This window comes from Vicugna pacos, chromosome 9 (genome assembly GCF_048564905.1).
Source record: "Vicugna pacos chromosome 9, VicPac4, whole genome shotgun sequence".
Taxonomy (NCBI): Eukaryota; Metazoa; Chordata; class Mammalia; order Artiodactyla; family Camelidae; genus Vicugna; species Vicugna pacos.
This window is the reverse complement of record NC_132995.1, coordinates 11,190,337-11,249,830: the sequence shown is the minus strand read 5'-3', so window position 1 is coordinate 11,249,830 and position 59,494 is coordinate 11,190,337. Positions and strand designations below refer to the sequence as shown.

At 49.5% G+C, this 59,494-nt stretch overlaps 4 protein-coding genes across 6 annotated transcripts; 1 reads left to right on the top strand and 3 right to left on the bottom strand.

The window, feature by feature from the left end:
- The first annotated feature begins 1,226 nt into the window (after nucleotides 1-1,226).
- EGLN2 (egl-9 family hypoxia inducible factor 2) lies at nucleotides 1,227-9,422 on the top strand. 2 transcript variants are annotated; one of them, XM_006214998.4, is made up of 6 exons: nucleotides 1,227-1,329; nucleotides 2,352-3,412; nucleotides 7,555-7,674; nucleotides 8,098-8,234; nucleotides 8,457-8,524; nucleotides 8,781-9,422. In XM_006214998.4, the coding sequence occupies exons 2-6, from the start codon at nucleotides 2,588-2,590 to the stop codon at nucleotides 8,834-8,836; spliced, it is 1,206 nt and encodes a 401-aa protein (XP_006215060.1). In that variant the 5' UTR covers nucleotides 1,227-1,329; nucleotides 2,352-2,587; the 3' UTR covers nucleotides 8,837-9,422. The 2 variants fall into 2 exon arrangements, with proteins under 2 accessions (XP_006215060.1, XP_072823115.1); XM_072967014.1 differs by lacking the exon at nucleotides 1,227-1,329 and adding an exon at nucleotides 1,546-1,791.
- A 1,112-nt stretch (nucleotides 9,423-10,534) lies between these two features.
- On the bottom strand, nucleotides 10,535-13,706 carry LOC140697995 (cytochrome P450 2B10-like). The gene is made up of 5 exons (XM_072966400.1): nucleotides 13,667-13,706; nucleotides 12,688-12,942; nucleotides 11,340-11,489; nucleotides 11,005-11,180; nucleotides 10,535-10,729 (listed from the first exon to the last, which is right to left on the bottom strand). Exons 1-5 carry the CDS (start codon nucleotides 13,704-13,706, stop codon nucleotides 10,535-10,537), a joined length of 816 nt encoding a protein of 271 aa, XP_072822501.1.
- Nucleotides 13,707-16,045: 2,339 nt separating this feature from the next.
- LOC102541268 (cytochrome P450 2F5) lies at nucleotides 16,046-27,562 on the bottom strand. Of its 2 annotated transcripts, none has more exons than XM_072967013.1 (10): nucleotides 27,450-27,562; nucleotides 25,822-26,003; nucleotides 25,564-25,726; nucleotides 22,602-22,751; nucleotides 20,325-20,485; nucleotides 19,754-19,930; nucleotides 19,214-19,355; nucleotides 18,228-18,415; nucleotides 17,501-17,642; nucleotides 16,046-16,529 (listed from the first exon to the last, which is right to left on the bottom strand). In XM_072967013.1, the coding sequence occupies exons 2-10, from the start codon at nucleotides 25,990-25,992 to the stop codon at nucleotides 16,348-16,350; spliced, it is 1,476 nt and encodes a 491-aa protein (XP_072823114.1). In that variant the 5' UTR covers nucleotides 25,993-26,003; nucleotides 27,450-27,562; the 3' UTR covers nucleotides 16,046-16,347. The 2 variants fall into 2 exon arrangements, with proteins under 2 accessions (XP_072823114.1, XP_006215059.1); XM_006214997.4 differs by lacking the exon at nucleotides 27,450-27,562 and adding an exon at nucleotides 27,247-27,340.
- A 21,148-nt stretch (nucleotides 27,563-48,710) lies between these two features.
- LOC102541022 (cytochrome P450 2A13) lies at nucleotides 48,711-55,041 on the bottom strand. The gene is made up of 9 exons (XM_006214996.4): nucleotides 54,738-55,041; nucleotides 54,303-54,465; nucleotides 53,337-53,486; nucleotides 52,931-53,091; nucleotides 51,568-51,744; nucleotides 50,697-50,838; nucleotides 50,044-50,231; nucleotides 49,485-49,626; nucleotides 48,711-48,955 (listed from the first exon to the last, which is right to left on the bottom strand). Exons 1-9 carry the CDS (start codon nucleotides 54,915-54,917, stop codon nucleotides 48,774-48,776), a joined length of 1,485 nt encoding a protein of 494 aa, XP_006215058.1. The 5' UTR covers nucleotides 54,918-55,041; the 3' UTR covers nucleotides 48,711-48,773.
- Between the last annotated feature and the right edge of the window lie 4,453 nt (nucleotides 55,042-59,494).

Sequence of the window (59,494 nt, the reverse complement as noted above, 5' to 3'; positions counted from 1 at the left end):
GTGTGTGTGTGTGTGAGACACTGTTGCCTGTGACTACTCTGTGTCCTTGGAGATTGTGTCCGTGAGGCTGGTGTTTGAGACACCAAGGCTAGGGAATGAGAATTCAGGCCTGTTCCTGAGCCCTGGGTCTGGGCCAGGTGGGTGATAGCTATCTATGCATGTCTGATGCCTGAAAATCCGAGGAAGTGACTGATGTTTGGTGTGTGACTGTGTATGTGTGCCCTGAGATCTGTGTGAGTTTTGTTGTGAATTTGGCTCTTTTGATAACTGACCATGAACCCTGAAGACTGTGTGGGTCTTTCTGCAACCCTGACTCCTGTGCAAATTTGAGATCGGTATGTTATTCCTGTGACGAGGTGAACCTCAGATAACTGCACATGCTGTACCAGAGACAGGTGCAGCGCGCTCAGGACATCAGGACACTCCCAACTGATCACCAACTACCAAGTTGTCCTTAAACCATCGGGAGGCCTGAGTCCTGGCTCAGCCTGGCTGGTGGTGAAGAGGGCAGGGTATTTAAATAATCTCATCCGCATAGTCCTCCCAGGCTAGGTCGTCTGAAATGTTCAAAAGACTCAAGGCTGTCATGCGAATGTCTTCTCTCCGTAGCTTTCCTAGGTCGTCATAATTGTCCCGATGGGACACAGCAGAATGGGTCAGGATACGTTTGCACAGCCCTTCTGGTCATCTCTCCCTCCTCGCAAGGTCGTTCCTCACTTTTTTCCTCCGTTATAAAAAGTCCTTACGTAAATTACTGGTGTGCAAATTTACATACATTTCCCAACTAATTGCGCAGACGTTTCTCAATATCTCATTCCTATTCTTGGGCTGTGAGAAGGCGGAGCTGTCCATGTAAATAATATCGGCGATTTGCATGCCACTCCCCGATCCAGCTACTCCTCTTTCTGCGCAGGGCTCTTGGCTCAGAGGGGGGTGGGCCTGTCTATGTAAATATGATTATTTGCATACCCCTCCCACCCTTCCTTGGCAATATATGTGCAGAAACCACCCCCAGCTTTGGATCCAGCCCTTCCTAACGGCGTTCATTCTCTCGCGCAAAAAGGGCGGAGCAGAGGACGCAAACAAGCCTTGCATCGGTAACCGGCCCACTTCCCCTTTCCCGAGGATGGGGGTCTTCTGAACTTCCTCGCCCCGCCCCGTGTGGCCCGTGCCTGCGCACGCACCTCCTTCTCCGCCCGGGCGCGATCACGTGCCCACCGGGCGAGGCGGGGGCGGAGCGTCGCGGGTGGTGGGGGCGGGGTATGGCGCGCTGTGCGGCGCAGGGCGGCTGGCACAAACGGCGGCGCCGGGGCCGTAGGAAAAAGCTCGGTAAGGAGAGCGCGGAGAAGGAAGAGAGAGGGGAAGGAGAAGGCGTTCCAGTCGGGGCGCCGGTGGGAGCCGAGTGGGGGGCGGTCGGGGCACGCCTTGGTGGAGCGTGGAGACCCTGGGGAGGGTGGGGGTGGGGCGTGGGGGAGGGAACGCGCGCCGGGCACGTTGAGCGCCGGCCGTTGGGGGGGGTTGGGGTGGGAGCGAGGAGCTCGCGGCGGGCGGAGGGGGATGGGAGGGGTGGTGGCATGGGGTCCAGGCGGTCCCTAGGCCCTACCTCTGTCGCCTGCTGCGCCCTGAGGGGTCCCAAGGCCCGCACGGAAGGGACTTGGGAGGGGAGCGCTTTTTACCCTAGTCCTGTCCCCAAAGCGTGAACCCTCCTCCACCCTTCCCTCTGTCGCTGTGGACCCTGCTCCCACGGCTCCCTTCCGTCTCTCTCTGTCTCAGGACCTCCCTTCCGTCTGGGTGTGTGTCAGCCCCCAACAAGCTTCCTCCTGTTGGGCCTAGGTCGACCCCTCCACCCCGTTCTGTCCGGCTGTCTCAGACCCGCCCTCCCAGCTTCTCTCTGGTGTGTTTTTCTCTGGGTTCCCCAGTTTCCACTGCCTGTGGATCCCCACATTCTCTGTGTCTTCCAGGCAGATCCCCACCCCCTCCTCCCCGTCTGTTTGTTTCTAACTCTCCTACTCCCCCCTTCGCCATCGTTTTCTACTTAAGGTTCTCTCTCCTGGAGGTCTGTGAGTCTGTGTCTGTCCGAAGATGCTCTATTCCGCAGCCCCCACTGCAGCCCTCTGTCTCTGGGTCATCTACCCAGCCTCCTCCAGCTGCCCCCCTCATTGACCCTTGTCTGTCAGTGATTTCTCCCAAATTCCCAGAGTTTTCTTCCCCACGTGGCCTCAGGTTTTGGGGTCTTTGTAACTGTGTATCTTCCTCTCTACTGCCCTTAGCACTCCGTACCCCTTCCCCCAACCTACCTGCCTGTAGCTCTTCTCACATTCCTTTCTCTCTCTCTCTCTCTCTCTCTCCAGCCACCTTGACAGGTCCCTTGTCAAGTCCCTAGGGACAGCAGAGGACTTGGGGACCAGCAAACACCCCTAGGGCACGGGAAAAGCCTCTGCCACCTGCCCTGCCTCACCCTGCCGCACGCCAGGCCCAGCCGCCCCAGCCCCCGGCTGCATCAAGTGGAGAAGGAGGAGGTGGAGGAGGGTGGCACCATGGGCCTGGGCCGTGCCCTCCATGCCCGGGAGATGAAGACATTGCTACCATGGACAGCCCGTGCCAGCCACAGCCCCTGAGTCAGGCTCTCTCTCAGTTGCCGGGTTCAGTGACAGAGCCCTTGGAGCCTAGCCGGGCCAGGATGGGGGTGGAGAGTTATCTGCCCTGTCCCCTGCTGTCCTACCACTGTCCAGGAGCGCCTGGTGAGGCCTCGGCGGGGAGTGGGACCCCCAGAGCCACAGTTACTTCCACCACAGCCAGCCCCCTGCCAGAGGGCTTTGGTGGGCAGGATGGCGGGGAGCTGCGGCCATTGCAGAGTGAGGGTGCTGCGGCGCTGGTCACCAAGGAGTGCCAGCGACTGGCAGCCCAGGGCGCCCGGCCTGAGGCTCCCAAACGGAAATGGGCAGAGGATGGTGGGGATGCCCCTGCACCCAGCAAGCGGCCCTGGGCCAGGCAGGAGAACCAAGAGGCGGAGGCAGAAGGGGAGGGCTGCAGCAGTGGCAATGGTGAGGGCAGCGCTGGGCTGAGGGAGGAGGTGCTGCCCTCTGCTCCTGAGCGCCTGGCCCTGGACTATATTGTGCCCTGCATGCGGTACTATGGCATCTGCGTCAAGGACAACTTTCTGGGGGCGGCACTGGGCAGCCGCGTGCTGGCGGAGGTGGAGGCCCTGAAGCGGGGAGGGCGCCTGCGTGATGGGCAGCTAGTGAGCCAGCGGGCTATCCCGCCACGCAGCATCCGTGGGGACCAGATTGCCTGGGTGGAAGGCCATGAGCCGGGCTGCCGAAGCATCGGTGCCCTCATGGCCCATGTGGATGCTGTAATCCGCCACTGTGCTGGGAGGCTGGGCAGCTACGTCATCAACGGGCGCACCAAGGTGAGGCTGCAGGGACCTGGTGTGGGGGTGTCGGGGGTGGGGTAGGGGGCTGCCCAGCACTTGTTTGTTGGGTGCTTGGTCTCTTGAGCACCAGTGGGTTCGGAGACAGGCTTCTGAGGTCACAAAGGGGTTTAGGCAGCTCCAGTGGAGGGGGTGTTGGAGTTCAATGTGGGCTCTCATTCCCTGTGAGTCTTAATTTGTGCACCTGTAAACCATGGGTTTGACCTGTAGTCATAGTTGGTTCTTCACCTTGCCAGGAATCCTCTTGAAGAACCTGAGAAGACGTGCTGACATTCATGGCTCCACACCTGTGCATGGGTCATGGTGTAGTTCCCAGCTCCCTGATGTCTGTGCATGGGTCCTAGACCAAGGGTGGTCAGTTTAGACAGGCACATGTTTCTGCCTCCGTCTGTCCATCTGCACCTGTCTGTCCTTGTCTTCATTCTCCCTTGTTTCCTTATCTTTTGATCCATACCTGTCTTTTCCATCCTATCCACTATCTGTCTCTGGACTGTCCATTCTGTCTCCCAGGCAGGAGAACCAGGAGGTGAAGGGTGGCCATGGGGAGGCGGATGCCAGGCAGCGGGAGGAGGCACTGGTGCTGAGCTGCATTGTTCACTGTATGCCATACTCTGGCATTTGCATTAAGGACAGCTTCTTGGGGGTGGCCGTGTGCTAGCCCAGGTGAAAGTCACGTCTTCATCTTTCTTGACCCTCCCTGCCCTAGTTCTTGCCCTCCATCTTTCCTTTTCTGCCTATCCCTTCATCCTTGTCTGTTTCTGATCTGTTTCCTTGACTCTCTGCCTTTGTGTTTCTTCTTGGCCCGTTTGTCTTGCTTTAGAGTAGTGTTATTAATCTCTTTTTGGAACCTGGGTTTTTTTTTTGAAAATCTGCCAAAAACTACAGACCTTCTCTTAAGAAAAATGCTCATTTGATCGGTGTTCTTGGGCAGTCATCAGGACCTTCTGGGTCTCCAGCAGCCCATTCGAGAACCTGGGATCAGGAGCCCTACACAAGACAATAGTCCATAGGGCCTTTTTGGTCTGCTGAAATGTTAATTCTTTTCGTGTAGGGTGTAGGCCCTGGCCTTAAGTCCAAGGTTTGGTGATTTTTGGACAAGACCCTGTAGGGAGTGCCCACCGCACAGCACCAGTGATGCCTGGCTGACGGCACAGACTGTGTTCTGCCCTGCGGGCATGAGGCTGTGCTGCTGCTGTCCCCTCCCTCCTTCCTCTCCCTCAGATCCCATCTCGGGTGCTGCCTCTGTGCAGCTTCTGTCTCAGGCTGAAGCTGGCTCAGAGACCAGGGCTCCCCCGGGGCCGAGGCCAGTATCCTCCCCACCCCAGTTGGAACTTGTCCTACTTCCTTCTGCCTCCTGTTACTTGATAGCTGGAGAGCCAGGGGCAGGAGAGAGCAGTGAGAATCTCTCTGGCCACAAGGTGCTCAGCACCTTCTCCCCAGGGTCACCAATCCTCACAGGAGGGAGATGGAGGGGAGACCACAAGATTGGCCCAGGGCAGGATACTTCTCTGAGCCTCTCTTGGCTCATCCACAGGATTGGAAAACCAGGTTAAGTCCCCAGCTAGTCTGTGGCCATTTTAAGAGGGGAGAGGAGGGAGCAGATCTCTTTAGCTTTGGTGCCTCTGATGTGGCTGGGAATGGGCCCTGGAGGGAGGGGGTGGGGGTTGGGACTTTTTTAGCCCTGGGAGGTAGGAACAAGCCTGGCTGGACTGAGAAGGGAGAGGAGGAGCCAACCCAGTCACTGGAGTTCCTCTCAGACCCTCCCCTGCCCCAGTGAGACAGCAACTTCAGGCTTCCCCACCTTTACAGGGCAACATATGGGCTTCCTCCCCAGGCTCTGGAGTAAGACAGTGTGGGGTGCTGAGGTGGGGGACCACGGTGGTGGTGGTGGCACGGATTCCCCATGTGGCTGCGGCCCGTAACAACCTGCCTCTGGGTCTTCCCTGGATGCAGCTTATGTGTTCTGCCTTTGCTCCTCCCCTTAGTTCCTCTGCTTAGTCGACCTGCAGGTGGGAGGGAATTGACTCCCACTGGCATCAACGACCACCATATGGGACCCCAGGAGGCCCTTTTAAAAGCAGTTTGGAGGTGGGGTCTGCTGTCATTGGCTCAGTCCTGAGATTCTGACTTGGGGGTATGCTTGTGCACATGCTTTGTGGGGCTCTTGGCACGTTGATCCTCGTGGCCCTTTCCCTGGGATGAGAGGGTGAGGAGCAAGTTTCCATGTCACTCTCCTTGTCCCTTTCCCTTGTGAGGGCAGGAGATACAGATGCTTCTCTGGGACCAGAGAATGCACACATCACCCCTGCCACACACACACACACACAGATGAGTGTAACAGGTCTTTAAAGGGCCTGTTTCTGTGCCCTTTACAGGTACAAGTCCCATTCCGTGCCAGACTACAGAGGGTGTCCCTGCCTGCATGGTGGGAGACCCTGGAAGGGTGCCCAGGGCAGGATGGAAGGGAGGCCCGGAGACCTAGAGGTGCGCTTTCAGTCAGGAGCCCCGGGCACTAGGGAGACAGACCTGGCCCTAGGGGCCAGTACTAGGTAAACAAGTACCTGTACTGATTTTGCACTGAGAGGGGTGGAATGGGAACTAAGCCCAGGTGCCTTCTGCTAGAGTACTCAAGGTGCTCCTTGACCCAAGACCTGAATAACAAGGGGGATGTTCCAAGCAGGTGCAGAGGCCGTGGGGATCAGCTTGGCTTAGTCAGACAAGAGCCAGAGGGCTGCGAGGCTGGAGATGGAGATGAGGCCACTGGCCTTGGAGGCTGTGGTCAGGAATTTATTCTGGGATGCATTGAGGAACTGAAGGGATGTGAGCAGTGGCAAGCTGGAGTAAAGGGTCTCTGGCTGCTGTGTGGGGGAAGTGGCTGTGACACTGGACCCCCTTGCCCCACCCCATCGTGCAGAACCAGCAGAATCTCTGCTTGGATTCTAACTGGGGAGGTCTTCCCCATCCCTAATCAGTGACTCATTGATTACCTCCCTCCATGTCCCCCCCCCACAGCTGTGTTCTTTCCTCCCAGTGAAGCAGTTTCTCAGAGCACTGACCCATCTGCAGGGAGTGAGCAGTGGAAAAAAGGTTCTCCTTTGGAACCTGGGGGACAGGTTCTTGCTGTCATCTTGCTGTCAGAACTGTGGCTCTCTACTAGGTGGCCATACCAAGTGGCAGCCCTTCTGGCCTCTTTCCCAGGGCAGGTGCTATGGGAGACCAGGTGCACATGTTTAATGTAGAGCCATTTTCCCTTTTTGCTGGGGGTGAGCCCTGGGGAATAATAAGTGGGGAGGAGGCTGAGATGTTGAGTCAACCTGGCCTGCCATGGGGTGCCTGGCAAGCTTCCTGTTTGGCAGCACATGCCGATCTGTTTGAGAGTGTTTATCTTGGGGCTGTCTTAAGTGGCTGTGGCCCACAGGTGTAGCAGCTTTAGTGAGGAGCAGTGGCCAGCAGAGTCCCTCCTGGCATCAGTGTGGGATGGGGTGGATTAAGACAGATGGTCCCTAGCTGGGGAGGAGGTGGGGGTCTTCATGCCAGTGCTCCCCTGTTTGCCTCATCAGCCCTCCCAGTAGCTAGGGGCAGAGGGTCATTTCAGCCCCTGCTCTGGCTTTCCATCACATGTCAGGCACTGTGCGGGGTGCTCTTCCAGGCATTTATCTCGTTCGTGACCTGTGAAATGGTGGTTAGCTCCATTTCACGGATGAGGAAACCGAGACAGGGAAGTTAAGTCACCTGTTCAACATGACAGCTCATATGGCAGCTCTGAGACTTGAACCCAGGAGTCAGGTCTGTAGGAACACCTGGGCCCTTTTCCTCACACCACATCTTTGAAAAACCAAACTCTTAGTTACTCATTGAGCCGCATGTTGGTGCCAGACTCCAGGTATGGATGGAGGGGTGTGTGTGTGCGTGCTGTGTAGTGGGCTGTTGAGGCTCAGGAGCTGAGGTTTCTGGCAGACGGGGGGTTGGCTGAAAAAGAAAATCTGAGCACTGGAACCGTTGAAGCCCAGAACACTTGAGGAGTCAGGGAGAAATGAGGGGTGAGAAAGAAGGTAATGGCTGCTTTGCCAAACGTCCCTGACTGCTAGCCTCAGTAAACCCACCTCCATCCTCTCTGCCAGGCCATGGTGGCGTGTTACCCAGGCAACGGGCTGGGGTACGTGAGACATGTGGACAACCCCCATGGCGATGGGCGCTGCATCACCTGTATCTATTACCTGAACCAGAACTGGGACGTCAAGGTAGGGTGTTGGGGGTGAGGTGGCATGCATCGGCTTGGTTTTCCACTCCTAGCTCCGCTTCTAGCATTGTCCTGTTCCTCTTCTCAACCCATTCTGGGCTGTGTAGTCTGCCTGATGGCTTTTCTTAGGAAGTGGCACCTCTCTCTCCAGCTCACTGATGGCAGCTCCCCCTCTTTGGGGAATGGTGCTGTCCGCCCAGCCCCCAGCCTAATAAACACTTCCCCCACCCCATTTCCTGTTTTTGGTAGCTTCCTGCAGATCTCCATGGTGATGCAGACTCTGGGCTGTCATTCATTTTAAGAGCCTGAATGGCGGGGAGGGGGTAATGTGTGTGGCTGCTATGCCCCCTGATGGGTTCCTGGGGGCCGGCAGTGCAAGGCCGGACTGGCCAGCCTCCTGCCTCATCCTCTGGCCTGCCCTCAGGTGCATGGTGGCCTGCTGCAGATATTCCCTGAGGGCCGGCCCGTGGTAGCCAACATCGAGCCACTCTTTGACCGCCTGCTCATTTTCTGGTCGGATCGGCGGAACCCTCATGAGGTGAAGCCAGCCTATGCCACCAGGTATGATCCATACTTTTGGGGATATGCCCAGGTACTCGCGCTGTGCCAGCAAAGTCTTGTCAGATCCCTGGAGTGATTAGGAAGTAATGAAATGCTGAGAAGGGGCCTAGGTGGTAACAGAACCAGGCTCAGAAGGTGGACTCTAGTGTCACTATGGATCTGGTGGCTGGAGTTAAAGAAGAATGATCTCTAATCGCCCTCTGGGGCTGCTCTGGTCCCCAGGTACGCCATCACTGTCTGGTATTTTGATGCCAAGGAGCGAGCAGCAGCCAAAGACAAGTATCAGCTAGGTACCTCCTTCCCAAATGGCATCCCCCTTCCTTAAGTCCTCCCTAGTCCACGTACCTCACTAAGCCTCAGGCCACCTCATCAGTCTCTCACTGAGTCCTGCCACTCATTTTCCCCCATCTTTGACCACTCTCCTGGTATCCCCAGCATGAGTCCCATCTCTTCTGCTCCTTTCCCCATATTCCCAGGTTTCCTTGGCCTTTTTGTTCCTTCCCGGATGACTCACCATCACCATCTTCTGTCCCCTGTCACCCCCAGCATCAGGACAGAAAGGTGTCCAAGTACCTGTATCACAGCCGACCACGCCTACCTAGTGGCCAGCCCCAGAGCTGCATGGACAGACAGCTTGCTGTGACTTCGAGAGAGCCTTGGCCTGGTGCTTCCTGGCCAGCAGCCCACCAGTCTCAGTGCCTGCTCCTTCCCCGCCACTGCCGCTGCTTCTGACTTTGCCTCTGTCCTGCCTGGTGTGGAGGGCTCCGTCCATCACTGAGGACCAAGGAGGAGAGACTTCTTCTGCCCTGGGTTGGGGGCTGGGGTTATGACCTGGGCAGGGGCCAGTGTTGGGGGCTACCATTACTGGATTTGGGGGCTTGTGTCCTGCTCTGTCTGGTCGTGCCCCTCTCAGGTTTGGAGAGCTGGAAGGAGGCATTGCCACCTCCCACCAGGATGCAGGATTTGGGGTTGGGGTGAGTCATGGCCTCTTGCTGGCAAAGGTTTGTGGGGGGAGTATCCCCGAGCCCCCCACTCTTCCAGCCTGGAATGTGAAGTGACTCCCCAACCCCTTTGGCCGTGGCACCTTTTGGACTTGGCTGCCGCTGCTTGGGCAGAATCAAAGGTGCTGGGAGGAGCATGGGTGTGAAAGTCCTGTCAGCCAAGAAATAAAAGTTTACCTCAGCTGCACACATATGCCTCTGGCTCCCTCTGGGTAAGGAGAAGCCTCTATTTGCAATTCAGAGCCTTTATTGACCAAAGGGGTTAAGGAGCTCTGAGAGCCAGTGAGCAGAGAGTGGCTGAGCCTGACCTCAGTGGGCCACACGGCAGAGCTGGAAGGCTGGGGAGACATTGCCCAGGCCAGTGCACTGTGGGTGAGGTCGATGTTGGTGGGGGGCTCCCCAGAGGTTGCAGGCAGAACCGCTGTAGAATGAAGGTGAGGAAGGTCTCCAATAGGGCCAGGCCTGCACCCAGGCACGTCCACTTTCCTAGGGATGCACATGTGAGATGAGAAACCCCTGTGCCCCAAGGATCATCCAGACTGGTCCCCTCCCTGCCCAGCCGATACCTGGGGCAAAGGGCATGAAGGCATTGTTGCTCTGGAACTAGCACTCGTTCAGGAAGTTGGTGGGGTTGAAGCATTCTGGGTCCTTGAATTGGGTGGGGTCCCAGTGCACAGACAGAAGTAGAGGAATCACAAAGATGCCTTGGGGTGATATGCAATGGTTACCCTAAAACTTGGCAAGCAACTGCCTTCCACTCATCTAAAACCCCATTTTAGAAGCTCTTGGCAAAGCAAGCCGCCTTTCTTGGTCCCAGGGCTATGTGAATGCTGTGAATGCTCATGCCTGCTCATCTTCATTAATAGGCCCTCCCCTGTCCCTGCGCAGACCCCCGGGTTTCAGTGGGCACCTTGGGCAGAAAGTGGCCACGCAGGTGGATATTGCGGGTGAGGAAGTGTGGCAGCTCCAGCGGCAGCACACTGATGAAGCACTGGATCTCGTGCGGCACGGCGTTGGTGTAAGGCAGGCGGTGGCCGTCCTCCAGGTGTGGGGCACGTATCCGAATTACTGCGGCATCCAGATCGGCCTGCACTTTGACTGGAGCTGGCAGAGTGTGAACTGAGCATGCCCCAGCCCCCAGCCATCCCCAAACCCTGGCGCCTTCATCCATGACTCTCCAGCTCCCAGACCTGCCACCTCTGGATACTTGAGCAGAATGGGGAGCCCATAACGCAGATTGGTGCTTGTGGCCTCAGTGCTGCCAAAGAGGTTGTGTGTCTTTATCACCAACGTCTCCTCCTAGAAGTGGCTCTCCGGGTCCTGTTCCTGTGGGCAGAGGAGATAGGTGCTGCGCTTGTCAGGCTTCTGCTGGTGGGCAGCAGGGATAGAGTTTAGGGCAGCATGACCCTTCACCTTATCCACCTGATCCAGGAAACAGTCGATGAAATCGAGAGTCACCCCAGGCTGCTGCCTCTGCCGGTGCCGTTGGATTTGCTGAGAGATGAAAACCCGAAGGTCCGTGAAGTTTCGGAAGATTCGGTGGTGCAGGCCGGGAGCCAGTCCAGGAGGGAGGGGAAAATGTACATCGAGGGGGATAGGGGGTCAGTACGACATTGAACAATACTACTAGTTTACCCATGGGAAGACTGGACCAGAATTTTGATGTTGTATGTTCCAGAATTCAAAGATTCTAAAACTGTCCCATTCTAATGATCCAATGTAGGTCCGTGGACTAGGGATTTGGCAGATTTGGCATACGAGGGAGATACTGGTGCCGACGCTCTCATCTCGCCCCGTCTGGAGCTTATGACGTGGAAGGTGTCATTGAAGAGGTCCAGGAGCTTCAGGAATTCCAGATCCTCGTAGCCATAGCGGTTCCCAAAGACCACGGAACAGATAACAGACATGGCATTATCTAGTAGTCGTCGGGGGTCGAACGGGGCTCCTGGGAGTGGGAACGAGAGGAGGTGGTATGCTGTGGCTCCGCCCCTACCTAGCTCTTGGGCTTACTGGCTTCTTTCCACCCAAACGCTTTCCTTCTGCCCTTTCTTGTCCAAGGGCCACACCCACAACAGGTCCCTCTCCTTTTCTGACCAGGCCTCACCAATGGTGGCTTGAAATTCGCCAAGCAGACAAGCCGCCTCTTCCTGAACACGCTCCTTGATGGTCCGCATTTCCAGACCGAACCCCTTAAGTGCTCCAAGTGCAAAATTGCGCAGGGTTTGCCACCGCTGCCCGTTGGAACAGTAGATGCCTGGGGGTGGGACAGAGAAGGGGATGGGCCGGGGAGTTAGCCCTGACCCAACCTGAAAGCATCTCCAGTAGTGGAGACGACTTCCCACAACCTTTCGTTCTGCTTCTTTTCCAGGCCTCTTGGTTGCCACCCCAGCCTTCTCGGCCCTGTACACACATTGGCCCCACCTCTGCTGGTCCCGATCCCTGACAATTGCTTGCTCTCCTTGACTTGGACTTTTAGACTTTTCACTTCTATTGGCTGCATGAAGGAGCAGCCCCTCCGCCCCCCGCCCTTTCGACCCCTACACTGTAGCTGCACCTCGACCTCTCCTTGCAGTCTGTCCTCATTAGCCTTGACTCTGTTAGGCCCCGCCCCATTTTTTCCGTCCCACTCTTGATCGCCCAAACTGGATGGTCCAGGCCCGCACTTCCGCTGCCAGGGCTTCACGGTTTCCGTGTGTGAAGCTTTCGAAGACTGCCATGGCCTAGCAGCTGGAGAAGGCATCAGCTTGCAGTACTAATGCGTCTCGCAGCGCTGCGTATCCGCACTGCACCACAGCCCAGCCACACTGTGAACACTGGGCCCCAGTGGCCAGAGAGCTACACGGAGCCGGTGCTCAGCGGGTCCCGTTCTGGACTCCTGACCCCTCCTCCATCGAGACCCCAGAGCCTGGCCCGCAGCTTCTTCCTCCTGCAGACCCAGCAGTCCAGACTCCCACTCCACCCTGTCTTCTCTCACGATCTGTAAGTCCCGGTCCCCAGCTCCCAGCACTCTAAGAACTAGGTGTCCTGGACCACAATACCTCCCTGCCTTGAACCAGAACAGATCTCTCTGCTATCCTTCCCCTGGGATCAGACCATCCTCCCCAAGGCTCCTCCTCCCTCAGGATCCAGAAATGGGGTGGGGGGGTGGGGGGGTCACAGCACGGCTCCATCATGAACCAGGAGCTCAGGCCCACAGCCCCTTTTCCCGCCAGATCTGACTCCCACCCCAGTCTCCTCGTCTGTCACAACCAGGTGTCCTGCACCAAGGTTTTCCACTCCAAGTCTCCCTTCCTGGATCACAGGACTCCAGGTCCTTCAATCTCTCTCAGGACTCACAGGGTCTGAGCCCTCAGCTCTGTCTTTAGAGCTGGTTCAGAGAACCAGGAGTTCCAGCCCCCAGCCCCATCTCCACAAATCCAGAATTCTGTCTCCCCACCCACTGTCAGGGCTACCTCCATGAGTGCACGGTCCAGGCGTCCAGACTCCAGCTGCAGTAAGCTCCCCAGAAGCGGAAGTGGTGTGGGCCCAGGGGGTAGGGCCCTCTGTGCCTGAGTTCCCCAGGCACCCCAGTTCTACCTGACTAGTGCCAGTAGCAAGACCAGCAACAGCAGCGCTGTGACGCCAGTAATCATCATGCCTTTGATCCTCGATGAGTCCCTTTACCTTTATTTGATTCCCTTTGGGTCTTGGGTGGAGCAGGGCAGACACTAGGAGTGGGAGGGATGAGCGCCTGCGGGATGCTCACTCTGTAATTCTCCAACCCAAAGTCTCCACCCTGCCCGCAGCCCTAATTGCTGCACTTGCCTCCTCCTGGCCTTTTCTTTGTGCCTGCCTCAGCCTGTCCTGTTTGGCAGTCTTAAATGCACTAGCATTTTCATGTCAGCACCCCTGGTCGACAGGTGCACTCTCCTGAACCCCTGAACCCCATCGTATTTGGCCTGTAGGTGTGCATTTCAGAATCCCCTGGCCACCTCTGGGCCTGTGACCCCTGAATGCTCTACCCTGTACTTCTGATTCCTAAATGCACTTCTGACTTCTAATACAATTCTTGTAACACTCCTGGTGATGCATCCATTAGCCTGGCACTCCTGTGCCCTGTACCTGTGATACCTGAGGACTCACCCCTGAGCCCTTGTCACTTCTATGCCCATTGCTCTTGGAACCCTGTATGCTGTACTTGTCTCCCAGATGCTCAACTCAAGTCCCCTAGCCCCCTGGTACCCATCAGACTGGCATTTCCATATCTATCCTATGACTCTTGGGTGCCTTCCCACAGTTAGACCCCTTGTATCTCCATACTTATGCCCTGCCCTGAACTCTTGCCATCTCTGTTGCCAATGCTCTAGCTCCCAGATGCCCCAAATGTCCTCTACCCATGCTGCTACTCCTCCTGGTCTCCATTTCCCCAGGCCCCTCAGTGTTCACCCTGACCTGAGGCCAGGCCACCATGGCAGACAAACTTGGTACTCATTCCGGCCATCTCTGGGGATGTGGGCTGGAGGGGGCAGATCTAGGCCTGGATGGGCCAGCGGTGGGGGATGTGGCTGAGTCAATACTTGGAACAGACAGTTCAGGAATGCGGCCCACCCTCCCGCCCACCCTGGCTTGCCGGATCCAGCCTTCCGCCAGGTGCCTGGCGCCTGGCCCAGACCTGGGGAGACGGGGGCGGGGGGGGGGGTCTGTGCAAAGCCTGGGACTGGGCTGGTCTCTGGGAAACCCTCAATTTCCCTGTTTTCTCTGTTCATGTCTCTTCCCATTTCTCTCTCTCTCCGTTTTACTCTCGGTGTTTGCCTCTGTTCCTATTTGTTTTCTCTCTTTTCAATGTCTGTTTCTCTCTCCCAGTACCTCTTCCAGTTTGTCTTTACCTTCATCTCCCTCTGTCTCTGTTGCCGCCTCTCCCTGTCTGTTTGTGTAGCACGTATGCCTGCCTATCAGCCTTCCTCTGTCCAGGAACCCAATGCCTGGCAGGGGTTGCAGGGCAAGGCGCTGCTCAGAGGCACTGACTCCGCAGACAGCAGGGGTGCAGTGGGGCGCAGCAAGCATGCTCTCACGGGCCCCAGCCCTCCCTAGCCCATCCCAGGCTTTCTGATAGATCCTCTTTCTTAGGCTCTCTTCAAGAGCAGGCATTTTGTCTTGCTCACTTATGCATCCTCAGCACCTAAAATAGTGCTCAGCACATAGCGGGAGCTCAGTAAATGTCTGTGGAATGAATACACGACTTTCTTCTGTCTCTGCTTCTCTCTGTCTCTAAGTCGGACTCTGTTTTCCTAAGACTCTCCCTTTCCTGAATCCTTCTGACTGTCTCCCTGCCTGCCTGTCTCTGCTTCATCTCTTGAGGCTTCTGTCTCTCTAGTTCTCTTTCTTTCCTCTCATCTCTCTGTCTCTCTTCATCTCTGTGCCTCTCTCAATTTCTATCTTGTCTTTAGCATCTCTTTATCTTCCTTCTCTTGGGGCATCTCTGTCTCTCCCTTTTTCTCAGTCCCTCTCTTTCTCCTCATCTGTCTCTCTGACTCCCAGTCTTTGGTTTCCGGGACCTCTCTCTATGTATCTCTTTGTCTCTTCCTGCCTCTCTCCATCTCTGTCTGTCTCTTTTTCAGTATCTCCATGTGTTTCTCTTTGCCATCTCTCTGTCTTTCTTTCTCAGGACCTCTGAGTCTCTCCTGTCCTCCCTTCCCCTCTGCATTCCTGCCTGGGCCCTAGGGCAGACTCTGTGCTTCGCCTGTGGTGGGAACAGCGTGGGGATTAGGGAGCCGTCACCCCATATGGGGACTGCCTATAAGCCTCACTCCAGCTGGCCCCATACTCAGCAGAGAATGTCCCAGCTTCTGGATGAACTTGGGGGGACTCCACCCAGGGGAGGGCCTCCTAGGCCACCTCTGCCCAGGGCTAGGGGCCAGCCTCATTCTGTCCGACTCCGACTCAATGAAGCTTAAGATGCCTGCTCCTAGAGAAAAGCTACTGTCAGCAAGATGTCAGCTTGTCAAATGCAGTCCCAGGCTGCAAGGCCCCATGCCTGGGACTATTATCCCCACCCCAAAGGGAGGGAATTGCAAGACAAAGGAATAGTCAAATGAGAGCAGTGAGAAATGGGGGAGAGATTCAGTCTCCTGGTGCCTCATTTTCCCATTCATTGCCCTTCCTGTCTGTCTTTTTCTGATCATTTTTGTTTCTTTCCTTGTCTCTATCATTTGCTCTGTTTGCCTCCCCAGTTCTCAGTCTTAGTATCTCTCTGCTTTCCTCCGAGTCTTTGACTCTTGAGATTGACAAGAGCATCGTTGGAAGCAGATGATCTGCGTTCGGAACCCAGCTCTGCCTGTTTCTGGCTATGTGGTCCTGGGCAAGTCACTTCATCTCTCTGAACCTCAGTTTGTTCATCTGTAAAAATGTATAATCACAGTGCTTTGTCTAGGGAGATTTAAATGAGGCATTCAGAACAGTTCGTGAATAGGAAGCACTTTGTAAGTGTTAGTAATTGTTATTTCTCAGGCTCTGTGTCTGCTTATTTCTGCGAGGCTCTCACTTTCTCCCTGCTTAACCTTCCATCCTTGTACAGGGCCCTGGATCGTATCTTCCGCATCTCTCTAGGCTGCTGTGTTTTTCTCAGCCTTGGCTTCTCTGCCTCTCTGTCTTCATTCAGGCCTCAGAGTCTTTACCTTCCAGTCTGTCTCCAGGAAACAATTTCAGCTGCCCTGAGGGTGAGGGTCGAACTCGGCACAGCCAGGTGCCTCCCCTCTCTGTAGCCAGACCTTCCTTCTCCCCATCCCAGGGGACTGTCTTCCTCCCTTTAATTCAGCCAAGGCAGCTTTGAATCTATTATAAAGATAATTTACTGGGAAATGATACAAAAAGCCCCCCAAAAGGAGTGCAATATAGAATGAGTTCTGTGGGTAAAACAGGGCATCAGCTTCCTCTTCCCCGCGGCTTTCTCTACCTCTAGGGGCGCAGACCCAGTAAAGACAGGAATGATGGGGGATGGGCATGTGGCATGCGCAACGTGAGGGGAAGCAAGTGTGACGGCGAGAGGATGGGGCACAGTGGAACGAGAAGACTGAGGGAACAAGCCCTCTGTGCGGGCCTCATTTCTCCCAGGCGAATCTGGAAAGGATGCGGCGTCAGCGCGCGCGCAGGCGCAGCTGGAAAGGCCGCGGCAAATTGCCGAGACCCGAGCTGATCGGGGTCAGGTCGATGTCCTCGGGCGCCCCCAGCGGCTGCAGAGAGAAGTTCTGCAGGATGGCAGTGAAGTAGAGGAAGAGCTCCATGCGCGCCAGCGACTCACCCAGGCACAGCCGACGTCCTGCAGGGTGAAAGGGTGGGGAGGAGCGAGGAGATAAGATGGGGTGAGGGGCTCTTCCAACTTTTAGAGGAAAACGTATGAAGCCGACTGTTGGGGACATGACAGACCCACCCATCTAAAGGTCTGGGAAAGACAGTTTAAGTAATTCGTGGACCTGCTACAAATGCAAATGCATGGGTTTGAATCTCAGTTCTGCCACTACTAGCTTTGCGATCTTGGTCAAGCCACAGTTTCTGGGTAGGTATCTGAAATGGGAATGATAATAGTGCCTCATTAGGTTGTCGTGAATGGCAAAGGCAGCTGAAGCAGTGAGAATATAATGCTCATGTCAGTTTTAGTAGGTGGTAGCACTGCTCTGAGCACCAAACTGCTATTAATTAATCTAATCCTCATAACAACGCCAAGAGAAGGGCGCTTTTATGATCTCCAGTTTATAGATGTAAAAATCGAGGTACACAGAGGTGAAGGAACACAGCCAAGACCACACAGCTAGAAGCTCACAACGCTGGGGTCTGGCTGCAAAGTCTAGCTCTTAGCCATCACTCTGATAGTCCTCAGAGGCAGTACCGGACACACAGTAGGCAATACGATAAGTTACCTATTATTACCCACCCCCACCCCCTTTTCTAATACTGAGTTAAGCAGGAAAGGTTTTTTTTTTTTTTCCAGAAGGGTAAAGACCAAAGCCAAGAAAAACTAGAACCACTTCAACTGCACCACCCAGTGGAGAGACTGACAGTGACCACATCCAAGTTAAATTATCATCCTGTCTCCCTGCCTCGCTCCTCAAGGATTTCAGTCATTATCCGCCTGTAGGAGCAGAGCTGGGAAGGAGAATGAATGTCTTTGCACATCCAAACCTGAGGTTGGGGTGGGATGAAGAAGCAAGGTTTGGGGAGTGAGATTAGGACTGGGGAATGTAAGTGGAATACCAGGCCAGAAAGACTGATTCTTGTCCCCACTGCTCTCACCTGCTGAGAAGGGCATGAAGGCAGGGCTCTTCTTGAAGGACTGACTGGCATCCAGAAAATGCTCAGGGTTGAATTCCTGAGGCGTCAGAAATTGGCTGGGGTCGTAGTGGACTGTATTAAGGAGGGTGATGATATCCGTGCCCTATGTAGGTGGGGAGGCAGAATTAGTGGTGTAGAAGGGCTAGGAGGTTCCCAAACTAGGATTTCCATGCCATAGGGCTGGGAGTCCTGGGGACTTGATAAGGGGTGGTGAAGCATAGGACTCCACCAGGGATCCAGGAAATGTATGTGGGTGTCTAGGATTCCCAGTGATGGGTACTGGAAGCTGTTTTGTTGGGTCGGAGGCAGGATGCTGGATACCCTCCTTTAGGAACAGATTTGGGGGTTCTGGGGAGGGGGTGAGGTCTCTGAGAACAGTGTTCAGGCTCAGAGGATCCCCAGAATGAAGTCTCAGACCCTGAGGATTTGGGAGAGGGGTCCTAGGATGAGGACCTGTCATAGAGAGGGGGTCTGCTCCAGGTTCAGAACAGGGTCCTGGAAAGGGGCTGAGGTTCTGGATTTAAGGGCTTCATGTCTGTTGCTAGGGCTTGGGATGCCAGTTGCTAAGGTCCAGGGGGCTGATTGCTAGGCCTGGAATCTTCCTTGCTAGAGCCGCCGATGCCCATTATAAGAGCTTGGGATGCATCTTCCTAAGGTTCCAGTGTCATTTGCCAGGTGTCCAGCGAACCTTGGGTAGCAAGAAGCCTCGAAAGGCCGTGTCCCGAATCACCCGGTGCGGCAAGCTCATGGGAATGACATCTGCGAAACGCTGCACCTCATGGATCACCGCATCTGTATAGGGCATGGCCGGTCGGTCCTCCAGCGCTGGCAGCCGCTCGCGACCCACCACGCGGTCGATCTCCTCCTGGACGCGGGCTGGAAATGGAGAGGGGAGCATTGTTGAGGGTATCAGCAGGCTCGACTGTGTTAAGAAGAGGTGTGTGCGTGCGTGTGGAAGGAGTCCAGTCGGCACTTTCCAGTGGGGGACCGCTGCAGGGGTGTATGTGAAGGTTAGCCAGAGCTTCGGAGGGAAGGGTTGGGTTCAGAAATATAGGAGAAGGCGAAAGTTTAGTTTATGCCAGGGATCCTAAGGGCGGGGTTGTGCGGGCGGGGCTTTGGGACTGCCTTGAGTCCAGGTCCCTGATGAAATTGCAACGAGATTTTTAAGGCCTAGGCCCACAGAAGGATGGATGGAGTGAGTGGGCTGTGCGGGAGAGCTGAGAAATCGGGGGTGGGGCAGGCAGCAAAGATCCTGTCGGTGTCTATACTGTGTCCTGGAGGCCAGGGTTCCAGGCAGGAATAATGACCCAGAGGCGGGATTTGGGGAGGCGGGGTTGCAGACAATGCCGTGCCAGAGGGTCAGACTGTGTGGGAGGGGATGGGTTCAGGGGCAGGTCCAGTGGCTGAGGCTCTTGGCGGGATTTCCGAGCTGTGTGGACGAAGTCTGGGTCGAGGTAGGCTGTGTGCGGACCTTGGGAACTACGTGGGTGTGGTCGGCCTCCGGTGGGTTTGCAGGTTTGGCTGTGGGATCCAGGCACAAGCTGGAGGCTTTGACTTAAGGCGTATTGGGCGGGAGCTCATTGTGAGCGGGGCTTAGAGGCAGGCGGGGCGGCTGTGCTCCACCGCGCTGGGTGGGGCGGGTCTCCCCACCCCGCAGGCTCCCGGCGCTCCCACCTTGCACTTTTGGGTACTTCAAGAGCACAAGGAAGGCGTGGCGCAGCGTGGTGCCCACGGTCTCGGTGCCGCCAAAGATCAGATTATGTGTGGTCATCAGTAGTGTGTCCATATGGAAGTGGCTTAGCGGGTCCTGCTTCTCCTGCGGGGGTTAAGGGGTGGGGATGTGAGCCAGGGCCGGGATATCCTGTGGGCTGCCGGCCTGTGCGACCCACTCCCCACAGACCTACACAACTGCTACTGGGTGCCAGTTCAGTCCCTCCTGTTTAACTTCCTTTCCTTGCGGGAGCTGGGGATCGCGCAAGGCACAAGGTAGGGAAAATAGCCTCAGGGCCCGCAAGGACCAGATCCTTAAGGATTTCTTAATGAATTGGCGGAAGCCCCAATGGCACCAGGCGCCAGCCTAGCAGAGCCAGGTGTTCCAGCCTCACTTTCCACCTGTGGGGAGATCAGAGCCAAAACCGCTCGGTTGGGGATCCTTGTTGGTTTGAGGCAGGATAGCAGGTCAGACCAGAGATGGTACGTCCAGGCAGGGCTTACCTGTGCTATCTTGGTAAGGAAGCAATCAATGAAGTCCCGGGGAGATTCTGGGTCGAGGGTGGCCTGATGGTCACGGACGCTGCGGGCAATGAGGTCCTTCATGCGCCCGAAGTTCTGGAAAAGGCATCGGTGCGGCCCGGGAAGCCAGTCCAGGAGGCTCGGAAAGATATTGTACAACTGGGGATGGAGCAGAGTCGGAGGGATTTGGAGGAGTAGGCAGGCTGTGTGTGTGTGTGTGTGTGTGTGTGTGTGTGTGTGTGTGTGTGTGTGTGTGTGTGTGTGTGTGTGTGTGTGTCTGTGCGCGCGCGCCCCAGCCAGGTCAGACAGGCAGGGCGGGGTCTTGAGGGGCATCTAGGTTCTGGAGAGGCGGAGCATGGGGCGGGGGAAGGCTACGTGCTGGTAGAGCCTCCGCGGAGTGGGCGGGGTCGTCTACCTCGGGGGCAGGATCAGACTGAAGTGGGGCGGGGCCAGGCAGGGCCAATCACAATTCCTTTCCTGCCCACTGTTTCCCCTATGTCCCTGGACTGTCTGGACTCCCAACGCTATCCCCCGTGTAACTAGGCCTCCTGACCTCTCCCCAGGGGCTGCTCATGATTTGGAAGTTCTCATTGATGAGGTGGATAATGTTGAGCAGACGCTCGTCCTCGTAGTCGAAGCGGCTGCCGAAGATCACAGAGCAGATAATGTTGGACACGGAGCGGCTCAGCACAAACGTGGGGTCGAAGGGCTCACCTGAGGGTGAGGGTGGGAATGGGTCGGGGGACGCGGCTAGGGAGACACAGTGTGTAACACACCAGACCCCATGCAGCGACAGCACTAGAGTTCACGACATCCAACCCAACCGTGACAACGTGACTTGCAGCACAGAACGGACGCTCCTCGCCACCTAACATGAAACATAACAACACTGCAAAAGTATCTGGCAACGCAACAGACAGCACAGAACCCACACCACCCTACAGCACATGGACAACAATGCCAAACAGTAGGACGGCTATTCCTGGCGACACAACCCACAACATACACAATACAATACCACCTATGCACAACATACAACACATTAGACGCAGTGCCTGATGATGCTGCATCCTCACCCAGCAATGACACACAGCAAAATACCTAACACCCAATGATCTGATAACCGAACAGATTACAGAAAATAATACAAAAACAACACATTCCGACAAGAATAGCACCGCCCAGAAAACTGGGTCTGGAGTTTGTTTGGTAGACATAGTTTGGATCATGGCTTGGTCTCTTAGTCTAGGTGTGACATGAGTGGACTGATTTCCCTTCTCTGAGCCTCAGTTTTATCATCTGTAAAATGGGCTTGAGGATAGTCTTCTCTTCATGGGACTGTTATAAGGAGTCAGCGAGTGGGTGGCTGGGAAGTGATTAGCTAAGGGCTTTACCTATCATGAACTTGTTACAAACCAAGGTGGTGTGGTAGGCTGAATAATGCCCCCTGACAAAGATGTCCATGTCCAATTTCCAAGCACCTGTGCATATGTGATTAAAGCTCCTGAGATGGAAAGATTATTCTGGATTATCTGAGTGGGCCCAATGTAATTACAAGGGCCCTTGTAAAGAAGAGTCTGAGTAAGAAAAGCTGATGATGGGAGGCAACGTTGGGGAAGGGACTGGAGGAAGCTGTGTTGCTGGCTTTGAAGATGAAGGAAGGGGCCATGAACTGAGGAACGTAGGTAGCCTCTAGAGGCTAGAAAAGGCAAGGGATCCGATTCTCCCCTAGAGCCTCCAGAAAGCCGACCAGTCCCACTGACCCAGTTTAGATTTTGCATCTCCAGAACTATAGGAGAGTAAATTTGTCTTAAGTCACTAAATTTGTGGCAATTTGCTGCAGCAGCAACAGGAAGTATACAGGCAGTTATTAACCTTTGGCTTAACATCACATCATGTAATCCCTGCAGCATCACCTGCCACTCCTCCTGCACCCCTGCCCCCAAAGCCAGCAAGATTTGGAGATCAGGATAGAGGGCTGTTTATCTATCTCTGCCTCAATTTATTCTCCTGTAAATTATGGCTTATAATAGTACCTACTTCTTAGGTTTGGGTGATATCTCAAGGAGGTAATATACACGAAGTTCTTGGAACAATGCTGGCATATGGTAAGCACCATCTAACTGCTGGTTATTTTATTAACTTTTTTTTTCATGATTGACAGTTTGACTGGGTTTATATCCCAGCTCTGCCACTTCCTGGCCACATGACAACCTTTCTGGGCCTCAGCTTCATCAACTGTAATAACTTCTAGGCTTGCTGGGAGGGTGCAACTTGTTAACACATGCAAAGAGCTCAGCCTAGTGCCTGGTATCCAATAAGCACTTGGTAAATGGACATTCATACATTGAGTATGGACTTGGGTGTTAGTGAAACAAGGGTTTAAATCTTGGCTCCTCTACTTACTAGCTTTGTTACTTCAAGCTAGTTACTTAACCACACTGTGCCCTGATTTTCTCATCTGCAAAATGGATTGTTCTGAGGCTTAAGGGCTTATGCATGAAAACGTGCTTAGCACAGGCCCCCCACCATGTGGTGAGTTCTCAAGAGCAGCATCATCATGTCATCCACCACATTTACACGAGCAGCATTCAGAATACCACCCAGACACAGCCCATCCAAGCAACCATAACATTCTGCCGTCCTTCAAGGAAACACAGCACCACATCTGAGTTTCCTTGGGGCGCCTCCAGGGGGCTCCTCTATTATCGTGGACTAAGTGAGAAGCCACCAGTTTTGAGTTCATACCCACGCTGTGGGATCTGACAGTCCTGACCACTAAGTAGGAAAGATGTGAATGAGGGATATGGCTGCATCCCGAGACTCCAACCTTCAGTTTTCCGAAGCTCTGCCAGCAGGAAGTTGCTTTCCTCCAGAATCCGCTCCTCAATGCTCCTCTTCCCCATCCCGAAGTTGCGCAGAATTTGAACAGAGAATCTCCTCAGGACCTTCCATCGGTCCCCATTGGAGAAGGCAATGCCTGGGGAGAAGAGGAGGGGCCAGATCAACCGATGACTTGTTCCCAAGACCATCGCTGTCTTGAGTCCCCTTCCCTGATGTTTGATAAGAGACAGACTGCAAGTTTGGAATCTTCCCCAAGCCCTTCCAAGAAGGTAAGCCCTTCTCGACCCTCCAGGCTGGATCAGGTGCCTCCTTTGTGCTTTTCTAGGGGCCTGGGCTTCCCTCACCACAGTCCTGATCACTCTGCTCCTGTTTCCGCCATCACAGACCTGACCACTCTGGCAATGGGCTGTCTCCTTCACTAAACAGTGAAGGCAGGGTAGGGGATCTGTCTTGGTCACCACTGTGTCCTGAGCATCATCCAGTGCAGGGCTTATCACACAGGAGGTGCTGGTGGTTGCTTATTGATTTGTGAGTGCACAAATGCGGGAGAGAGGCAAGAAAAATGAGCACTGAGACTCTGGCAACTCATCCAGGAGCGAGACAGACCTGGTTCTGGTGTGTGTGCAGTCGAACTGTAATCATTCTACATAATAAAACTGAAAAAGGAGGGAGAAAAAGACAGACCTGGTTCTGGTGTGTGTGCAGTCGAACTGTAATCATTCTACATAATAAAACTGAAAAAGGAGGGAGAAAAAGACAGACCTGGTTCTGGTGTGTGTGCAGTCGAACTGTAATCATTCTACGTAATAAAACTGAAAAAGGAGGGAGAAAAAGACAGACCTGGTCTCTTCTCTCCCTGGACTCACAGAGTCTTAGCACAGGCTGGTCCTTCTTCCAGAACACTCTTCCCCCCAAGTGCTCCTGACCGGTCACGTTCATCTTTTAGGTGTCAGCTTAGAGGCCCCTCCTCCCTCCAGAAAGCGTTTGCTGGCCCTTCCTCCCTGGCCGGCTCAGGTGTTTCCTCTGGGCTCCTATGGCTCCCCCGACTTTCCCCATCCTGACCACGCTGTGGTCACAGTCTGGTGAGTAAGTTGTGTCTCCCACTGCCCTGGGAGCTACAATAGGATATTGTTACAGATGTGTTCATCTCTGATTCCTCTGGAACTAGCAGAGAACTGGATGTAAGGAGGAAAAAGGTATAGTATGTTGCCCTTACAATGTATGCATTATCTCATCCACCTCTGGTCAAAACTTTCTCTGATGGTAGACTGAAGGTCAGAGAGGGGAGATCACTCACCCAAAGGTACCTGCTGTTAAGTGGCAGAACCCTGCTGTTACCCTCTGTGCTGCGTACTGAGTAATTAGATGGTAGCTATTTTTTAGTAACAGATGATGTATATATCCTGATGTTTTCTGTGTAAAAGTAGCAAGGTGAGTTTCTCAGCTGCCCTGTCTCCACCTCCTTGAATCCGATGTACCTGGACAGGTGAGGTCATAAGATTAAGCCCAGGGGACATGAAGGCAGAAAGTGTATTGAATACACCTAGGTGCTCTTTTTCACTTATTTTTAAATTAAAAAATATTTATTTATTATTATTTTTAAAATTATTATTATTTTTTAATGAAGGTAATGGGGATTGAACCCAGGATCTCGTGCATGTCTACCACTGAGCTATACCCATACCCCTCATTTTTTTTTTAACCAGAATGCTCTGACTCCAAATCATGGGCAGCTGGGACCCATCTAGTGAAGGGCAAGAGGGAACCCTAGAGATTCTTTAGGGGGAGAGGAATTGTCCAGGATGCGGTCTCCAGGACCCCCTTTTTAATCAAAACATCTCCCCCCTCTTCCTTCCTTCCTTCCTTCTTTCCTTCCTTCCTTCCATCCTTCCTTCCTTCCTTCATTCCTTCCTTCCTCTCTCTCCCTTTCTCTCTCCCCTTTCTCTCTCTCTCTTTCTCTCTCTTTCTTTCTTTCTTTCTTTGGCCTTGCCATATGACTTCCTCTGAATAAGAGATTTGTGTTAAAAAAAAAAAAAACTCCTACAAGACTAGGTGATTTCCAAGCATAAGGAGGACAGGGTCTCAAGATAGGAGAGGTTTGGAGTTGGTGATGTGAATTGCTGGATGGATGGGGATGAAGTTGGATGTGAAATGGGATGAAAATAGAAATGGGGCATGAGGGGAGATTATGGGATTGATGATAAATTGGGTTTGAGGTTGGTGATAGGGATGGAGTTAGGTAGAATAAGAAGGATTGGTAGATTGGGGTTGAGATGGAGCTTGGGGTTTGGTAGATGTGTGGTGGGATTGGTTTTGGTGGTGGGAGTGAAGTTAAGGTTGACAATGGGAACTGGGGACCGACAACCTCAGTAGGTGATTGGGGGTAGAAGATGGGGCTGGGGCTGGGGAGAAAAATGATGGTGGAGTTCAGTTTGACTAAAGGACTAGGATGGGCTTGATCATAGATTTTTAACATGGGGATTGGGAGAGGGTTAATGATGGGAATGAAGGTTGGAATGAGATATAGTCAGTGTTGCAGATAGAGATGGAGTTGAGGTTGAAATGGGGAATGTGGAGGTATGCTTGCTGGGGATTGGGTAGAAGTGGACAGTGTGAGCTGGGGCCAAATAATTTAGCCACTTAACTGAGACAGAAATTTGATGACGTGGTTAGGATGGAGATAGGGGTTGGGATGAGAGAGGGGCTGGAGTTAGATGGAGATAAAAATTGCATGGAAGTGTAATTCAAGATGGCGGTGGGATTTGGGGGTGGCAAAGGTGGGACAGACTTGACCTTAGACGAGTACTGCCTGGCTGCATCCCATCTGATGTCGTTGGTGAGATCAGAGGCCCTGAGTGTCACCAAAATTGGGAGGACAGTCTCCTACCCTTATCCTCTCCCTTACTGTGGAATGGGTTGGGGGTGGAGGAGATGAAGAGCAGGCTTACCATTGCCCTTAGTGAAGTTGAGAAAGACAGGGTAGTCGCCACGGCCACTAAACTCCTCCCCTTGGTCCACAAGGGCCTCCTTCACGGCTTGGTACCCGCTGAGGACCACCACCCGTCTGGGCCCCAGGTACACTGTATACACTGAGCCGTACTTCTTGCTCAGCTGAGGATAGGAAGACAGAAGTCACAGGGTCAGGGTGGGGCCTTGGGATCCCTCTCCCTTGTCCCTCCCCTTCACCCAGGCTTAGGCCTTTGCACCTTGGTGAGGGAGGTCAGCATGTCTTGGGAGCGAAGCTGCAGCAGGTTTCCCAGGAATGGGAGAGGTCTGGGGCCTGGAGGCAGCTGGCCTTTGCCCTTTGAGCTGATGGTCAGGAACAGATAGATGAGAGCCAGGAGCAGGAGCAAGATGGCTGTGCTCATACTGTCCATGGTGAAGGCAGCTGCAGGTGTTGGAAGTGGGCAAAAAGGGAGAAGGCAGGGCTGGGGAGAGTGGAATCCCTTCACTCCTCATCTCCTTCTGGAACTTGCCTTTCCCAGGAAATGGGGGCCGATGTAGAGAAGAAAGGAAGCAGAGAGAGGCAGAGATATGGAGAGGCCAGGGGATGCGGAGAAAGAGGAGGGGGGTGGGGAGGAGGGGAGAGAGAAAGGGCATGGAGACAGTCAGAAAACAGGCAGAGGTAGTCAGAATACAGAGAGACAGACAGAGATAGGGACAGAGACAGTTGGAGAAGGGCAGAAGGGAGATAAAGACAGAGACAGAGACTAACAGAGACAGAGAATTGCACATGGAGATAATGAGGACACAGAAAAGCAAAGTGAGACATCTAAATATCTATAAATACCTGCCTGTCACCTGTCTATCCATCTATCTATCCGTCCACCCATCCATCCAACCATCCATCCATCCATCCATCCATCCATCTATCTACCATCTTTCATGAGACTGACTCTCACACAGATACAGTGATAAAGAGAGATGGAGACACACAGGGACAGAGACAGACAAATCAGGATGCAGATAGAGAGCCAGACAGAGAATAATCACAGAAAGAGAGGCTGACAGAGACTAGAGAAAGGAGACAAAACTAGAGAGACCCAGAGCTAGAGAAAGAGAGGAGAGAGAGTTGGCGAGATCGAGATAGATACTCACTGAGAGACACAGAGATGGACACTGAAAGAGTGATAAAGTGTGTGGGGAGGGACAGACAGAGAGAGGAAGAGGCGAAGCCAGACACAGGGGTTGCGGGCGAAGACAGTGACAGAGATAGAAAAGAGAGCTACACAGAAAGGAGAGACATGGAGGAAGAGAGAGTCAGGGAGCAGACAGACAGGGAACGTTAGACAGAGCCAGGCAGAGACAAAGACCAAGAAGGACTGAGACGTAGGGAGGGCAGAAGCAGAAACAGACAGAAGAGTGTTCTGAACCCAGGGGTCACATTCCAGAGAGAAACGCCACCTGCTGGGTAAAGCGCCAGTACACGGTGCCCAGGAGCTCTGAAACACCTTGACAAGTGAAAGAACAGAGTCCCAGAGGGAACCCCAGAGAGACAGACCCAGAGACCCTGAGAACCTGCAGAGGAGATAACAAGAAAGGCCCCAACCCATCTCAGAGACAGGAGGTGGAGCCAGCGATCCCCTCTCTTGAAAGCCACCTCCTCCCTGTGACCAGCACCCTGCCTTTACCTGCTGAGCTGCAGGGGCAGCTGAGGTGGGTTCTGGAGCTGACTGGCTGGACTGGCAGTGGCTGCTGCCAGTGTGTGCCCAGGAGCTCTGAGTGTGCCTTGAGGGCAGGGGCTGCTCTTAAATCATCTCTGTCCACACCTCCCTGCCCCACTTTCTCCTAGTTCTCCCAGTGACTTTTAATCCCACCCATCTTCCTGCCTTACCTTGAGTGGGGCCAGGGCTCACAGCCAGATGGAATGATGCCTCTCTCCCAAGCTCTCCACCAGGTGTGTCTGTTTTTGGCTTCTGCACCAGAAACTAGCCATCATTACTCAACTCCTGGTCAGATGAGAAGGGCAGACTGCAAAAACCTGAAGCTGGATGAGGACTCCAGTTCCTGGGGTGGGGCTGGGGTGAGGGAGAGAGCCCCAGAAGTCAAGGGCCTGGGAGTGGAGGTGTGGGTGCCCCCACAGGTCCTTTGGTGTACACCATGGTTGTCGTTCCCATGGGGAGGGGGTGGGTGGTGGGTGGGGAAGAAGTGGCTGGAGATTCTGGGGAATTTGATACCCAAGGTCCCAGGCACATGCTGGGATGGAGGTGGGGCCCATGGTATTGCTTAAGTCCCAGAAAGGCAGGTTAGGGCACATCCTGGAAGAGGGGTAAAGCCTTGATTATGATTAATTCTCTCTACTTTTTTTGGTATCTATACTTCTGTCGGAGGGAGGCAGTACTGGATCTACCTGAACCCGGCAAGTGACTTTTCCCTGACCCTAGAACTGGGTTGAGAGGGGCCTGATTTGGACTGCCTTACTGGGGAACTTGGGGTTCATGAGAAGGGGAGGTTTAAGGGGCTTTGAGTTCCTCTTGCAGTCTGACTTGCTCTGCAGCTGCAGAGGGAACGTGGGGGTGGGGAGGGATGTACTGGGAGCTTTCTCAGCCTCAGCACTACTTGGGGCTAGGTAGTTCTTCAGAGGTGGGAGGCTATGCTGGGCATGGGAAGACGTTTAGCAGCCTCTCTGGTCTTTACCCACTAGATATCAGTAGCAGCCCCGCCCCTAGATGTAAAAATCAAAAATGACTCCAGACATTATTTAACGTCCACTGGGGGGCAAAGTCCAACCCTATTGGGAAGCGCTGGTGTAATGGAAGGCACTGAAACACACACACACCAAGGGCAGCTGAACCCTCCTCATCTTTAATTGGCCTCTCCTTGACCCCCAACTCTCATGCTTTTTCCTGCCCCCTCAAACCTCCAAGACCTTTTCCTCCCATCTCACTCTGTTGATGACCCTATTTTTCATCCCACAGAGAAAAGAGCAAAAAAACAAAACAAAACAAAACAAAACAAAACTAGCTCAATCTCTAAAACCAGGCTTGCCTGCCTACAAGAATCTGAGCCACAGATGTAGCCGTCTTTTCCTGACACGGAAAGGGCAATGTTTCCTGAAGGTGAAAAGGCCATCCCCTTCCTATTACCAACTGGATGGCTTTCCTTCTGTTTATTGAATCATGTTTTGTGTAGCTGTGCGTAGATGGATTTTTTCCCCCTAGTTTACAATTTTTTGAGGTTAAAATTTAAGATGTCATGAAAGATACAAATCTTGCACAAACATTTGCAGAGTTTTGAATGCATACACCAGTGTCATCCAAAGTCCTATGAAGACAGAGAAAGTGCACAATTTTTCTTAATATGGGATCACTGATCCCAAGAATATTCCATTTACAAAATTAGTTGCCAGTGTCAAGAACTGATTGTTGATGCGAATTTAACTCGTATCATCTGTAAAAAGTCAATTTATAAAAAAGGAAATATTTTAAAATGGCAGCTAGGGTAATTTGATTCTGAAATGTTTTGTTCAGAAAAAATTAGGGTCTTATGGGGCTAGATTATTTTACACCTGTTAACCAATTATACTCTTTTGCTTTTCCCTCCAGTGTAATATATAGAAAGAGCCTGGGCTTTGCAGTCAGTAGATCTGGATTCAAATCCTGATTCTATCACTTAAAAGCTATGTGACATTCAAAGATTTACTGAATGTCTCTATACCTCAGCTTCTTCATGGGCAAAACGGAAGTAATACTTTACATCCCAGCCTGTAATTCAGTGCCTGGCCCAGAACTCAAAATTTGTTATAAAACAAATGAATAATGTCAGGAATGTTCCTGGCACATGGGTGACATTTAATGACAGATCTCCCATGCATGTATGCCTGGTAATTTTTGATTGGATGCCAGTCATTGTAAACTTTGCCTTGTTGGTGCTGGATATTTTATGTTCCTAACAGATCTGCACTCTGACAAAACACCCTCAAACTGTTAGCCATCAAAGATTCTGAAAGCAGCGAGAAAAAAGTGACTCACATCAAGCAAGCTGACTTCTTGTCAGAAACTTTCAAGGTCAGAAAGCAGTAGGGTGACATATCCAAAGAGCTGAAAGAAAGAAAGAAGGGGGAAAAAAGAACATCCAGCAAAAACTATCATTCAAAAAGGTACGTGAAATTAAGACATTCCCAGATTTAAAAAGATTAAGAGAGAGAATCCATTGCTAGTAGATTTCCACACTAAAAGAACTTCTTCAGGTTGAATGAAATGATACCAGAAGACAACTGAACACATATAAAGAAATAAAGAGCAGTGGGGAGGGTATAGATCAGTGGTAGAGATTGTGCCTAGGATGCACAAGGTCCTGGGTTCAGTCCCCAGTACCTCCATTAGAGATAAATAAATAAAAACCTAATTACTTTCCCCCAATAAAAATATAATTAGTTAATTAAAAAAATAAAGAGCATCAATAAAGGTAATTATGTAGGTAAAAATAGAATATAGGGAAAATATTTCTCTCTTTCTTCTCCTAACTGGTTTAAAAGACAATTGCATAAACCAGTAATGGTAAAGCATTTATTTGATTTTTTTTTTGAATTCCAGTCCTCTTTGGGAATTCTCCATTTCCCATACATTTATCTATGTTATCCTCTACTTTCTTTACCGTATTTATGAAAGCCACATTACAATCCTTGTTCATTTACTCTCATATCTAAATTGCTTGTAGGTCTTTTATTTTGTTTTCTCTGCAAGATTATCATTCTCATTTTCCTCTTCCTGTATCTAGCTAGTGTAATTTTGTATGGCAGACATAATGACTAAACAAACCAGTGGTGTGCCAGACAGTTACCATCCCAGAGGCTTTCTCATTTCTTCTGGCTGACAGATAGGATGAACAGCCGATGATTTCAAAACAGCAGGGAGTGAGCTGTGTTGGAACTACAATTCCAGTTTTAGTAAGACTCAGTTCATCATTGTTTCTTCCACATTCATCAGGAGTCGCATATCTCCACCCTGCGCTTTCAATTAGAATCTGGTGGGTTTCCATCTACTCAGCCCTGAAATTCTTCAGAAGTGATGCTGGTTGGAGAAATTGTGCTTAGCTTTTTAGCTACCTGTTCATACCCCCCGAATAAAACTCTCACAAATATAGGTGGGACTGGCTGGGTATCTGAGGCAGGTCCCTTTTGCCTACTGAGGTTTTAAACCTCTATTAGTGGTGAGAATATATGAGATTTACTTTCTTCTAAAAATGCTTATTCCCCACCTTCATGCCAAGACCCTCGAATTCAGCAAATGTTCTCTGAGAAATGCTGTATGTTTGAGGTTCCTCAAATTCCCCGTACATCATACCATCACACCATCCCTGTGCTACTACCAGCGTATTACTGGTTTCTCTTTCCCCTATCAGAGACCCTCTGTACAAGCCAACTCTAACCCTCAATTCTAGGTAGATTCAGAAAATCCCAACAGAGAAGAACATTTCTCGTAATTGGAAGGCTCCTGACCTCTGTAGTTTCAGTTCATCTCATTCTCATGGCTTCTACAGCTCTTTCATTCATACTTTTTTTTGTAATGTAAATTTTACTACTCTGTGGAAGTGGGAATGTTTTACTGCCTTTACCTACTACATCCTATTCAGAACTGGAATTTTAATCTCCACTCTTTTGAAGTTGATTATTCTTTGAACTATTATTCTTATTTTCAATTGGGATGCTAGGACAGAGTTCTGAGAAGAAAGAGTGAATGTGGAGAGGATTTCCTTGAAACCAAGGCTTGTTAATTAGTGAGAAGGTACTGGTCCAGGCAGAGGGCGAGGCTGAGACTAAAAAACCTTCAGATCAGACCCAACCTCACTTTTTCCATAGTCATTTGGGAACCATAGCTGAACATATGAGCATGAACCAATCTTGCAAACTCAAGATTGGAGAAAAAGATAGAAAGAAAGAGAGAGAGAGAGAGAAAGGAAGGAAGGAAGGAAGGAAGGAGGGCAGGGAGGAAGGAAGGAAGGAAGGAAGGAAGGAAGGAAGGAAGAAAGAAAGAAAGAAAGAAAGAAAGAAAGAAAGAGAGAGAGAAAGAAAGAAAGAAAGAAAGGAAAAGAAAGAGAAAGAAAGAAAAGAAAGAGAGAGAGAAAGGAAGAAAAAGAAAGAAAGAAAGAAAGAAAGAAAGAAAGAAAAGAAAGAGAGAGAGAAAGGAAGAAAAAGAAAGAAAGAAAGAAAGAGAAAGAAAGAAAGAAGAAGAAGGAAAGAAAGAAGAAGAAGGAAGGGAGGAAGGAAGGAAGGGAGGAAGGGAGGAAAGGAGGAAGGAAGGACTGGGGAACTCAACTCTTAGCGAGAGAGGCAGCAAAGTGCAGTGGGCAGAGCCTGGCCTCTGTAATAAAGCTGTCGAGGCTGCCAGTTGCTAGCTATGTGACCTTGGGCAAACTCATCTCTGTGCTGGAATGTCGCTGTCAATAATATAGATATAACAATAGTACTTAGCTTAGAGGGATACTGAGAGGATTGATTGGAATGACGTATTTTTTTCTTTCTTTTCATTTTTCATTTTTATTAGGTAGAATTGTTACAATTTGACTGCACATATACAATATATTGCATGTAAATACATATACACAATATACTGCACATATTTTTAAAATTTATGTATATGTACTGTTCATTGTTTATAAGAATGTTTAGAGCTTTAGCTTTTTAAACTTACATAGTTATCAAAGGAATAAAGCCAACCACAAAGTAAGAATTAATTAAAAAAGATGCATACCTGCTGCTATTAATAGCAGCATTATTTATAGTTAATTGCCAAGATACAGAAGCATCCTAAGTGCACATCAAGAGATGAATGGATAAAGAAGATGCAGCATATATATATATGTAGTGGAATACAACTCACCCATAAGAAAGAAGGGTATTTTGCCATTTGCGGCCCTTCATGGAATGACGTATTTTAAACATGTAGAATACTGCCTGTTCACAGTGGGAGTTATGTGGGCATTATTATCGCAACCATCAAAGACCATCACTACCTTTGTGGCCAAGCATTCCCCAGTCTGTGTGGGACTAAACTTCAACCGCAGCAGATACAGTAACAGATTTGTGCTGGTCACACTATATTTTGTTTGTTTTAATTTGGAAGCAGATATAGATCACCTTCCTACCTGCTTAATTTTTCTCCCGTTTTCAAACAGGTAATACATTCACATTATTCAAGACTCAGGAGGTGCAAAGTGATTTAAAATAAATTCTCCAAACCAAAATTCCCACCCAGAGGATACTAAATGTTACTAGTTTCCACTGTATTCTTCTACACACAAATGATAACTAACTACATCCATTGCATCAGTCAGGATGGGCTAGGTTTTGCCTAACAGAGCAAAATTCATTTCCCATATTCAATGCGTGTTGGCTGGTGACTCTGTTCATTGTGATCATTCAGGTTCCATCTTGACATGTAATTCCATGATCACCTTGGCAGGGGCGAGATGACTCTGGAAGGTCTCATATCAGCAATTAAATTCTCTTGCTCAGAAGACACACACACATTATTTCTCACCACCCATCGACCAGAAATAGTACTGTGGCCTTACTAAACCGCAGTGAGGGAGCCAGGAAGTTCAGTCTTCCATGTGCCTGCAAGGGAAGAAGGACCGGATAGCACACAGAGCAGGACTATTGGCCCCACTGCTCTTCTGCATCTCCCTTTATTCACTTGATAGCATAGCCTGGAGGATGTTCTATTTCCAAATTTGTTTTTCCGGCTGCATGGTACTTGTTCTGGATATTCTATTTGCCCTGCTACTGCCAATCTCTACCATAACCTGTCTTTTATTAGGGGACCTCTATAAACTGTCACCCAGGCTCCCTTGACCTCTGTTGTGGTTTGGGCTTGGCCATTGGGAGCAATATTGGATTGTTTATTCCCTGGCGATCTTTATTCTGGGCCATGGGATGGGAGAGGTTGTATTCCTCTACCAGAAACCATGACTTCTCCTGGGGGCTCTCTTTGACCCCTGTACTGTCTGTCTTGGTTTCAGAAGCGGCTTCAGGCCTACATGTGGTAATAGATGCTCTTTGTAAGCCCTGGAGCACTTCAACGTCTTGTAGGTTTTCTTCAGCACTGTCTTCAAATTTGTAAATAGTACCTACATTAAGCTCTCATATTTTCTGATGGGATTGGTGGATATATCCCACTGTATGGATGTATCATAATTTATTTAACCAGTATCCTTTGAATGAACATTTTGGTTGTTTTCAAGTTTTCACTCTGTGAACAGCCCTGCAATGAATAACCACACGCAGAGGTTACCTTGCACATTTTCAAGTGCATCTCTAGGAGAGATGATCTAGATGTGGAGTTATAAAGTCAAAAGGTTTTTTGGGTTTTTTTTACATTTTCTTTAAAAAATTTTTTTTAAGTTTTTTTTTGGTGGGGGGTGATGGGAGAGGTAATTAGATTTATTTGCTTATTTTTAGAGGAGATGCTGGGGATTGAACCCAGGACCTGTGCATTCTAAGCATGTGCTCTACCACTTAAGCTATACCCTCCCCAACAAAGGTATGTTCTTTTGTAATGAACAAATGTCAAATTACTCTCCTCTGAAGGTGTGCAGTTTAGAGCCCCACTGATCATGGTTGAGAGTAAGGACTGCTCCTTTGAACTAAGTCCAAAATCCTAACTATATGGGTCTTGGTGTGTGAGAGTTGCAGGGAGGGCATACAAAAGGGAACAAGAGAAACTAGACTTCTGGTGACTGTGCCTCTGGGTGTTGAGTAACTGATTGGCAAGTGAATTTCATGACTGTATTTGTTCTCCAACCGGGAATAGTTGATCATATAGTATTAAAGTAAGATTTTTAGAATTCAGATTTAATTTTAAAGGACTATGATTCCTGCCCAGTGATCTCAATTTGAGCTTAAGTTTTGATTCTGAGACTGTGGTACTAATGTCTGTTAAGTTTCTGATCCGGAAGAACCTCTGAGTCAAAGGTTTTCAGCCTTTCCCATGAGCAAGAACACGTGAATGGTTCCCATCAGACATGAACATTTGTTTGTTAACTCATATACTTGTTACAAAACAAGACACGGCTTTAGTATTTCCCATCACCTTCTCCCCACCCCTGCTTGGTAGAAAACAGCCAAACTATGACAGCTAAGCTGCTGACACGTATTGGAAAATGTTTGAAACTTGAGATCTGTGGTTTGTTATGAAACACACAGCACTCCAGAGTTCAAATTTCTTCCCACATGGCCTTAGCTGTCTGTAGATGGGGGAAAGGACAAGGAAGGGGAACAGCTGTAGTAAAGAGACAAACAGTTCTGGGGACTGTATCTGTGCTCGGCACTGTTACTTATCAGCTGTCTCTTAGTGGTTCTCAGTCTCAATTCGCTTACCTGAAACGTGAATAATGGGAAAACCTTTATCACAGACTTGGAAGGATTTTTATAACATATTCCAGGCAAAGTTCTCATAGTACAGCACCAGGCACAGGTAACCTCGACATCTTGGAGCTGTTGTTGTTATCTCCAGGCACTATGATCTCCTCCCTCTCTGACCGTCCCCTCTTGACCCCCCATATTTAGTCCCTCCTTGAAAGCCTGGCTCAGGAGTCCAGGAAGAAGACAACATCCTGGAAGTGACGGCCATTTAATTAGGGTACGTGATGGGCATTCACCTGTTTATTCTCTGGCCAATTTCTGTCCTTCCCGGGCTTTTCTGCTTATCACAAAGAGCTGACACCTGCAAACTAATCCTGCCTTAAAGGAGTTTACATAGGAGAACATGGTAACTTGAGCACATCAGGAGAGGGTTTTGAGGTCAAGTCATGAGTATTTGATTGTACTGAATTTTTCAGTGGCCTCTATTGCAGGAGGTTTTGGAGAATGTGTAATGTTGGGAGGTCCTGAGGGAGAAAGTTTGGGATGAATATTTTAGGCTGCAGGGAAGGAAGTGACATGGAGATTGGAGGGCTCTAGGGACACGCCCTTGGTAATGAGGAAACCCTCTATCTGGATGTTCTTCCGTTCCCTGCAGTCCAACCCACTGTCCTCCAATCCCTGAACAGCTTGAATAACACACTTCATGGAGGGAGTCTTGACTGATCCTCAAATCTGGGTTCTGGCCCTATGACTTTGGTGATCTCCTCATGGACTTTGGTTGGAGAATAAATGAATGGAGACCTGGAACTGGGTTTGGTGTGAGAATTGTGAGGTCTGAGGGATTTGGGAACCTAGTAGAAACTGAGAAATCTTGGAGGAAAAAGGAAGGGAATTGCAGGAATCTGAGTGTGTGTGAGGGGTTGCAGGAATTTGGAATGTAAAGTGGTCCTGGAACTTATGGATTCTCAGAGATTCTGTGGGTCTGAGAGGCTGGATGAAGCCGTAGAAATTCAAGGGTCTCAGGTATTTTCATGGGTCTTGGGTTGTCACTCTGAGGTTTCAGTGTGAAAGGATCTGCAGAATCTCTAGACTAGCTGTCACAAGTTAGGGAGGACAAAAACTCTCTAGAGTCTCAAAGAAGCTAACTGAAATCCAAGGGAATCTGAACGTGACAATCTTTTGCAACTCCGTGCTGTAAAGGAACGAATGGTGCAGTTAAGGTTTTAGACAATTTTATTGGGCTCTGAGGGCCTCAGGATCTTCAAAATGTCTTAGGGAATTAGGGATCTTGGAAAGGTTGGATTCTAAGGGATCTGATATTCTTTGGTGTCTTAGGCAGGAGCAAGGGGACCCAACCTCCACTGCAGTCAAGAAACTCCAAAACTGTGTGCTGTCATAGATCTGGAAACTGAGTGAAAGGTGATGACTCTCTATGTAGAGATTCAAATTTCTGGCCACCAGACATGGAGTTTCTCATGTCATATAAAACCAGTGACACTGTAACCAATAAGCAATCACTACACTTCCTGCAAGTCAAAACTAAGTTCTTATTGCTGTGTTCCTCTGTTGCTCCTGATAGCAAATATCCAGAGGCGAATGCAACAAATGCTGGGACTTCATGTCTCCTCATTTTCCAGAGAGGATGGAATGAATCATCATTTATGTGAAGTCTTCATTTATGTAAAGGTTGATCTCTTCCTCTTCATCAAACGTGCAATGTTGCTTTTGCTGTACAGAACTTCACGTGGATGTGGACGATGCTGGATAGTCAAAGGGATAGACTCTGCTAGTCATTAAACTGTTGTCTCTTAGCTCCAACCCTCCCTTCTATTCTGTTTTGTGATGTGGGCCTGGAACTCTAGAACCCCATTCTCCATTGCTGATTAGTGCCAGCTGGGCTTTGCCATTTGAGGCATTAAAGGGAACCTGAGAGGCAGAAAGAGGAAGGGACTCTGTTCTTCTTAGAACAACTCAAGCAATGGTTCTGCAGCTGATAGCACGCCAGGAGGAAGCTCAAGCTTTCAATTTCCTGTCACATTTCCAGAACCAATCTTCCCTACCCCTAGTACCCAGTTCTCCAATATCCAGTAAACAGCTTTTTGAAATTCTGTGACAACAACTGAACCCTGACTAATACCATGTAGTTTACATAAGAGCCTCATCACCTTTGTTTCAGTTAGCGTTAGCTGGTATACCCTTTCCATTCCTTTGCCTTTAGCCTTCTAGCATCTTATGTTTTGGCTAAACCTCTTATAAATAGATTATATGAGGCTGATTTTTCATCCAAGCCGTGAGTCTCTTTTGCCTGTTAGCAGTGTTGCTGTTTACATTTATTTTGAATACTGATGCCTTTGAATTTGTTTCTGCCATCTTTTTTTTTCTTTTTTTTTGGTTCTATTTGCTGTGACTCTTTTGTCTTGACCCTCAGTTTTGTGCCAGTGATTATATTAATGGCATTTTCTTTATTCTTATATGTTCCTCTCAGGTGGTTTGGAATTATAAACAGTGACATAATTATTTTCTCTAAGAATGGCTTACACTTACATTTTTTTTGAAATATAAATATGGAAAAGTACATGGATCAAAGTGTGTGGTGTAATGAATTTGGAGAAACCGAATACCAGTCATTCTTCAGTATCCTCAGGGGATTGCTTGCTAGATAAGCCCAAAATTGGCCTCAGAAAAGGGAGAACAAGATTGGAAGTTCAACAACTGTTGATTTGATAAAAAGAGAAAGCTCTGGTTTGGATCGAATAACATTCCAGTGCTGCTGGAGACTCTAAAATTCCCACTCCTCACCACTATACATGCATTAAACCATTGATCTACTGACAAAATTATAGCTTTCGTGAATCAATATTGGTTGGGAAACACTTTCCCGAAGTACGACTCAGGGAAGAGTGTTTTCACTGCTCCTGGACATTTCACAGCGCCTAATGGACCATTGACATCTGGCAAATGTTCTTCATACAACTTTCCCCATCTGGTGAATAGAAATATATTTCTGTCGTGATCTGTACATTCTCATACCGGACAGAAGACTTCCCTTGCAGACAGGCTACTGCCTCTTCTGTGGATAAAGTCCTTTTCGGAAGAGATTATCCCTACCTGCAGAACTCTTCCATAGTGACTAAGGAGCCCACTTTACCAGCTAGGTGTTTCAACAAGGCTGTGCTGTTTGGCTGGTTTTATACACACTTGCACTGCACTCACCATCCTCAGTCCTCTGGTTTAGTCCTATGCACTAACAGCATTATTTAGGCTCAGTTAGCAAAATTTGTAGTGGACTTCCAAATACCCTGGTCAAAAGCATTGCCTTTGGCCCTTCTAAACCTCAGATTCACCCCTTTTGGAACTCGTAAATTCTCACCCTTTGAGGTAATCATAGGAAGCCAAGTGCCCTTGACTCTTGCTTCTTTTGACCCACAACTGATAAAAGGAGAGATTCTCCACTGTTGCAATGACCTAATAGTTTCTATTAAAAAGAACCATGTTTTGGTAGTGCAATCTTCTACAGTGCAGCCCTGGAAGAGGAAGACCTTAAGCATCATACTTTGCAACCTGGAGATTTCATCAATTGGAAAGGGACCTCAAGAAGAATGCTGTTCAACCTCACTGGTAAGACTCCCGTCATTACTGCTACCCAACCCTTGTGCCACCAGACTCCAAAGAATAGACTCTTGGAGTCACGTGACACACCTAAAGAAAGCTCTGAACCCTGACTGGACCTGCACATCACCCAGGGACCTGAAAGTAAAGATTTTCCACGATTTAAGCTAACGACAGCTGATGGGACAGCTTTCCCAAGATATCTGGACCAGGACTGGTAGAAGTTTGTCACAGTCCTTTGATGATAACATTTCAGATAATCTTCAGTGTCTATGATTTTGATAACAAATGGATTTTAGATAAAACTGGCCTGGGAGTTCTCTCTCCTACCCCTCTCCATGACTCAAATGTGACCTTAATATGCTTCTGGTTTATGCACGTCCCCTCCGACGGGAGGCACTACACCCAGGAAAGGTCTTTCCTGACACTGACAGACAAAAAGCTGCTGAAACTAGGAAACCTGACTCTTTTTTTTTTCTCGCATTACTGTGACAGCTTTTCTTTTTCTTTTTCTTTTTTAGCACCTTTATTGTGGTGTGGTTCCTGTACAGTAAACTACACATAATTCAGGTGTACACTTTGATGAATCTTGAGCGATGTATACACCCATGAAACCACCACCGCAATCAGGACAGCTAACATTTCCATCACTCCCCAAGAGGTGCAATTTTCAAATTCCCAATGTATCCCTTCCCACTTCCTTTAACCCCTGGTAACCATAAGTTTGTTCTCTATGTCTGTGAGTCTGTTTCTGTAGAAAACCTGACACTTGATCAATGATGCTTTCAGAGGAAGATCTTGATCAAAAGAAGGAAATGTAAACAAAGAAAATTAATACACAGAAACCACAATTAAATGGAGTTGGAAGACCACAGAAGGGGAGCTCTCACACCCTGCAATGAAAGCGGAACCAAACAAGAAGGAAGACTACTTGTCTCTCCTGGCAAGGGCTCAGCCAATGAAAAGCCACGGACTCTTTGCTTCCTTTTGTCCTCCCAAATTCCTTTTTCTGTCCATCAAAGCATGCTCCTTCCTTTGCCATTTGGGGACTTGCACATAGCTCGCTATGGTTGCAGATCCCGATTGCAATTCTCTGCTGATCCCAAATAAACCCATCCCTGATGGAGAAATATCTGGTAGTCTCTTCAGGTCAACACACACAAATAAATCCAGGCCAAATCCTTAGCCACAGTAAGAAGGTCCCAGCCCCTAGTCCTGTCCCTAAATGACAATTAATTTGTGGAACTTTCAACCTGGATAAACTAAATCCATAACAGAGGCCCGATGGACCTCAACAATGCATCACAAGGCAGCCCAGCTCTGCTTGCGGTCAACTCCCCTAGTTGAGGAGGCTGGATTGCATGCCAGTCCTGAGCCTGTCTTCCAACTTAGTGATTAGCAACGCAGAGGAGCAAAGATAGGGAAGAAAGCAGAACTTCAATTGACCCAAGGACCAGGCTGGCTCCTAGAACACCAAATCCTACCTTGGCAAGGAGGAGAAGGAAGGAGAATTCCCTTCCAGGAACTTGCAACCCCAAATTAAGCCACACCCACAAGTACCTGTATCCCTGCAGAATGTAGTAGGTAAAGTCCTTTTATTCACTAAATCCTTTTGGGAGTCTACAGTCTATCCTACTTACCACTTGAAATTTCCCCTCTATTACTAGGTGGAAAGAGCGCCCTGGAAAAAACCCAAATACCTACACTCCTCCAGAGCTTTCTCCTGGGAGCTGTGGGATTTCGTAATTGCTGCCCTTGGACATTTTGTCAAACGGTTATGATGTCATCCAGCATGTGGTTCATTTACTCATCTCTGGGATCATTGATCTGAGCAGCTGAACTTGAGGAAAGAGCAGCATGGGGACCTGATGGGGGCAAGAGGGGAGTTGGGCCAGAGAAACAGGGTATTTGAAATAAGGTGAGTCAGAAAAGCCTGGAGAAGCAGAGCCCCCATCTAGAGTGGGGTTGTCACATGTATCCATGCAGATATGCGAAGAAGAAAACACACCACTAGTTATCTAGATGTGGTGGCTGAATGGGATGTGCTGGAGAGAGAAACGGACACCAGAAGAATTTGGGGGGAAAATATAAGCTAAGAAGGAAGAAAACTGGCAGATGCAAGCAACCACAGTCCCTGAGGTGTGACTGAAAGACGGTTAGAAGGAGGGACTAAGCGTGGACCACAGAACTATCTGAGCACAGTCAGAGGGGGGTCTATGGAGTACAGGCATGGGGGACTCAACCGAGGGATACGTGGAGTGAGGTCAGGTAAAGGTGGATCCTGGAAAGGATGGGACAATTATGAGCGATCTCCCAGGAGCAATTAGGCAGGGGATACCTAGTGTTAGGGATTAAATTGTGTTCCCCCAAAGCTTATATGCTGAAATGTTAACCTCCAGTGCCTCAGAATGTGACCCTATTTGGAAATAGAGCCATTAGAGTTGTAATTAGTTAAGATGAGGTCAAACTGGAGAAGAGTCGGCCCCTAGTTCCACATGACCGATGTCCTTATAAAAGAGGGAAATTTGGAATAACACACACACGCACTTACAGAACGGCATGAAAAGGTGAAGGGAAATAGCAGAAGGAAGCTTCTACACATCAAGCCTGCCAGCAAACAACCCCACGCACGCTGACACCCCTTAGGGAGGCACTGGTTCCTCCGCTTGTGGAGAGGGGAATGAGGAAGCCAAATGTAACCTCTATTTTCCTACCTACAGCTCAGTAAGGAGTATGGCCCTGTGTACACCTTGTACCTGGGATTCAGGTGGGTAGTGGTTCTCAGCAGGCGCCAAGCTGTGAAGGAGGCTCGGGTGGATGGACCATGATAAGAACTTCAGTGACTGAGTGACTTCCCCTTATTTTGCAGGTCAACAACAGAAATGGTAAGCTTGCTTCTCCTCTCCTCCATCCCAGAAAAGACTTTCTCCATTGTTGTAGCATGAAAGAGGGAGAGTTCTCCCATTCTTGGTGTCCCTAAGGGTCCTTGACCCTGCTAGTGACATCAGATGGCATGGAAACTGCACAGTCCAGGACCTGGGGTGAAGTTGTCCAGCTTTCACCATTTCCATACGCCATCGCTAGTTTAAATTGCACCTTTGTTCCTCATTTCCATTTCAAGCTCAACCCCAATCTTAGCCCAGTCTTTACTTTAATATCAACCTTTTACCCACCTTCCATCTCAGTTGACAAGTCAAATGATCCAGAACCAGTCTTGACTGTCCACCTAAACCTCAACCCAATCCTCATTGTAAATTTCCCTCATCAATCCCATCCTAATCCAATTGATCAAAATGAACATATATTCCCTCCTAACCCCTGCCTCTATCTTTTACCCCCAATACTGCCCAATTTGGCCAGTCTCCAATACCTATTTTCCATCTAAATCCTGGAAACCCACATCCAATCTCCACATCCAAACTGAACCCAAACCCAAATTCAACCTTAATGCCAATGTACCAAACCTATCCCCAACCTCATTCTCACTCGAAACATACAAGCCAAATGGGAAGAGTGAAATCAGCATGGACTCAAGAAGAAAATCCAGACCTTTCATTAATTAGCCTAGAATGACAGACACAGAGAAAGCCAGCCACTAAGTTAGTAAGAAGCATTGTTTCTCCCAGCGTTGTGCAGTAGTTCTAAAATACCATAAGGACTCCCTCTTTTGAATGCCTACTGATTTTTTTTAACCAATGACCCCCCCCTAAACTACTTTTTTCTTTTAAAGAAACCATCTATTGCTGGAAATACCGGCAATAGATGTTGTTAAATCACCCACACCTCATGGCGGCACCCAATCCCTAGTTAATCCCCACTCCTCCTAATCCCTCTTTAGAAAGACCAATTAATCCAGAATTTATCCCCACTTACCTGAGACTCCCCTCAGGATTCTTCAGCAGGAATCCCGATCTTACACAGGGCACTTCTCCCATCCCAAGTGATGACAGGCTCATGTTCCTCTGAGGGATGTGATCAGTAATTCCTCTGTAATGGTTCCTCTGTGGTCTCTTTCCTCTACATGTGAAGTCAGTTAACCTGATTTTGTCACACTACACTTTGTCCCTGGTGGGCTTTGGCTGATTAGGTTTTAATTCCTCCACCCAGCCCTGTTATATTACTACCCTTGCTGACCCAGCAGCATTCTGATCACCAACTACCATGCAACCCACGAATCTCATGCTTGATCTAACTTAATCACATTGCTTCAATCCTTTGCCAACCACATTACTAAACCAAACAGTGCCCTTATCAACTCCACTGTAAGTAAATGCCATCCATATCCATCTCAAACCCTAACTCTCACCCTTACTGACAATTCAACAGCTAGTCCTAGTTGGATTTGAGAAATCAACTGTTACTGTGGTTTTCAAACTTTTACAGCATAGGCCTTTTATTCAATATATTATATTGAAGTTTAATATGAGACTGAAAAAAGAGAGGTGCCTGACATTGTGAGTGATCTGGGGACCTGCCTCTTAGTCTTGCTTTCTCAATCCTGCAGAATCTTAAGAGGAGCCCATGCCTCTGGATGGGTTACAAATGTCTTACTTGCATCAGAGATATCTGGGGGCAAAAACCTTTCTACTAATGTCAAGGTCACTTCCCCACCTTCATTTATTCCTTCTGGCTTGAGCTTATGACTACAACTGTCCACATATATTGAAAGAGGAGAGGAAGAAGGGAGATAGTTCACCTTATTAAATTGGGACAGTAAAACATCTGAGAACATACATAATGTATTGTTAAAAATAGCCACCATCCGAGTATTCCATACATAGCACAAAGAAAACAGCCTGAAGTCTGCCACTTACTACTAGCTGTGTACTCTTGGCAGGTATCCTTCCCATTTCGATCCTCTGTTTGCTATTCCAAGACTGAAGATTCAATGAGATAATGTACTTTGAGACCAGCCTTCAAAGATAATTGGACCTTGCTCTCTCAGCTCCCAGTCTAGTGGGGGGGGGGGGATAGCTCTGTCACCAGGCAGTGACATGCTGAACTCAGGTTGTGATGGGAAAACCCTGGAAACTGTGGGAGCCCAGAGAAGAAGCCTGGTCTGGCTTGGAGGTCAGGGAAGGCTTCCTAGTGTAAAGGATGTTTACGTTCTGTGTTTCTCCAAGCAGGTGTCAGAAAAGGGAGACTCACAGGGCAGTGGTTTCCAGAAACGGATGCCAACTGCGCTAGCTCCCCCAGGCTTTTCCCTAGGCACTACTTTTTCCAATGGCAACAGGCAGAAAGTCTGAAGAAACTTTGGTAAATAGGTCCCAAATAATGTTAGGATGGGGAAACAGCCTCATGGAGCAAATCGTGGAAGAAGTCAGCTTCCTGATGGTAGAACTAAGGAAAGCTGAAGGGCAGCCCTGGTCCTGGTTCTTGGATATTTTATTTTTTCTTTCAGAGCTACTTTGCTTGAGAATGCAGGTTATGCAGTGCACCATGTCTGGAGACTTCATTCACTTAGACTTATGTGAATAGCTTATCCTGGACTGTTGCAGGTAGGTACCCTAGTTTGTGATGCCACGTGCCCTTGATGTGTGATGGCAAGATATGCTCGATGCAATAGCATTTGTCATCTGGTCCTCTTATCTGTCAGTATGGTATTTGGAGTCTAGTATATGTAACTGTGAATGAGATGATGATGAGGATACTTTTGAATACTTGCCATGTGTCGAGTCCTATGCTAACCACTTTGTCACACATCAGTTCACATAAGCCTCACAATCATCAGTTTTGCAAATAAGGAAACTGGAGCACAAAGAGATCAAATAACCAAATAACTGAAATCATAATGTCACTTGATGAAGAGATCAGGATCCAAGCCCAAGTTGAGCTGGCACTAGAGTTCACACTCAACCAGTGTAGTACACTTCTAAGATATTGTCTTCACAACAACACCTGTTTTTACCTGAGTGCTTGCTGTATGTCACTGTGCCAAACAATTTACACATGTTAAATCATTTCATCCTCACAATAACCACATAGGATAATAATAACCAATAACCACAATAACCAATGGAGGACACGGAGGCCCAGGAGGTTAAGTTACTACCCCAAGATCACACAGTCAGGAAGTGGTGGGGATAGGATTCAAAACCAAGTCAAAATGTGTGCTCATCCACACTATGTTGGGAGCTAATACAAGGAAAGCATTAAGCACTCATTTAAATAATGTTTATTGAATTTCTGTTTTGGTCAAGTAGCAAAAATGGGATTTTACCTCCATGTGAAATGACTTAAAAATGAACAAAATATATGAAATATTGGGAGCCCAAAGGCAGCCCAAGAGTTGGTCTGAGTTGAGGAAGCAGAGCTGAGAGTTCAGGAAGGCCAAGGTGTCTATATTTATTAGCGAAGTCTCCTGGTGAGAAGAGAGCTGCAAAAACTGAGACCTCCAAACATCTTCAGAGGTCCAGCTGAGACTGCTCAGCACATGTTTATGTGCTGAAGCCAGGAACCACGTGAAAGAAGCAGAAGGAATAATCCTCATAGCTCACTCAGGCTGGAGAGAGTTCATGTTTCCTCCATCCAGGTGGAAAACATTATAGTATGGGACATTAAGTAGCATACTCTGAAAGGTATTGCTTCAGTAGCTGTTAGCAATTATCCCTAGATTACAAGATACTCTAATTCCTTCTAACAAAGCCTAAAGCAAGCCTCAAAAGGAAAAATGGTTTCCATGTAATTTAACCATATCGCAAATTGGGAGTTTGAGATTTGCAGATGCTAGCTACTATATATAAAAGAGATAAACAACAAGTTTCTATCATATGGCACAGAGAACTATATTCAGTATCTTGTAGTAACCTATAATGAAAAGGAATATGAAAAGGAATACATGTATGTACATGTATGACTAAAACATTATGCTGTACACCAGAAATTGACACAACATTGTAAACTGACTATACTTCAATAAAAGTAAAATAAAGTAAATAATTTAACCATGTCCCATATTAGGGCTTAAGACTACTTGTAGAAACATAAATATATCCACCACCCAACAATGCCTGACATTGAATCAAAAATTACCAAACATTTAAGGAGACAGGAAGATATGACTGAAGTAGTTATCACACCAAAAACTACTAAAGAGTTTAATAATATTTATCTCACAGTTCCTAAGAGTCAGAAATGTAGCAACATTCACTGTGTAGTTCAGGATCAGAGTCTTCCATGAAGTTACAGTCAAGAGGTTGGCCAGGGCTTCAAGTCATCTGAAAGCTTGACTGAGACTGGAGGATCTGCTTCAACCCCAATCGTCTGGCTGCTAGCAGTAGCCTTCAGTTCCATTGCACATGGGCTTCTCCATAGAGCTGCTCACAATGTGGCAGGTGGCATTTTGTAGAGTGAGTGGTGTGCGTGTGTATGTGTGTGTGTGTGTGTGTGAGAGAGAGAGAGAGAAAGAGAGAGAGAGACCTGAGATGGAATTGAAAGTGCCTTTTATAACAATCTCTAAAATGACATACCAGGATTTTTCTCTTATTCTATTGATCACACAGATCATCCTTGATACAATGTGGGGAGGGAGTACACAAAGTCATAAAAACCAGAAAGTGGGGACCATTGGGGATCATCTTAAGAGAGCTACCTATGACCCATAATGTTGAGAAAAGTCAATCAATCTAAAATGACTCAGAAATGACTCAAATGATAGATGTAGTAGACAAGAACATTGAAACAGTCACCATAACTATATTCCATGATTTCAAGAAGATAAACGAATCCCTAGGCATGTTAAGGAGAGACATGGAAGATAGAAAAGTGACCAAACTGAACTTCAACAGCTGAAAAATACAATGTCTGAAATAAAGGCTATAATAAAAGGGATTTACACCTGATTAGACACTGCAGAAAAAAAGATTAGGAAACTCAAAGATATAGTTATTGAAACCATAAAAATCAACACAGGGCAAAAACAGCATCAGCAAACTGTGATACAACTTCAAATAGCCTAATATCTGTGCAATTAGAAGCCTCAAAATAAAGGAAAGGAGACAGAAAAGTTAAATGAAAAAAAGAATGAATAAAATAGTCCAGAACTGATAAAAACTAAAAACAATGTAAATCCCAAGCACCAGATATATCAAGAAAACTACACCAAATTAGAAACTAGGTTATGTTTCAATCTTCAAATAATTCCTGTGAGGAAGAGGGCAGATGAGAAAGTGAGGCCAGAGAGAGGCTCAAGAACGCCCAAGGAGTTTGCAGCAGAGCCTGGGCCAGAATCCAGGGCTCTTGTTCCCACCTCTGCCCCAGCACCATCTCTTTGCTGGGTTGAGTGATTAGCCCTTACAGAGCAACAAAGCTGAGAGTGTCCTATATGGACAGCTGTGATCGAGGTATTGGTGGCTAGAGTGTGACTTCTCTTGACACCTTTGGTAATGCCTTGGTGGACTCTCCCCCTTTCAGGTGTAAATTTGAGGATTCTGGAGATTAATACTTGTTCTCTCTTCTCTCTCTTCCTTCCTGGGCAAAGACCGACTAGCCACTCTATCTGCCCCTGGAGATGTGCCTCATTGGCAGAACCCAGTTAGCTCCAGCCCCTCCCTTCCTTTATCAGAAGGAACTTTCAGCTTGGAAAACTGATGCTTGCCACCAGAGGGACTGGGAATGCCGTTCTCAAGGATGCATGCAGGGAGAATCTCTGATGCTAAAAGTCTGAGCATCAAGAGTTCCAACCATCAGTAAATTCAAATACTCTGAGTATAAAGCTCTAGGAATCTGAGATTCCAAGATTATGAATTGTGGACTCTGCAGTTCCAAGATTCGGCCATTTAGTTAGACCACAATTCTAAGATTCCCCTAGTTGAGGTTTCTAGAAGCCTCTTCAAGGGACATGCACATAGATGGATAAGGTTTAATTCTGACACTGGATTGTTAAATAGTGTGTTTGTAATAATAAAGAGTGTGACCTCATGGATCCTTGTTCCCCTCCAATAAGCTGAAAGCAGCCAATTCATGGATCCCAAGTTACCAAACGCAGATAATGGCAATTCAGAAACTTGAGCATCATAGCCTGTTATGAAACTTGTTGAGTTCAAAGGACCACCTGATCTCACTTGATCTCAATCACTGGCCCTCCAAGTGTGGCAAATTTTGTGGATCTAAATCTAGATCTAACACAAAGATCTAAAGCTGATGTGTATGAATGTTCAGACTGGGCAATGCTGAAGGATACCACTGTGAAGGGAACCTCCACTAACTTATTTGAGAGTCAGCAGGTGATTCGGAGACTCTCAGCTGGATCTTACCGCAGATCCCAGATCCGTCAGAGAGATCCTCACCTTCCGAAACTCATAGGAAATACGAGTTCATGTATATATACTCATGAGATTATGCAATCATATACTTGCATGCTTGCGGGCGCGCACACACACACACACACACACACACACGGCTGTGCTGTGACCAAACTTCTCTCAGCATTCCCAGAAAGTGTTTCTCTCCCCCACCCGTTTCATTAAGATGCCATCTCCTGTCCCTGGGTCTGACTCTGATTGGACACAGTGGCCTTATCTGTTGGTGGGCACAAAATATGCCCTGGCATTCAAAGTGTGCCCGTGTGGGTAAGGTGTGGGCAAGTGTATAGAGAAGTTAGTGAAACCAGGTTGGCTGCCTATCAGGGCTCTGCAACAGTGCCCTGGACAGAGCTGTTCAGGTTGTGTAATATCATCAGTTTTTTTTTTCCACTGGAGGAAGGGGTGCCTTTTAGGAATCGACCCAAAGTACTGTGGGCTAAGTACAGCCATCCCTGCACAAATCTAGGTTCACGTACATGCTGAGTATTTACTTGTGTTCTGTGGGACCTCAGATAGAGACTTAAAACACTTTCTGAGCCTCATCTTTGTCACCTGTAAAATGAGTGTGACCACTGTTCCCCGTCACATAGGTTCGTGAGCATTAAGGGAGATGAACGTATGACGCTTTTAGCATAGAGCTGACACAGAGTATTGGCTCAATAAATAATACTTTATTCTTCTTCAAAGTATAGTATAAGGTCTCTCTCATCCCACCTCTGAGGGCTCTGTCTCTAGCAAGGTGAACAGACAGAGCCTGTTCTGCTTCTTCCTCTTCCATCCACCTTGCTCCTTCCCTTCCCCTACAGTCCTCATCACCTATATTTAGCCCCGCCCCAGTCCCTCCCACAGCCCCGCCCTCCCTAACCCTCCCTAGCCCCGCCCTCCATAGCCCCACCCCTCCTATTTGCTCCTCCCACCAGCCCTGTCCAGGCACAGCCCAGGCTCAGCGGGGCAGGAAACTCATGGTGTAGTTTCGTGGGATGGTGGCAAAGCCCACGTGTTTGGGGGACACATCGATGTCCTGGGGCGGCTGCGGGAACTTGAAGCGGAAGTTCTGCAAGATGGCGGTGAGGAAGAGGAAGAGCTCCATTCTAGCCAGGCCTTCTCCGAAACAGTACCGCTTTCCTGTAGGGACAAGATGGGAGGGGCGGGAATGAGGCCTACTCTCGCTGCTGCCTCGCCCCACTACCGAATCCCAGCTGCATTCTCCCAGGGAGGAGGGGCTGGAATATCGAGGCCTGAGAGACTATCAGAGAAGTCTCTAACCCTCTCTGAGCGTGTCTCCCTGGAACATAGGATAGGGCTGAGCCACACCAGGCTGTAGCAGTGGGACCATTAGCTGCCCCCTCCCTCCAAATACACACTCAAATACGGCTACTCTGCTGTCATGGCCTTCCTAGGAATCTGAAGAATTTAAGTAACCTTGGACAAATCTCTGACAAAATCCTGAGGTTCCCCCCATCTCTGAAATGGGTGCGATCATCACTTTTCTTTTGCCTGGGCCCAGCTTCTTACTAGTTATGGTGGTTGCAGCTAGTTGGCTCCAGAGTAGATGGTAAGAGGGACCTCCAAGTTGGACAAAGATACTAGGCTACACCTGAGCGATGAAGGAGGCCCCTGCTGGTGTGAGTGATGGCTTGGAGTGATCTCTTACCGATGCAGAAGGGCATAAAAGCATCATTCTTCTTAAACTGCCCCTTCTCATCCAGGAAGTGCTGGGGGTTGAAATCTTGGGGGTTGGAGAAGAACGTGGGGTCTTTCAGCACGGAGCCCAGAATAGGGAACACTTCGGTGCCCTGGTTGGGAGAAGGGAGAGAACTCTGAGAAAGTGGAGTGGGGGTTGGGTGTGCTGAAAACACCTGGTGAGTGGAGGGGGAATTCAGGTGTTCTAGGGGAAGAGAAAAGGGAGGCACAGGAGTTGGGGTGCTCTGACAGAGGCACTTTGGTGGGGCATGAGATTCATGTCCCTGAGACAGGAAGTTTGGCAGACATGGGTTTAGGTCCCCTGAGAAGGGAAGTTTGAGGAACACGGGTTCTGTGTCTCCTGGGGCTCAAAAGGTTTGGGGGACATGCAGTTCATGTCTGAAGGGACATAGTGGTTGGGAAAGTCTTTGACAGAGAGTGGGACAGGGCCTGGGAAGCTTCTAAGGGGAATGGTGTGCTGGGTCACAGGGAGTGGGTTGGAGAACCCTTTAGGCTGAGTAGGGCAGCACCTTGGGGAGGAGGAAGTCCCTGAACTTGGTATCCTTGGTGACTCTGCGGGCCAAGCTCAGGGGAATCATGTCTCCAAATCGCTGGATCTCGTGGATCACTGCCTCCGTATAGGGCATCTTGGCTCGGTCCTCAAACTTGGGCTGACGGTTCTTGCCAATTACGCGGTCAATCTCCTCCTGGATTTTGGCTGGGGGAAAAGGGGGCATGTGTTTAGGTTCTAGGTGTCTCAGAGCAGGGATGATAGTACAAATACGTACAACTGGATGTATGACATGCACGATGTCCATGTGGACATAGGCATAGACCGTTCCAACCAGATGTCAGCTCTATGCACTGTTGGTGCAGGGTCCTGTTCACCTGGTCCTTCCAGAATCATTGGGGAGGTGCAAGGGAGGAGTCTTGGGGGATGGTCTGGAGGAGCAGGTGGTGGTGGGCTCGGCACAGGAGCTATATACCAATCAGTTCAGATATTTTCAATATTTTAACAGCTACTGAAAGTCAACTGGTGCCTATCAGCCAAGTATCACCTAGTCTCTGAGTAGCAAGGCGTGTCTGAGGGTGCAAGGACCCAGGAGAGGTGGGACCATTGCAGCAGGCTCAGAGGACTTTTGTGGGTCTGTGGTCCCCACTTCCCTGCCCCCTCCAGCCTTACCCTCCACATCTGGGTGCTTCATGAGCATCAAGAAGCCGTAACGCAGGGTGGTGCTGACCGTCTCGGTGCCCGCAAAGAAGAGACTCAGTGAGGTCATCACCAGGTTCCTCATGTAGAATGCCGTGTTGGGGTTCTTCTTCTCCTGCATGGAGAGAGGGCTTCAGGCTGAGCTCACCACCCCGGTGCTCTCAGTGCCCTTCTAGGGGTTTTCCCTTTGGACCTGCCTCTTTTAGATCCAGACCAAAGGTGGAAAGAGGGACCCTAGTTCTGCCAGGCTCTGTCAAGGTCTCCGAGCCTTTGCCCAGACTGCAGGTTTGCCCCAAATGCCCTTCTCACAATCTTTGCCAGTCTACTATCTGTCCTTTAATTATCAGCTTCATTGTCACTTTAATAAAAAGTGGGATAGAAACAGACAGTGAGTGAGAAATAGGAACAGAGATGGCATGTTAGAACGAATCAGACAGAGTTAAAGAGAGGCAGATTTTTCTGAGACACAGATGCAGAATTTTACGCAACATCCTATTCTCTCTCTCTCTGGGCCTCAGTTTCTTCATCTGTAAAATTGGGGTCATAATAAAGCCTACTCCCAAGAGCTGTTGTGGGTGCTAAGTAGGTGAATACCATAAAGCCCTTACAATAGTGCTTGGTGCACGGTAGTGTTACAGAAATGCTTGCCATTACGGTTTGCACTCACAAGTCCTGCTTGTGGGCAAGGGCTCAGTATTTGGAACAGTGATGGCTAATTATAATTGGGATTGTGGGGATTATTAGGGTAGGGGATGATTTGAATGTACCTCTGTTCTGCCCCCCTCCCAGCCTGATTTCCCTCTGCCTGGCTTTGGACCGCTCCGTCCTGGCTGTTGGGGTGTACCTCCTTCATGCGGATGAGGAAGGAGTCGATGAAGTTCCGTGGGGAGTTGGGATCCAGCGTGCGTTGGTTCTGCTCCACTTTCTTGACTATGAAGTCCTCCAGCCCCTTCAGCTCCTTAAAGGCCTGTTGCTGTGGCCCTGGCAGGTGTTTCATCACTGAGTAGAACATCTCATAGAGCTGAGGGTGGAGAGAGAAGGCAAGGGAAGGGAAGGACAGCTAGCTGTCAGAGGGCAGGACCCAGTGGGGGTGTGGGACCCGTCTCAGGAAGACACTGGGTGAAAGGCACCTGTCCAGATGTTGAGGTATTTCGATGGGGCTGGATGGGAATAGAGATCTAAGTGTTTGTGTGAGTTAAATGTGAGGGCTCCTGTCCAAGAATTAAGGTGAGATGGATTGGGACACATATGCAGGTCTCAGGTGTTCAGGTGATGCTAGCCTGGAGCACACATCTGAGTGTTCATATATTCAGGTGAGGTTGGGTTGGGAGACCCAGCTATTCAGATGGGACTGGTATGAGCGGTCACTTGTCTAGGTGTTTGGGTATTCAGGTGGTCTTAGTTGGAGACAACTGTTAAGATATTTAGAGGATCTGGATTGAGGCAGTCTATACAGGTGTTGAGGTATTCAAGTGGGGCTAGTGTGCAGGCGTTAAAGTGGGGAGATACCTGTTCAGGTATTCAGATATTCACACGGGCTGAGAGGGTACTTCTGTAGGTGTTTGAGTGACAATTATTTGGGTGTTTGTGGAACAATCTACTTAGGTATTTAGGGGTCTTGCCTAAGGACCACTGTCTAAATGTTCAGATATTTAAGTGAGCTGGGTAGGGGACACTTGTCTAGATATTCTAGTGGGCTAGTTTGGGACACCTGTGTAGATAGCAAATGATTTTGGTGGGCTGAATTTTGCAGCACCAGGTGTTCAGGTAGTCAGGAAGGGGCTGAGGTGGTCACTTGTCCAGGGGTTAAGAAATTCAGGTGGAAAGATGGAGTATCTTAACTGAGAGAAGCTGTTAGATATTAAGGTAATGAGGGGTGAGAACATCTGCCCCGTGAGAAAGCTGCGTGCAGGGCATGTGTTTTGCCTGTAGGCTCTGCTTTCTCCTTCTCCATCTCCTTCTATTTTTTTTTTTTTTTGGTGGGGGGAGCATCTTTTGAGATATCCAGGTGTCCTTGGAAACTGAGTACTGGGCACCTGTCCTGGGTTCTGGAGCAACTGTTCAGTTGTCCAAGAGTTGGGAGGGGGGCTGGTTTCGAGGGCACCCTGTCTGGAGGAGGATGGGAGTTTGGAGCACCTGTCCCCGTGCAGGAGAGCACTTGGCAGGTTGTGGTACGGGCGTGGTAGGGCCAGGCTGGGACGAGTTACCTGCCCGGTAGACGTGGCTGTGAACTGGAAGACTCCCAGCATCATACGCAGCAGTGACAGGAACTCTTTGTTCTCATAGTCAAAACGGTCCCCGAAGACAACGGAGCTGATGACATTGCAGACGGATCGACTTAGGAAGAAGGTGGGATCGATGAAGGCGCCTGGGGGATGGGGTGGGGTTGGGGAGAGACGGGCATATGGGGGAGAGTCAACTCGGCGGTCTGATGCCAGTCAGAGAATCTGAGGAGGGCCCATAAGTGATGAGCCGAACTTCCAGCACCAGACACCGGAGCTGGGAGCCCGGACGCCTTCCCCCAGTCCTAGCCCCCTTCCCGGGCCAGAACGCGCGTATAGGCGCCTGGTGTTTTCCTCCTCCTTCTCGCACAGCCCGGGGGCCCGCACTCACCGCGCGTGCCCCGGAGGGCCTCGATGAGGAAGTCCGCCTCCTCCTGGATGCGCTCCTCGATGCCGCGCTTGCCCACCCCGAAGTCCCGCAGCGTGGTGATGGAGAAGCGCCGGAGCTGCTTGGCGATCTCCCCGTTGCTAAACGCCACGCCTGCGGAGGGAGCGGAGTCGGGGGAGGCCAGAGAGGGTCGGAGAAGCCCAGACCAGCCCCACGCGATCCCCGAGAGGTAGAGGATAGGTGGGCGGAGAGAGTGGGTGGGAGAAAGGTGGGCAGGGGAGAGGAGAGAGAGAGAGAGAGAGAGATAAAGAAAGAGAGAAAGAGAGAGAGAGATACAACTCAAAGTCAGAAATACAGAAAGAGTGAATCAGGAGAAGGAAATATCAGGAGAGAGGCAAGACAGACACCGAGAAAAAGAGAGATACAGAGACACTCACAGGAAGAGAAAGAGACAGGAAGGAAAGGGGGGGGGGGGTGAGAAATGTGGAGATTTGGGGACTAGATATAAAAATTGTGAAGGATTCTAAAATTGAACTGGAGAAAAGAGAAAAATAGAGACAGAAACAGAGAGGGTCTGGGAGGAGGAGATACTGTTCCCTGGAGATGGAGGCATGGGGATTTTGAAGCAGAAGAAGAAAGGGAGAGGGAGAGGGAGAGAGAAACATGGGGAAGCACAGAAGCTGAAAAGGAGAAGAGAACCAGAAAGGCACGTGGAACTAGAGGACCAGGGCTCTGAATCAGAAATTCCCAGGGCTTCTAAGAGATACAGAGAAAGAAGAGACATCTAGTGAGAGAGGCAGGGAGAAGTAGAGATGCTGAAACTCTAAGACAAGTTAGAGACAAAGGCAACGATGGTGCAACGGGGACAGAGAATACCAAGGGAAGGTGAGTCTGGAGAAGACTGGGAACACTGAAGCCATCAAGTCCGCCTGACCACATCCCCCTGCCCTGCCCCAAGGTGCCCCTCACCATAGCCTTTGAAGAGCCAGTTGAAGGTGGCCTGCTCCCCTCGCCCACTGAATTCCTCAGCCTGATCCACCAGTGCCTCCTTCACAGCCTTGTATCCACACAGCACCACAATCCGCCGGGACCCCAGGTGGACCGTGAACACAGGGCCGTAGCGCTCCCTGATCTGATGGAGGTGGACAGAGGTAGTTAGAGGGAGCAGCCGCTACTCTGAACTGGCCCCGTACCCAGACCTCACATACTACGATGCGTTTCTCCAGAGGTTCTGACAGTCAGGGTGCTGGACATCCTGAGATCTAGTTTTCCCGGCTAGGACCTCAATGTTGTGTCTTCAAAGACTCTGGTCCAACATTATCAGTACCCTGCCACAAAGCCCCAGCTAAACTGGGCAGGTCCCCACTCTCATCTCGTTCCACCCATCTTCTGGCCTCATGACACCTTCATGAAAGAGTTGTACATCTGCTCTGTGTTCAGCTGCAGGTAGTTCCCAATGAAAGGCAGTGGGGTAGGTCCAGGAGGCAACTTCCCCCTGAGCTTCCTCTGATGCCAGACGGACATTAAAACCATTATGGTCAGGCAGGCCAGCAAAGCCACAAGCAGCAGCCCCGAGGCCAGCATGGTGGCACTGAGACTGACAGTCAGATGGTGATGTCTGGGATTGTTTGCTTTTATACTACCAGGAGAGAAGGGCAGACTTTGATCCTTATTATGTAATTGTCTCACGTCACCTCCCAACTACACCCTCCACTAGGCTCCCCACCTAGCTTGGGACACAGCCAGCAAGGAAGGAGGAGATTAACAGAATGTGAACCTCAAGACGGAATTTGTGGTCAGGAAGGGCCATCCCCCTGGGCTGTGGACTTTGGGGGGCAGTAGAACTGAAGATTTTGGAATATTTGCATGGGGGAGCCCCAAGGCTTTGGATTTGGGGTCTCAGAGTGAGAAGGGACCCCATAATTGTAGATTTGGGAGTCTTGGGAAAGAAGAATTCAAAGATCTGGATTTCAGGATATTGGAATGAAAATAAAACCAAAAGAAAAAAGAAAAAGAAAGGATATTGGAATGAGACAAGATGTACAGCTGTGGATTTGGGGGTCTTTTGGTGAGAAGGGGTGGATATGTTTAAGGGTCTTGGGGCGAGGGGAAATTCCAGGGAATGGATTTGAGGGTCTTGAGGTGAGGAAGAATCCCGGGCTGTGGATCAGGGTTCATGGGAGGAGGGTCCAGCTGGATCATGGAGTCAGCACCTGATGCCAGGTGTTGACTTGCTTTAATTTTAGACGCGGGGCTGCCTCTTAATGCCCAGAATCCTTACTGGAGCCTCAAAGCGAGGTCAGGATGGGTGTCACAGAACTGCCTGTCTCTGGTTGAAAACCAGAGCTACATTTCAGTAGAACTTTCCACAGAACTGGAGGAGAGTAACTCATGGTCTCAGTTGGCAGAGGCACTGGCTGGGGCTTAGGAAATAGTAATGACCACAAATATGATCCCCAGAAAATCCCAATTGTCACAAGGGTCAGAATTCACAGAGGGCTCCATTGGGTCCCTACCCTGATCCTTAGGGAAGCCCGCTAGGGTTGATTGTATCATTTCCAGTATTATTGTTATTATTATGATTAATATGACTGATGTTTCCCATTACATATATGGGTATCCTGGGGACTGGAAACAGAGTGGGCATGTGGGACCTCTGTCTCTCCTGCTCTGCTCTCATTTCTCCTTCCTGGGACTGGGTTTCCCCCCAGTGGAAAGGGAGTATTTGGGAAGAGAACATTGTATTTGAGGGTGTGTGAAATCCCCTTTAGGGGTGATTCATGCTTTGTCAGGGCTGCTGTTGACAGGCAGAGGGAACTCCAGCATCAGGAAGAGAGAAGGGCCCTGGGATGCTGAAAAGTGGGAGCAGAGAAAAGAGGAGTCCTTCCTGCTATCCTCCCTTCACCGACACGCTTCCTTAATGATGACGGTTACCCTTGGCAAGCACTAACTGTGACAATTAAGGGTATGGCTGCATGATCTTATTGAATCCTTATAACAGTGGGACTGGTTCATTATCAGCTTCATTTTGCAGTTGAGAAAACCGAGGTGCTATAAAGCCACTTGCTGGGGGTCACATAGGTATTAAGTGAGGGAGCTGGGATTTTGAACCCTCCTTCCCTCTTCTTCCATTGACTGGCCCAGCCCATCCTGGGGGCCAAGTGGAGGTCAAGCTGATTAGTGGGTAGACGCTGAGATTGGTATCAGCATTGGACACAGGGATTGCATTAGCATGTCCTACTGTCATGTTGGCATCACGCTTGCCCTCAGGGTAGACACTAGAATTGAAAATAAGTTGACACTGAACTTGATACCAGGAAAACAGTCATAGAACCACCTCTGGTGTCAAGAGGGCTCTAAGAGTAGGCACAGGTGGCCATTGGCACTGCCTTCAGGAGGGCATGAGGGTGGCACTCATATAGGCTCTAAGGTTGGTCCCAGCAGCCTCTGACATGAGCCCCGTGTGGGTGCTGAGACTGGTCCTAGGTGGGCCTGAGGGGCGCTCCAGATGGGCACTGTGCAGGCTCCGACAGTTGGACAGCCCTGCTCAGGTGTCACCTCTAAACTTGGATGAGGCCAGGTGAGTGAGGTTGGCACTCCCAGGGCTGGCATCTTGCTCAAAGTTTTCCAGGCCGCTGAGCTCTGAGTCCTGTTGGGAGGGGACAAAGGGCAGAGAACAAAGCAGAGAGATAAAAGTTGTTTGTTGGTTTTGGAGCAGGAAGACAAGAGGAGGATTACTACAGGCTTGGCAGGTATCAGCTCCCCTAATCCTGATCAGCAGCTTGCATCTGGGCTGGCTGGAAGCCCGGCCCCTCCTCTTCCCGCTTCTTCCCCGACAGGGAGGGAGCTAGAAATTTCGGGAGTTTGTTTTTTAATGAGGTGGACAGCAGGAAGAGCATTGAGTGTTCAGACAGGTTGCTGGGAGCTGGGTAGGGAAGGGGATGAGGGGATAAGACCAGGAGAAGCACCTGGGACAGAGAGGTCAAGGGTATTTGGCTTTATTGATGATCCTGCAACATGGAACGAGAGGTCAGTGCCAGTCATCACATGCCTTATCTCCTAGGGGCAGAACACGTGCCAGCATATGGTGGCCTGGGTCTCGGCTTCTAGGGTATCCAGTGGTGAACCCAGGAAAATCCTTTTCCCTCTCTGGGGCTCAGTTTCCTTCTCTGGACAATGGAACAGTGGTTAGGAGCAAGATTAAGACATGGATTGGAATCCCTTACCCCTTTTTTGTTATGTGACCTTGAACAGGTAACCTCACCACTCTGAACCATATGGGCCCAATGACAGTAGTCTGTTTTGGGGAGGAGTCAATAGGTTAATGCACATGAAGGCCATGGCAATATAAGCACTCAATAAATATTAGCTGTTCTTATCATTAATCAGAGGGATGAAGGCAATGGATAAAAGTTTCTCTAAACATGGTATAAAGTTCCAAAATGTTTTCCTTTGGAAAAGGAGGAAGAGAGAAAACATTTCGGGGGAATGTCCCACCCCATTCTTTCCTCAGTACAGCCTGGCCTTACCCTCTACAGCTGTGCTTAAGAAATTGATATTCTAGGTGCCTCCTGCAGGGATGGTAGTTTAGGCAGTAACTGATGATGGGTGGGTCAGGATTAGATCCTCTGGAACCTGCCCATCCATCCCATTCTGTCTCTTTCCCCTCATCTCTGACTTTCTGTGTGTCTTGCCCTTCCTCCTTCCCTGCAAGTCAGCCAGCCCTTCAACCCTCTTGTGTGTTTCTAATCTCTTTATGTTTGCACCATCTTGCCCAATGAGTTCTCCTAGATGCCTCTGTCTTGTTTCTCCTTATTTATACATCTGCATATGTGTGTCCTTCTGGCTGCATGTTTCATGTGTCTGTGCATGTGCATGTATGTTTCAGCAGGACGGTGTTGAATTCATGCATTTCTGTGGAGGGTGTGTCTGTACATAAGTGAGTATCCAGACCTGTGTATGGCTGTACGTGCACACCTGTGTGAGTACATGACGGAACGTGCATGTATACATTGCCAGTGCGCCCGAATGCATGCCAATTTCTGCGTCTGTCTGCAGATAACATGAGTACGTGCTTTCGGGATATGTCTGCTGGGGGATATTTACATGTGTGTCTCTGGATCCAACCTGATATGTGACTATGTATTCACACCTGTGTGTATGCGTGTACAACTCACGACTGTATATGAGTGAATGGGTGTTTTTGTGTATACTTTCTGGTATAGCATGTAGGCACATGAGCCATGTAAACACTGGAATGTCTGAAATCTGCTGTGTTTGTATTCCAACAGCCCTGGCCCTGCCCCATTTCCCTTCTTAAAAAAAGCAAAAAGTTACCTTATTCTTCAGGGTATTACTTCTTTCAGTTTTCAAGGGTCATACTAAGTAGAAAAAGCCTCCATAGGACAGGTGTGTCCTGAGAGTATTCTGAGGTAGGTCACTCCCATTGGATCAGCTTCTCTGAAAATTCTTTTTCCCACGGTATTATCCCCAGGCTCCTAAGCCATTTAAAAGAGTCAGTGTTCACTGAACCCACTACTCCATGCCAGACTGTGCTGGGTGATGCTGAGGACATGGAGGTGACCAAGACAGCCCTGGAACCTGCCCTCATGGAGCTGTCACTCTAGAGGGGAGACAGACCAGTCACCAGACAATGACAGTTTAGAATGGATGGTGCTGGGATGAGAGGGCACAGGCGGAGGGCTCAAGGCTAGCAGAGGGGTCAGGGTCAAGATGAAGGGCACAGGCAGAGAGGTCAGGGCTGGGAATGAGAAGGAACAGACAGAGGGGTCAGAGCTGGGATGGGAGAGGCATAGGTGTCTATGGGAGTCCAGAAATGGCACCTGATTCAGCATTGTAGATTCAGGGTGAGCCACTAGAGGGTTCAGTAGGGAGTTTTCCATGGAAGGATAGAGTTGGGAGGGAGAGTTCCAGGCCAAGGAACCTGAGGCCAGTGGACTATGGTTGAGCTGTTAGAGCATGGAGATCTGGGGCCATGTTCACTGATGAGTCTGGAGCCGTGAGCAGGAGCTAGATCTGGTGAACCATTTGGGACTTGGTGGGGAGTTTCAGGACTGTCCTGAAACAATGGGGAGCCACAAAAGGGCTTTAAGCGGGGAACAAAATGGTCAGATTTGTGCCTCAGAAAGATTCATCAGATT

Coding starts and splice junctions, on each gene's coding strand:
- EGLN2 (XM_006214998.4), top strand. CDS start 2,588: ATGGACAGCCCGTGCCAGCCACAGCCCCTGAGTCAGGCTCTCTCTCAG. Junction 7,675..8,097: donor ACCAGAACTGGGACGTCAAG/GTAGGGTGTTGG, acceptor GCCTGCCCTCAG/GTGCATGGTGGCCTGCTGCA. Junction 8,235..8,456: donor AAGCCAGCCTATGCCACCAG/GTATGATCCATA, acceptor TCTGGTCCCCAG/GTACGCCATCACTGTCTGGT.
- LOC102541268 (XM_072967013.1), bottom strand. CDS start 25,992: ATGGACAGTATGAGCACAGCCATCTTGCTCCTGCTCCTGGCTCTCATC. Junction 20,486..22,601: donor AGAGCTTCGGAAAACTGAAG/GTTGGAGTCTCG, acceptor CCTCACCCTCAG/GTGAGCCCTTCGACCCCACG. Junction 17,643..18,227: donor GAGGCTTCTTGCTACCCAAG/GTTCGCTGGACA, acceptor CCACCTACATAG/GGCACGGATATCATCACCCT.
- LOC140697995 (XM_072966400.1), bottom strand. CDS start 13,706: ATGAGTACCAAGTTTGTCTGCCATGGTGGCCTGGCCTCAG. Junction 12,943..13,666: donor CCATGGTGGCCTGGCCTCAG/GTCAGGGTGAAC, acceptor TCCCACTCCTAG/TGTCTGCCCTGCTCCACCCA. Junction 11,490..12,687: donor TGGACCGTGCACTCATGGAG/GTAGCCCTGACA, acceptor TCCCACCCCCAG/GCATCTACTGTTCCAACGGG.
- LOC102541022 (XM_006214996.4), bottom strand. CDS start 54,917: ATGCTGGCCTCGGGGCTGCTGCTTGTGGCTTTGCTGGCCTGCCTGACC. Junction 54,466..54,737: donor TGTACAACTCTTTCATGAAG/GTGTCATGAGGC, acceptor CACCTCCATCAG/ATCAGGGAGCGCTACGGCCC. Junction 51,745..52,930: donor CAGCCACGTCTACCGGGCAG/GTAACTCGTCCC, acceptor CTCCACCCTCAG/CTCTATGAGATGTTCTACTC.